Source organism: Anomaloglossus baeobatrachus, chromosome 10 (assembly GCF_048569485.1).
Source record: "Anomaloglossus baeobatrachus isolate aAnoBae1 chromosome 10, aAnoBae1.hap1, whole genome shotgun sequence".
Classification (NCBI taxonomy): Eukaryota; Metazoa; Chordata; class Amphibia; order Anura; family Aromobatidae; genus Anomaloglossus; species Anomaloglossus baeobatrachus.
In genome coordinates, this window is record NC_134362.1 from 186,587,118 (window position 1) to 186,651,703 (window position 64,586).

General features: G+C 48.4%; 1 protein-coding gene across 1 annotated transcript; it reads right to left on the reverse strand.

Moving 5' to 3' along the window:
• Positions 1–21,790: 21,790 nt before the first annotated feature.
• LOC142254719 (sulfotransferase 2B1-like) lies at positions 21,791–60,646 on the reverse strand. Its single transcript, XM_075325964.1, has 7 exons — positions 60,438–60,646; positions 60,210–60,353; positions 53,681–53,889; positions 49,673–49,799; positions 31,154–31,248; positions 29,096–29,276; positions 21,791–28,174 (listed from the first exon to the last, which is right to left on the reverse strand). Exons 2-7 carry the CDS (start codon positions 60,346–60,348, stop codon positions 28,059–28,061), a joined length of 867 nt encoding a protein of 288 aa, XP_075182079.1. The 5' UTR covers positions 60,349–60,353; positions 60,438–60,646; the 3' UTR covers positions 21,791–28,058.
• Positions 60,647–64,586: the final 3,940 nt, after the last annotated feature.

Consider the following 64,586-nt stretch of genomic DNA (forward strand, 5'->3'; position numbering starts at 1 on the left):
CACACACACACACACACACACACACACACACACACAGACATTAAGCTGATGGATCTTCCTGGATTCTTCTGGCCTCATTAGATTTCCTTTCCTGTTACATGATCATCAGACAGTATTATCATCGCACGCACACTATTGTACTTGTCCTACAATATCATCATACTCGGTGCTATTGTGTCTCAGAGACGTCTTATCTTACATCTCCTGTGGCTCAGAAATTAATCTTGTCTGCTCACTTGTATTACACAATCTACACTTCTTGTCTCGGTTCTATTGAGACCGTCTTATCTCATCTACTTTCTTAATTTGGTGCAATAACAACCATAGACAGGTGGGAGCCCATAAAGGATAAACTAAAAATACTACTATAAGGTCAGGCCCGCCATGGAGAGCACAGAAAAAGTGCTGTAAATTAATGGTATTTTACAGATTTAGCACATCCACATCTAATATATAAAGCTGAATGTGTGTGTGTGTGTATGTGTGTGTGTGTGTGTGTATGTGTGTGTGTGTATGTCCGGGATTGGCATCCGCACCGTCGCAGCTACAGCCACAAAATTTTGCACACTCACACGTCTGGACCCCAAGAGCGTCATAGGCTATGTTTTGAGGGGAAATTTTAACCCCGCTCTTTACAGTTATTCACCAAAAAACCTGCCTCCATTAAAGCGAATGGAGCTGGGAGCCACAGTGCAGCCAGAACTTCAGAAGAATGCACAGCCACGCCCTTATATGGAATGTTGGCGTGTCACAATGCAGCCAGGGAAAGAGACAGACACAGACAGGGAAAGAGGCAGACACAGACAGGGTAAGATACAGACATAGACAGGGTAAGAGACATACACAAAGAGACAGACACAAAGAGACAGACACAGACAAAGAGACAGGCTGACAGGGAAAGAGACAGAAAGGGAAAGAGAGGGAAAGAGAGAGACGGGTTAAGAGACAGACACAGACAGGTAAAGAGACAGACACAGAGAAAGAGACAGAGAGACACAGGGAAACAGACAGACAGGAAAAGAGAGGTAAAGAGACAGACAGGGTAAGAGACAGACAAAGACAGGTAAAGAGACAGGGAAAGAGACAGACACAGGGAAAGAGACAGAGGGAAAGAGGGAAAGAGACAGGGAAAGAGAGGGAAAGAGACAGACAGGGAAAGAGACAAACAGGGAAAGTGACAGAGATAGATAGACAGACAGGGAAAGAGATTGAGACAGATGGAGAAAGAGACAGAGACAGTCAGAGACAGACAGGGAAAGAGACAGACAGACAGAGATAGAGAGACAGAGATATATACAGAGGGGGAGACAGACATTATAATTACATTTCTATCTATTTGTTTTGTGGTGTTTGTGTGCACAATACATTTTTGTTAATACATTCTATTTTGTTAACAGCAGTTATTAACCCGGGCGAAGCCGGGTAGTACAGCTAGTTTTTTATATACTTAATTTAGCTATTTTTTTCTTTAAGATCTCTGCTTCAAGTCATTGAATGTCTGGAGAACATTACCTGTCTACTGCAACGTCTGGTGAAGGAGGACAATGCTATGGGCTTGTTTTAACAGGTCTAAATGTATTAGTTCCAGTGAAGGGAAATCTTAATATTATAGCTTACCAAAACATTTTGGACAATGTAATGTATGTACACACTGATTCTGCCAGCAGAATAGTGAGTGCAGCTCTGGAGTATAACTCAGGATCAGTAATGTAATGTATGTACACAGTGACTGCACCAACAGAATAGTGAGCGCAGCTCTGGAGTATAATACAGGATGTAACTCAGGATCAGTACAGGATCAGTAATGTAATGTACCGTGTACAGACCAAATGTTTGGACACACCCTCTCATTCAAAGAGTTTTTTTTATTTTCATGACTCTGAAAATTGTAGATTCACATTGAAGGCATCAAAACTATGAATTACCACATGTGGAATGAAATACTTAACAACAAAGTGTGAAACAACTGAAAATATGTCTTATATTCTAGGATCTTCAAAGTAGCCACCTTTTGCTTTGATTACTGCTTTGCACACTCCTGGCATTCTCTTGATGAGCTTCAAGAGGCAGTCACCGGAAATGGTTTTCCAACAGTCTTGAAGGAGTTGCCAGAGATGCTTAGCACTTGTTGGCCCTTTTGCCTTCACTCTGCGGTCCAGCTCACCCCAAACCATCTCGATTGGGTTCAGGTCTGGTGACTGTGGAGGCCAGGTCATCTGGCGTAGCACCCCATCACTTTCCTTCTTAGTGAAATAGCCCTTACACAGCCTGGAGGTGTGTTTGGGGTCATTGTCCTGTTGAAAAATAAATGATGGTCCCACTAAATGCAAACCAGATGGAATAGCACGCCGCTGCAAGATGCTGTGGTAGCCATGCTGGTTCAGTATGCCTTCAATTTTGAATAAATCCCCAACAGTGTCACCAGCAAAGCACCCCCACACCATCACACCTCCTCCTTCATGCTTCACAGTGGGAACCAGCCATGTAGAGTCCATCCGTTCACCTTTTCTACAAAGACACGGTGGTTGGATCAAAAGATCTCAAATTTGGACTCATCAGACCAAAGCACAGATTTCCACTGGTCTAATGTCCATTCCTTGTGTTCTTTAGCCCAAACAAGTCTCTTCTGCCTAGCAGCTATTTTACAATGAAGGCTGCTGCACAAAGCCTCCTCTTAACAGTTGTTCTAGAGATGTTTCTGCTGCTAGAACTCTGTGTGACATTGACCTGGTCTCTAATCTGAGCTGCTGTTAACCTGCGATTTCTGAGGCTGGTGACTCGGATAGACTTATCCTCCGCAGCAGAGGTGACTCTTGGTCTTCGTTTCCTGGGGCGGTCCTCATGTGAGCCAGTTTCTTTGTAGCATTTGATCGTTTTTGCCACTGCACTTGGGGACACTTTCAAAGTTTTCCCAATTTTTTGGACTGACTCCTTCATTTCTTAAAGTAATGATGGCCACTCGTTTTTCTTTACTTAGCTGCTTTTTTCTTGCCATAATACAAATTCTAACAGTGTATTCAGTAGGACTATCAGCTGTGTATCCACCAGACTTCTACACAACACAACTGATGGTCCCAACCCCATTTATAAGGCAAGAAATCCCACTTATTACACCTGACAGGGCACACCTGTGAAGGGAAGACCATTTCCGGGGACTACTTCTTGAAGCTCATCAAGAGAATGCCAGGAGTGTGCAAAGTAATCAAAGCAAAAGGTGGCTACTTTGAAGAACCTAGAATGTAAGACATATTTTCAGTTGTTTCACACTTTTTTGTTAAGTATTTCATTCCACATGTGATAATTCATAGTTTTGATACCTTCAATGTGAATCTACAATTTTCGAAGTCATGAAAATAAAGAAAACACTTTGAATGAGAAGGTGTGTCCAAACTATTGGTCTGTACTGTATCTACACAGTGACTGCACCAACAGAATAGTGAGTGCAGCTCTAGAGTATAATACAGGATGTAACTCACGATCAGTAAAGGATCAGTAATATAATGTATATACACAGTGACTGCACCAGCAAAGTAGTGAGTGCAGCTCTGGAGTAAAATACAGGACGTAACTCAGGATCAGTACAGAACAAGTAATGTAATGTATGTACACAGTGATTGCACCAACAAAATAGTGAGTGCAGCTCTGGAGTATAATGCAAGTGATTACTTAGGATCAGTAATGTATGTACACAGTGACTGCACCAGCAGAATAGTGAGTGCAGCTCTGGAGTATAATACAGGATCAGTAATGTATGTACACAGTGACTGCACCAGCAGAATAGTGAGTGCAGCTCTGGAGTATAATACAGAATGTAACTCAGGATCAATACAGGATACGTAATGTAATGTATGTACACAGTGACTGCACCAGCAGAATAGTGAGTGCAGCTCTGGAGTATAATACAGAATGTAACTCAGGATCAGTAATGTAATGTACACAGTGACTGCACCAGCAGAATAGTGAATGCAGCTCTGGAGTATAATACAGAATGTAACTAAGGATCAGTACAGGATAAGTGAGCACAGTTTGGGAAAGGTCCTTTTGTTCTCCAGCATGACTGTGCCCGCTTATGAACATGTATCATAATAATTGTCATTAATATGAAATCCATGACTCATGGTAATCTAGCTGTAAGCTGGGAGTCTTGAGTGTCTTGTTTCTGCTTGTCTGCAGGTTTGTTGCTTTCCAACAACAATTAACAGAGGTGTCAGCTCTGGGAGAAAAACATAGTGACCCCATGGAAACCAAACAAGTCGCCTGTAATTGTAACTGGATGCCCTTTAAAGAGGCCATATGGTGATGCGCTCATTATAGATACAGAGGGAATAACATAAGATCAGTTATTCAACAGCAGAATCTCCTAACAGTCTGATATACGCGTAATATAAGTGTGTACAGCGCATTACACTGCATATTCATCCCAAACCAAACACTATGAAATTTGATCCTGCGCTACGTCCTGAATTATAACTCAGAGCTGTATTCACAATTCTGCATTCCTCAGAGCTAAGATCCCCTTGCATATTCTGCTTCGCCAGTGTCTGCTCAGAGCTTGCTTTGGAATTTGAATAATGAGTGCAGCTCTGCAGTGTAATACAGAATGTAACTCAGGATCAGTAATGTAATGTATGTACACAGTGACTCTCCCAGCAGAATAGTGAGTGCAGCTCTGAAGTAAAATACAGGAGGTAACTCAGGATCAGAACAGGATTAGTAATGTATGTACACAGTGACTGTACCAGCAGAATAGTGAGTGCAGCTCTGGAGTATAATACAGGAGGTAACTCAGGATCAGAACAGGATAAGTAATGTAATGTATGTACACAGTGACTGCACCAGCAGAATAGTGAGTGCAGCTCTGCAGTATAATACAGGATGTAACTAAGGATAAGTAATGTAATGTACACAGTTACTGCACCAGCAGACTAGTGAATGCAGCTCTGGAGTATAATACAGGATCAGTAATGTAATATATGTACACAGTGACTGCACCAGCAGAATAGTGAGTGCAGCTCTGGAGTATAATATAGGAGGTAACTCAGGATCAGTACAGGATAAGTAATGTATGTACACAGTGACTCCACCAGCAGAATAGTGAGTGCACCTCTGGAGTATAATACAGAAGGTAACTCAGGATGAGTAATGTAATGTATGTACACAGTGACTGCACCAGCAGAATAGTGAGTGCAGCTCTGGAGTATAATACAGGAGGTAACTCAGGATGAGTACAAGATATAAATATGGATACAATAGTTATATCTTTGTAGAAAATATCCTGTAATCCTTGTTATTAGGACCTCTTTTGCTGACAGTGCTTCTTAGATCTTAGTACTTACTGAGATTCTCTGTCCTTTACATCAGTTACCAAGTATGTAGTAGCAAAGGATCCACTCCCCAGCCTCCGGTGTACAGTGTATCGCTTCATTATATGAGATCCTGGAGAAAATCCGCTTTGCCCCATTGTTGCCCTTCCATTGTCCATTGTTAAATCCATCTGTGAAATGTAACACAAGGACACTTTAGGTGCTGGACCATGACTAGAGCTGGGGTCACACTAAACGACAGCGACAACGACGTCGCTGTTACGTCACCATTTTCGGTGACGTAACAGCGACCTTGTAAGTCGCTGTTATGATCGCTGCTTAGCTGTCAAACACAGCAGCCGAAGCAGCGATCAGAACGACGGGCGTCGCTGTGCTGCAACATGTGCAGAGAGCAGGGAGCCGCGCATACTGCTTAGCGCTGGCTCCTTGCTCTCCTAGCTACAGTACACATCGGGTTAATTACACGATGTGTCCTGCAGCTACATGTGCAGGGAGCAGGAGCCAGCGCTGGCAGCGTGAGAGCGGCGGAGGCTGGTAACGAAGGTAAATATCGGGTAACCACCTTGGTTACCCGATGTTTACCCTGGTTACAGCTTACCGCAGCTGCCAGATGCCGGCTCCTGCTCCCTGCTCGCTTCATTTCGTCGCTCCCTCACTGTCACACACAGCGATCTGTGCGTCACAGCGGGAGAGCGACGACCAAAAAATGAAGCTGGACATTCACCAACGAGCGGCGACCTCACAGCAGGGGCCAGCGCGTTGCTGGATGTCACACACAGCGACAGCGACGGGACGTCGCTGCAACGTCACAGAAAATGGTGACGTAGCAGCGACGTCGTTGTCGCTGTGTGTGACACCACCTTAGGATAGGCCATCAATGTAAAGGTAGTGGACAGCCCCTTTAAACAATATATAATCAAAAGTTGCAGAACTTTCCTGATAAGAAGTTTGCACTGAAGACGCCTTCACATTGGAGGTTATTTTTTCCCAGTCTTGCATGCTTTGCCCAGTGTGACAAATAATGAAGACTTCAGTAATGCTTCCATTCTGCGGGAAGTCTGGCACAGCTGCTCCTTCCGACCATCACCTACATAATGTGCAGGGACCAGGGGAAGATCTGGATATTAATTGCCCAGACTCAATGTACATGGAGAATGCAGCTGGGCCCCCGTATCTGAGGACGATAGGGGCAGGTGAGAATGTGGCGCTGTCAGACAGCTTTTATCAAAGACTAAACATCTGCCAGATTAAATCTGACTGCGATTTGTGGCAGAAAAGCTGAAAATCTCACGGTCCTGATGGTGCTGGTCAGAGTCATTGCATACTAGTCCTATAATCCGGGGAATATCTGCATCATATCATCACTCCATCCATTATTTAAAAGGAATTTGTCAGTAGGATCAACACTCCTAAGCCATCTATATGGACATGTAGGTCATAGAAATGTGAATAAAACGATACCTTGATATCTGGGATCCGATATCTTATTCCAGAGAAATCCACACTTTTCTTAATATGTAAATGAACTGTTAAGCGGGCGTCACACGGTACGATCTATCGTGCGATTGCACGAGCGATCGTACCCGCCCCCGTCGTTTGTGCGTCACGGGCAAATCGCTGCCCGTGTCGCACAAAGTCGTTAAACCGCCGTCACACGTACTTACCAGCTGCGCGACCTCGCTGTGGGCGCCGAACATCCACTTCCTGAAGGGGGTGGGACGTTCGGCGTCACAGTGACGTCAAACAGCCGCCGGCCAATAGAAGCAGAAGGAGGAGATGAGCGGGACGTAAACATCCCGCCCACCTCCTTCTTTCTGCATAGCCGGCGGGACGCAGGTAAGCTGTGTTCATCGTTCCCGGGGTGTCACACGGTGCGATGTGTGCTGCCCCGGGTACGATGAACAACCGGCGCCATGAAAAATAAACGATTTTTTAAAAATAAGAGACGTGTAAACGATACACGATTTGTAAACGATTTGCGAACGTTCTGCGTCGCTCAGAGGTGTCACATGAAACGACGTCGCAAGCAAGGCCGGATGTGCATCACGAAAACCGTGACCCCAACGACATATCGCACGATAGATCGTCTCGTGTGTTAAGATCTATGTGTCGGACATAGATCGCCCTCAGAATATGCCTCCAGAGTTCATTATAAATGAAAAGAGGGCATAACCAGTGGGAGACATGTAGCTCAGGAGAACAGACTGTCAGTCATTACATGTCTCACACTGAGAACCCTGCCTTATGTGTAAAATAGATCTGAATGATATTCTGCCTCCAGAGCTTATTATAAATGAAAGGAGGCGTTACCAGTGTGAAACATGTACTGTAGATCAGGAGAACAGACTATCAGTCATTACATGTCTCACACTGAGAACCCTGCCTTATATGTAAAATATATCTCAATGATATTCTGTCTCAACCGTTTATTATAAATAAAAAGAGGAATTACCAGTGTGACACATGTAGATCAGGAGAACAGACTGTTGGTCATTACAAGTCTCACACTAAGGGGTACTTTGCACGCTGCAACATCGCAAGCCGATGCTGCGATTTTGAGCGCGATAGTCCCCGCCCCCGTCGCAGCAGCGATATCTTGTGATTGCTGCCGTAGTGAACATTATCGCTACGGCAGGTTCACATGCACTTACCTGTCCTGCGACGTCGCTCTGGCCGGCGACTCGCCTCCTTCCTAAGGGGGCGGGTCGTGCGGTGTCACAGCGACGTCACACGGCAGGCGGCCAATAGCAGCGGAGGGGCGGAGATGAGCAGGATGTAAACATCTCGCCCACCTCCTCCCTTCCGCATTGCAGCCGGGACACAGGTAAGGAGATGTTCCTCGCTCCTGCGGCTTCACACACAGCGATGTGTGCTGCTGCAGGAACGAGGAACAACATCGCACCTGTCGCTGCACCGGCATTATGGAAATGTAGGAGACTACACCAATGATACGATAACGACGCTTTTGCGCTCGTTAATCATATCAAAAAGGATTTGCACACTACGATATCGACTGCGACGCCGGATGTGCGTCACTTTCGATTTCACCCCACCGACATCGCACCTGCGATGTCATAGTGTGCAAAGCCCGCCAAAGAACCCTGCCTTATATGTAAAATAGATATCCCAGATAATCTGCCTCCAGAGCTTATTATAAATGAAAGGAGGCGTTATCAGTCTGAGACAAGTAGATCAGGAGAGCAAACTGTCATTCATTACATGTCTCACACTGAGAACCCTGCCTTATGTGTAAAATAGATCTCAATGATATTCTGCCTCCACAGCGTATTATAAATGAAAGGAGTCATTACCAGTGTGACACATGTATTTCAGGAGAGCAGACTGTCAGTCATTAAATGTCTCAGACTGAGAACCCTGCTTTACATGTAATATAAATCTCCCTGATAATCTGCATCCAGAGCTTCCTATATATGAAAATGGAGCTTTACCAGTGTGAGACATATAGATCAAGAGACCAGACTGTCAGTCATTACATGTCTCAAACTGAGAACGATACCTTTATATGTAAAAATAGATCTCCCTCAGAATCTGCCTCCAAAGCTTATTATAAATGAAAGAAGGTGCTACCAGTGTGAGACATGTAGATCAGAAGAGCAGACTGTCAGTGATTACATGTCTCACACTGAGAACCCTGCCTTATATATAAAATAGATCTCCCTGAGAATCTGCCTTTTTAGAACTTATTATAAATGAAAAGGAGCTGCTACCAGTGTGAGAGATGTAGATCAGGAGAGCAGACTGTCAGTCATTACATATCTCACACTGGTAATGCATCCTTTCATTTTAAATTAAATTTAGAATTCAATATTCCATACTTGCGCGTTTCGGGTCTGTACCGAACCCTTTCTCAACCCAAAACAACATAATTTTGTCAACTTCCTTTGCAATAGTCTACCAATGATGTCCCAATGTGGGGTGGCATAATGTACGATAGTCGGAACCCTGTAGTCTTTTAGATGATTTGGGGGCAAAACCAATGGTTGGGCCATTTCTTAAAAATGTCCAACCAGCCATTTTTTAACACAACAGCTGCAGACCACGTCATGTGTGCCACTGAAAGCAGATTGCGCAGCATAAATGTGCGACCATGGCCTGCAGTGTCTCCGGACTTGTCTCCCATCAAGCAGATCTAGAACATCATTAATCGATGATTGCACAGGAAGCTGCCAGCAGCGGATCTTGATGATTTGCTCAATCCTTAGACGACAGTGATAGTAGCCGAAAGGAATTCTGCAAATGGTCGAAATCAAGATGTTTTGTAAACTTTGTTGCATTTTTTTCTTCATCATTTGCAGATCAGTACCTGTCCATTCATCCTATATACCGTAATTCCACCACTTTTCATTTGTGCTGCAAAATAAATATCGAGGAGTGAATATAATGTATCAAAGCAATCACTCACCTGTTACAGCAGAGCATCTGGTATATACCTGGAGCAGGCGACCGCAGCAGACATTACCGGCAGGTAAGGAAGAGTCCATCTAAAGCCTCAGAGGGGTGGAGAATTGTACAAAAATACATTTACCGAGCAATAAACCAACTAAAAGTGTAACCATTGTAACCATTCAGCACGAGGAAATAATACAGCATGGCACACGGCCAAAAATAAGGAGCAAACAATGACTACTGGGAACTCCTATATACTCATTAGGGTTAACCACCCCTGTATAACAACATCGTAGTGCCCAGGTGAGCTGGTGGCTTGGTCACAGTTGTCCCGGGATACTGGTGATGACAGATATATATATATTTTATTACTTCCTCTAAGTGACCGAGCACCTATACTTTACAAAGGACATTAGTATTCTTCATTATTAGATTTTTATGTGTTGGGAGATTTATTTTAGGATACATTGTATTCAATATTTGTATATAAATATTGGGTAAAGCATCAGCAAGTGCAACAACCATGGAGTCACAACCACAAAAGATTAATTCTATACTGTATATGTTTATATAAAGGTAGATAGATAGATAGATAGATAGATAGATACATAAATAGAGGGATAGATAGATAGATAGATAGATAGATAGATAGATAGAGGGATAGATAGATACATAAATAGAGGGATAGATAGATAGATAGATAGATAGATAGATAGATAGATAGAGGGATAGATAGATACATAAATAGAGGGATAGATACAGTTAGGTCCAGAAATATTTGGACAGTGACACAATTTTGGCGAGTTGGGCTCTGCATGCCACCACATTGGATTTGAAATGAAACCTCTACAACAGAATTCAAGTGCAGATTGTAACGTTTAATTTGAAGGTTTGAACAAAAATATCTGATAGAAATTGTAGGAATTGTCACATTTCTTTACAAACACTCCACATTTTAGGAGGTCAAAAGTAATTGGACAAATAAACCAAACCCAAACAAAATATTTTTATTTTCAATATTTTGTTGCGAATCCTTTGGAGGCAATCACTGCCTTAAGTCTGGAACCCATGGACATCACCAAACGCTGGGTTTCCTCCTTCTTAATGCTTTGCCAGGCCTTTACAGCCGCAGCCTTCAGGTCTTGCTTGTTTGTGGGTCTTTCCGTCTTAAGTCTGGATTTGAGCAAGTGAAATGCATGCTCAATTGGGTTAAGATCTGGTGATTGACTTGGCCATTGCAGAATGTTCCACTTTTTAGCACTCATGAACTCCTGGGTAGCTTTGGCTGTATGCTTGGGGTCATTGTCCATCTGTACTATGAAGCGCCGTCTGATCAACTTTGCGGCATTTGGCTGAATCTGGGCTGAAAGTATATCCCGGTACACTTCAGAATTCATCCGGCTACTCTTGTCTGCTGTTATGTCATCAATAAACACAAGTGACCCAGTGCCATTGAAAGCCATGCATGCCCATGCCATCACGTTGCCTCCACCATGTTTTACAGAGGATGCGGTGTGCCTTGGATCATGTGCCGTTCCCTTTCTTCTCCAAACTTTTTTCTTCCCATCATTCTGGTACAGGTTGATCTTTGTCTCATCTGTCCATAGAATACTTTTCCAGAACTGAGCTGGCTTCATGAGGTGTTTTCAGCAAATGTAACTCTGGCCTGTCTATTTTTGGAATTGATGAATGGTTTGCATCTAGATGTGAACCCTTTGTATTTACTTTCATGGAGTCTTCTCTTTACTGTTGACTTAGAGACAGATACACCTACTTCACTGAGAGTGTTCTGGACTTCAGTTGATGTTGTGAACGGGTTCTTCTTCACCAAAGAAAGTATGCGGCGATCATCCACCACTGTTGTCATCCGTGGACGCCCAGGCCTTTTTGAGTTCCCAAGCTCACCAGTCAATTCCTTTTTTCTCAGAATGTACCCGACTGTTGATTTTGCTACTCCAAGCATGTCTGCTATCTCTCTGATGGATTTTTTCTTTTTTTTCAGCCTCAGGATGTTCTGCTTCACCTCAATTGAGAGTTCCTTAGACCGCATGTTGTCTGGTCACAGCAACAGCTTCCAAATGCAAAACCACACACCTGTAATCAACCCCAGACCTTTTAACTACTTCATTGATTACAGGTTAATGAGGGAGACGCCTTCAGAGTTAATTGCAGCCCTTAGAGTCCCTTGTCCAATTACTTTTGGTCCCTTGAAAAAGAGGAGGCTATGCATTACAGAGCTATGATTCCTAAACCCTTTCTCCGATTTGGATGTGAAAACACTCATATTGCAGCTGGGAGTGTGCACTTTCAGCCCATATTATATATATAATTGTATTTCTGAACATGTTTTTGTAAACAGCTAAAATAACAAAACTTGTGTCACTGTCCAAATATTTCTGGACCTAACTGTAGATACATAAATAGAGGGATAGATAGATAGATACATAAATAGAGGGATAGATAGATAGATAGATAAATAGAGGGATAGATAGAGCGATAGATAGATAGATAGAGGGATAGATAGATAGATAGATAGATAGATACATAAATAGAGGGATAGATAGATACATAAATAGAGGGATAGATAGAAGGATAGATAGAAGGATAGATAGAAAGATGGATGGATAGAGAGAGAGATAGATAAATGGATGGATGGATGGATGGATAAATAGATAGATAGCCAGCTGTGAAAGGGTGCTGGGCTGGTATTACAATGGCCATTATAATATTCTAAATACTGTTGAGGATGGGATACAAGTAATCCCTTTCCGATCTGACCGTTGTTCCGAATTAAAATGTCGTTTGTGCATGGCGAAAAAGAATAATAATTAATTGGAAATCAATTATAACTCTTCCTCTCACGACCAAGGCTGAGGCAAGACTGAAAATCTTTATTCTCGGACAATTAGACCACGAAGTAAAAGGGGTGTAAACAAAAGTTTTAGTCCAATCAAGTATCGTAGGTCAGGGCTTCATGACGTAGAGAGATCTGCATATTCTTCTTGGATTGGTCAGTCCAGGCTCCAGGAATTTTCCTTTGTCCATCTGTGTTGGGTGTAGAACAGGAAATGGTGGCCATTTTCAAGCTATACATATAGTATATACTGAGTCTAAGGAAAATACACTGAATATGCAATATACATATATACATGTTAGTAAGAAACAAAAGCATTCACAAATATGTGTGTTAGTTCACATCTACTGAACTATATAACTGAGTCTATGAAATGGCTGAATTAAGTATTTTTGGATACTCAATTCTTTATCCTCAACAATACCTCCATTTATGTTATAAGGTAGAATTTATTTTGTTTTTTCAGAGTGTGCGACTGGTCTTCTTTGTCTCATAGATAGATAGATAGATATAGATATAGATTTTGCGGGTCTGGAAAACCTCGAGCCACGAACTACCACCACCCCCGGATCCGAGCGGTTCGATCTGCTGCTGGGGTGGCACAAAAGCACCACTCCAGTGAGGTTTTTTTTATTTCAGCGCTGGAGTGTTGCTTTAAATATAAGCCCCAGCTATCATATTCATCTGTTTCCAGCGCCACTCCAGTCGGTCTCCAACAATTTGTGACCTGTCATCAACTCCAGTATTTCATGAAGCTGGAAGTCACAACTCAATACAAGTCTATGAGGGCCTCGTTCTGGCTCTCATAGACTTGTATTAGGATTTTGTGATGTAGCTTCTTCCTTCCCACCAGTCAGAGGTTACAGGCACCGGATGGCACCATGGGAGCCGTAAAGGGATGAAAACATTAGACGGTGAGTATAAAACCAGGGACAGGGGACTTAGATTTAAAGCACCACTCCAGCTCTTAAAAAAACAGCTAGAGTGGTGCTTTAAAGTTGTTTCCCACCTCTAGGCAAACTTTTGAGAAGGAAAACAGTTTGCTGCAAACTACCAGTGTGTAATATACACAATGTTCGGATTCAGCTTTGCTAGAAACTTCGAGTTTTCATTAAGTTGCATACTGATGGTCACGGGATGACCACTCCAACTGGTCAGCAGAGCTGAATCCTAACAGTGTGTATATTACACACTGTTAGTATTCAGAAAAATGTGTTGCTTGCCTTTTTTTAGGGACAGTTAATATATGGAGACAGTTTACAAAAGTATGCAACGGCTCAAATGTCAGGAAATATTATACACTTTTCCCCCAGTCACAATGGCATGAAATAAATAGGGCAGGGTTTGCCGCGTATACCTGGCGCTCGGTTTCACTATTATTAGATGTCAGTTTGCTGTTCTGTCTTTCATTTCTTGTGGGTAAAGTTTCCTGTTTCTTATTTTTCAGAATCTTATGATGTCTGAATTAAGGTGCGAGGAGGGTCCTGGGCATAATGTGTAACACTGACCACATGCGTGCTGGGCTCTAATTTGCAATGCAGTTGATCTGCTTATATGTCATAATGAGAATATCGCTGTACACACATTATCTGTTTACCGCTAGATCTGATATTTTACCAGGTAACATCCTTCTCATGTGGTTACTGAAGCTTGCGGACTGTTACACCATATCCTGCCCTGATAATACCGCACACTACGTAGGGGCCCTCCCCACTCATCCACATTTCAGAATATCTGCTTTACTTTGAAGTATTTAGCTCGTCAGTAATACCTGAGTGCGAAAGACAAAACTAAAGACTCATGGATTCTGGTGCAACATTTCCGCGTGTCCCCCATCTCACTCATACTAAGCCAGTAAACCATTAGCCCTGCCAAGCATAAACATTGGGGGGCTTGTGCCATTCCAACTTTATCCAAAAATCTCCAGACTAAAAAAAATAATCAGATTACTCCCTATTCAGATTGGATATGTTACGCTTGGTCTCACAGGTGACACATTCATGTGGTTTCTGGCAATAGAAGGTCACAGTGTTTGGCTGTGCAGAATGCTCCCTGACTTTCTATTGTTCCTGCCGTTAGTATTCATTGGTATAGGTAGCTTTCCTGCTGGATTCACCTCTTGCCCTTCCATCCAGCTACGGATTACCAGCATTATCTTGGTGCTTAAATACCACTTCCTTCCTTGGACTAGTGCTGGTGATCTTTTTAGTTCATTGAAGTGTCGCGGGCGGGGAGGAGGGTGTCAGCACACTACGCTCACCCCTTCTGCTCGGGTCCGGCGGCTGCTGCTCAGTGGTGGCTCGAGCGGTGGGCCGGATCCCGGGGGCTTCTCGAGCGGCACTCCTCGCCCGTGAGTGAAAAGGGGATTTTGGGTGGAGAGATTGTTTATTGTCCGTGACGCCACCCACGGTTGTGGTGATTGAGTGTACACCACCGCTGATCTATATGGGGATCCCGGGGATGGTGAGGCGGAGCAGCCAGTTGTTGTGTGGTCCCTCCGTGGGTAGGGGTTGGTGATCCCGGGGCCCAGTGGGGTGCAGGGGCAGCGCTGTGCCTTGCGGCACTGAGGTACTCACTCAGCCAGTAAACACGACACAGTTCTCAGTAAACAAGCGGCTGGTTGGACGGGTCCCTCGGACGGTTCACGGTGCTGCGGTTCCCTGCAGTTAGCGGTGACGGTCTCTTCCCTGCACCTTTGAAATGTCTGTTTGGTAGCGATGGATTCCCACCGGTTACCCGCTCCCCGACTACAATCTGAGCCGGAGGAGCTCCACGCTTTGCCCGCAGGCGCCGGCCCTGGGAAACTGGTGCCTTGGCGGTGGCGGTGTTTCCCCGTTGTGGTTGGACCTTTGCCGTCAATCAGGACTTGCTTGTTGGGGGATCTACGTCCCCTTCACTAACGGATTTGGCAATTTACAGCGACTCCAAGCCTTGCCGGGATCCGAAAAGCCCCTGCCTTGGTGCTGACTGCCCTTTGTATACTGCTCCAGACCCCCGGGTACACACAGCCTCCGTGGTCCTTCCAGCAACCTCCAGACAGTCCCACTGCAGACCTTCACCACCGTCCGCTGACGTTGCTGACTCCGTCAGGGCACACAGCCTCAGACCACTTCAGGCTGTACTAAACTGCCACTTTGCACTTTCTCTACTTTCACTTCTCTGTCACTTCAGCTTTCTTCTTCAGCTCCACTACACTTCACTTCCTCCTCCCTGGCTGAACTGCCTGCTCCTACCTGCTTCCAGGGCTATGAACTCCTTGGTGGGTGGACACCAACCGCCTGGCTCCACCCCCTGGTGTGGACACTAGCCCATGGAGGAAGGCAACAAGGATTTCTGGTTAGCTGGTGTACCTGCAGGGAATGTGGGGTGTGTGTGTTGTTGTGACCTGTGTCCCCTGGCTTGCCCAGGGCGACACAGAAGCCTTGGTTGAAAGCAGGTGGCTTGTACTCCTCTGTGGTATCGTTGCTGAAAATTGTGCTGAACTTCTACCTGAGTCATCTATAGATAAGTAGTTCAGGCTTTTCCCCCTGTGTCCCCCTTGTGTCGTCTATAGTGGTTAGTGGGGTTGATGAAGAGCTCATCCCATCCGTTCCCTATTTAGGGCCCAGCACTAGGGATACCTAGGGTCTGGTATCTGGCTCGGCACATAGGTGTGGAACCAATTTTTGGTGGTGAGGGACCCCAGGGGCCAGCAGTACGGATACATAGGGTCAGGTATCCGGCTTGGCGCATAGATGTGGAACCTATCTAAGGTGCTGAGGGACCCCAGGGACCAGCAGTAGGTTTGGTCAGGGGTCATCATCTTCCCTTTCTATAGATACAGGGTTTCCTTTTCCTTTCACCGTTCGCTTTGTACTTCAACGTATTCAGCGTCATAAATGGCAAGTCACCAAGCCTTAGGCGCATTTGTAGTGCCAGGACTAGGTCCAGTGCGGTGGAGTTGGTTCTCATGGTAGATTGCAGCTGAGAACTACAGTCCTTGACATCTAACAGTCGCCATTACCCACAACCGTTTGTCTGCCCAGCCTAACTCTTACGTCTGGAGGATAATGAATACGTTTCATTTTGTTTGCTTCTACTTAATTTGAAATCAACAGGAATGCTTAGATATACTGTGTCTTAAACGATAAGTGGCCATGATGATGGACTCCTGAGCATTAGTACTGGACCATGGAGCAATGTTCGAAGGCAGCCTGGTCTAGTGAATAGCATTTTTACATCACGTGGATGGCCATGGTGTGTGTACGTCTCTTACCTAAGGAGGGGACTCCACCAGGAATGACTAAGGAGAAAATAATACAACCAAGAGGAACCAATGTGATGCTGTGGACAATGGTCTAGGCAACAATGGGTCCTGGCATCATGGGGATGTGACATGTGCCGCCCTGTCGCCCCAGGGATTTTGTTCCTCTTCAGGGACGCCACAGGGCTTCTTTTAAATGGCAACAGGTATGTCAGATGTTTATTTATTAGTCGTGACGCCACTCATGGTTTGCGGTCAGGGATATGGGTGACTACCACTGCAAATTTAACGAGCGTCTGGGGCTGATGGAGTCTGCAGTCGGATGGTGTGGTCTCCCGTGAGTGAGGCTGGCCCCAGGGGCTCGGGTGTGTGGGAAAGCGGGTCTTGAATAATTCAGGCTCAGTCCAGAAAGTCTTTCAACTGATCTTTAGTCACTTTTGCTGTTCATGTGAGGTAACCCAGGCGATACTGTGACAAACCAGGTTGAAACCAGGAGCTCCTTCAGGCCGGTCTGAGGGTAACCATTAACTCCCCTTCCTAGTACTCGTTTGTTCGGATAACCCCTGACATGAAGTACCGTGGGGTCTATCCAGGGAGTCGGTACTGCCTTTTCTCCCTTTTTTGGACCGTTTGCCGGCAGCATGGACCAGGTTTGATGGCTTCAAGCACTGTCTCCTTATGGGTCTCTGCATTGCTGCTGAGGCTCGGACTCTGTATGGTTGGTCAGGTACTTGTAGTTCCCCTCACCGGCAGGTTTAGCAGATCAATAAATTGAAGTCTACTCAAGGGTCCTGTAGCCCGTGCGTGCCTAGCCACCGGCAGTCCCCGTACTCGACTGACTCTCTCAGCTCGTCTTTCTGACTGACTCACTCCCGCCAACGGCTACTCCACGTGTAGTGTCTCACTAGTGGCCGCGTGCGTCTCCACTTCTTTCCTGACAGCCTCTGCACTTTAGCTTCCAGCCCCTCCGCTACACCTCTTGACAAGAATTGAAGGCCAGTCCCCTCCAGTGACTGCCCAAGGGTGCCATCTAATGGTGTGGGAGACCTGGTTGCTATGTGTCTGTGGGTAGACACCTCTTTCCAGCCTTTGGAACTACCTGGAAGCACTGCCCCAGCATGGCTGCAGTACTCAGTGGTGCCTGACCGGGTCAGGGGCGCCACAGACACATTCCACTAACCTAAACATTGTACTGACCAAACACCCCCAATTCGTGGCAGCAATACTTTCTAGTGGCAGTGGCTTCTTTCAGGAGGAGAATTGTTTTGCAAAACTTTCAACACTGATCAGGAATTGTCTGAGGAACATGAGAAAAAATTCAAGGTGATGACTAGACATGAGCAGACTCATAGATGTTTGGGTTTGCCGGATTCAGCAGGACTTTAGTTTAAAGTTCGTTTCGAGACCCAGACATGACCTAAACTTGTTCCCGGACCTCTAACCCTATATAAGTCAATGGGGACCTAAACTAATGGGCTCAACTAGAGTAACAAGTATAATGGAAGTCAATAATAGAGCAGTTTGGCTCTCCGCCAACATACAGCAAGTGAAAAACAAAGCATTTCCAGAAAATCGAGGGTTTCTTTTTGTTACGTGCATAAGGACAGACTTGGGGTCAACTTTCTAATTTATCATCTGGGACCATGTCAATTCATTCAAGCATATTAAGGGTTAATTCCTTCACTGGTGTAGCTGCAGACATACTCAACTGTAAGCTCCGAATCACTTCCATCCGGGACATAAGCCCTCTGCTTCCTGGGTATTGTGCTGATTATTCTATCCAGTTAGGAGCTAGCTTGGGAGCAGAGAGGATGTGGTGGTTACTGCTGTGCTGTCTGCTGCAGTTTTTGCAAGTTGAGTGGTTTTTTTCTATCTTTATTATTTCTCACCCGTATTTCCTTGATTGTTCCTGGTGTAGGTTTTTGGTGTGTTTGAGGTTTTTTGTTTCCCGCGTCTGTGCTGGTGGGTTGTTGGGCTCCGTCTGGGTTAATCCCCTGGGTGGTGGGGACACAATTGTTAGGGCTTGGACAGGAGACAGGGTCACGTTGGAGGCTCGAACCTGACTATCACTAAGTCTACTATTGGGATAGGGGACAGCTCAGGGTCCCTAGTCGTAGGCTCAACCAAGAAGCCATCCTATTCCCCTGTATCTCCCCGTTACACTTTTTTTGTTGGTTTGCTTGTTTTTTTTTCTTCACACACAGCATCCAAAAATGATTTTTATACCGCCAGTGAGAGCCTTTCATTGGGCCGAGCACTGAGTGTACCAGAGCCCAGCGATCAAGTGATTAGTATACGAACAACACCCAAACTTGGCCACGGACTTCGTTCGGATTCGAGCCCTGGACACCTTTTGTTCAGTACTAACCTCAACCTTTAGAGTTTAGGTTCATTCATTTCTAGACAACTTGTCTCCAAATTTCCAAGATCTCAATCTGATGGAGCATCTATGGGAAAGACGAGCGCAATCCATGGAGACCACACTGAGCAAAGCTGAGGACTTAGAGGATCTGCTGTGTCAGATCCAACTGGACTCCACCAGTGGTCTTGTGGAGCACATGCCTCAATGGGTCAGTGCCAGTTTAGTAGCAGAAGGGAGAATTTGACAATATAAGGGCTAATAGAGACGGCCATGCAAAACTGTCAGAGCATAGGTAGGGAGATTCATTCTTGGATCTTAGGATTTCTGCATGAGCCCTTAGGCAGGTGGTTTCAATGGTGTAGATGACTGTTGTATATTAAAGGGGGTGTCCTATAAAGAAAATCAATGTCTATTTGGTCTATTAGAACATATGATATCATAGAGATGGATTCTCTATTTTGTCGTCACCTATATTAATCACAGGGCAGCCCCCGATCTGGAAGACATGGTCTAGTGTGGCGCCCTGGCCTAGCCAGGTCGTCACAGATAACACACAAACACCCCACCCCCACTAGACAGGGACACCAGCCAAACACAAAACCCTTGTTGCCTCCCTCCAGTGTCTGATGTCCACACCAGGTGGGGCGGAGTCAAGCGGTTGGCCCCACCCACCGAGGAGTTCACAGGCCTGGAGGCGGGAAAAGTGACAGATCAGTGTAGGAGTTTGAAGTGAGCACTTGGGTGTCTGGGTAGTGGCCCAGGCACTGACAGCAAGGTTGGCAGACGGTGGTGGCCGTCTGCAGGAGTGGTGGATTGACGCGGAACCGTAGAACCGGGGACGGGCGACGGCCCGCCGGTACCGACCGGGGTGGAGCGAAGTGAAGCCAGCACACACAGGCAGGGCCATCGGACCCCAACCAGGCTTGGAGCCACCGACAATAGTCAGATCCGAATGTGACTGGAACTCCAGGGGTTTCACAACAGCAAAAGTCCCGATTGAAGGCAACCGCCCACACCGTGAGGGTATACAGCTACCGCCTAAGGCTAGAGACCCAAGGGCCAGCGCCTGCGGGCAAACGGGCTCCTCCGGTACCCATACACCGGGGAGCAGACTACCGTTGGGAATCCATAGTAGTCAGAAGGAAGAACATCAAGGTGCAGGGAAAGACAGCCGCCATCACCTGTCCGGGGAGAGACACTGCAGCCGGCTGCGGGACCCGTCCATCCAGCCGTTTGGTTTACGAGGACTTTGTACCTTTCTTGCTGAGTGAGTACACCCGTGCCATTCGGCACCGCGCCGCGCTGTCCCTGCGACCCTGCACCTCACCAACCCTGCCTTCCCGTCACCACATCACCGGGCCCCGTGACCACCGACCCCTACCCACAGAGGGGGAAAACAACATCCCAGCTGCTTCCTACCATCTCTCCCGGGATCCCCGTCACCAGCAGCGGTGGTGCCTATCTTCACCACGACCCGTGGGTGGCGTCATGGACTAAATCCCCCAAACCAACCACCCCTTTCACTCACGGGCGAGGAGCGCCGCTCGAGTCCCCGAATCCGGCCCACTGCTCGAGCCACCGAGCAGCGCTGGACCCGAGCGTTAGCGAGCGCGCGGCGGCGTCCTCCCCGCTCGCGACACTAGCTTTGTATCACATGGTCAGTTGTGCAGCCGCTACTGCAAGAGAAATGTTTCACACGGCTTATTCAGGAGCTTAGCTAGTAACGGGGGGGCTGCATGGAGAAATGTAAAAACAATATGTGAAGTCCATTCATACTCCTTTCGTTGCAAAGTAAAGGCTTGTCATGATTCCTCTGTGCAGAGCATCTTGCACATTAGGAGATGTTCTGCTGCGTTTTCCTGGACTATTGAGCTGGCAGTGACAGGATTCCTCTGTGCAGAGTATTTTGCACACTAGGAGATGCTCTGCTACGCTTTCCTGAGCTACCGAGCTGGCAGGTTGATTGACAGCGTAGGATTCCATGCTGGTTCTGGGAGGGGCTGATTACTCACGTGTTCTATCTTCCTGGTAATTGCTCTGCATCTATATGGAGCATGCTCGCCCAGAACCTTGCCAGTCGTATATTCTGGTTCTGTAGTTGTGCTGTTGGCCTTGTGTTCTGATCTTTTTTTCTTGACCACGGACCATTGTTTGACTCTTCTCTGGCTGCAGTCTGTTCTTGTCGTGACCTCCTGGCTTTTGACCTCGGACCGTTACCTGACCACGTCTCAGTTTTCTCCCTGAATCTATTACGTGCCCTCCTGGAATTCTGACACCTGGATTGTGACCTGACTATGCTTCTATGTACTGCCTTTATCCATACGTGTCCTCCTGTTACCAGTCTCCAGCTTGCCTGACTACTCTTCCATCTGTACTATCCGTAAGTAGTGACTTGCATTACAAGGCTCATATCCTCGGGAACGGGTGACGGATCTAGCCTGAAATAGAGGACTATGTAAAACGTTCAACCAGAGGAAGTGACGGGACCCAGGATACCAAATGTTGTGTACAAACAGGCCCTATCCGTGTCAATAATGGTCACAAACGATCTTTACAAAAATTAATCCACTCACATTTTTATACATATTTATTTTTGCAGGGTATAAAATATTATAATGCTAAAAAAGACACCCAGCAATTACTCATTATACAGTCTTTGCAAAGATTAATACTGGGCGTATTTATAAGTATTATATTATTCTTAATATTTATTACTATTCAACATTTAAAACCTTTGAAAATTACATTGGAGTTTTATAAAAACAGTCTAATAAACAATTAACCTTCAGCGCCTCCGCAGGGCAAATGAGGCATAACACATTTCTCAGAATGTTGATGTGATGGACTGTTGATGGTGGACTGATGGTGAACTGTTGATGGTGGACTGGGTCCTCCAGTGAGAGATACTGACGTAAACTTGCTCCAAAATATCGGATAACAGAGTAAAGATCTGGCCATAGACATGAGACTTATATGGGATCAATTAGATATTCAAGGCAATTGTATTAGGAGTAATTTTGCAAGATAACCACCAGCAGATGGATCAAGCAGCTGCTCATCTCCAACTGTCACAGTTTCCGGGTATGACAAAAGTGACACGTGCGTTCCGATCTACAGGAAACCTGATGCACCACAAAAATGTAACAAACAGTACCACAAGTCAGGGGGATCACAGGGGACACAATAACAACGGTCGGCCCTAGCGCTAGTGAGAGGGGTAGATGGGACACCTCCTATCCTCACCTGCAGCTGTCCCTGCTCTCCTAGCCAGTCCCTATACTGTTTCCTCAACTGTCGCTGAGCAGGATACCTGAAGCCCTGAGAAACCCTGTAGTTGCCCTGGCTAGTGTGTTGGCAGGTGAGGGACACTAACCCCACCGCTGCACTAATATGACACAAGTAAAGGTAAGACAAACAGGAAAACAGCAACGAAAAAGGATAAAGTCTGACTTTTGGAACACTCCTTCACAGGACCTTCCACCAAGGCGGCCAGAATACAATGGATTTGTATCTTCAGCAGGGATTGCTGGGAAACACCACTACTTAAACCAACAGGGGTGTGGGTACAAAGCAGCTGCAGCTGAAATGCTCTGCAGGCAAAAAAACTGACATTAACTCCTTAGGCACCAAAAGAAATGAAACTACATTTAATATAGAGCCTTAGATGGTAATGAGTGACTCAAGTCCTGAACTTGTCACTAGTTTCTAAAGACAGAAAATGACCGTGACACCAACCTTGCATAGCAATGAGCACGTAAATGTTGTAAACCATCCATAAAGTCTTCTATATATCTATGGCCAACATACTTGAGGTAGAGAATGAACTACAGTACAGGTGTGTATGTAAAAGTTATATAGTGTATGTGCAATATTGTGCTAATAATAAAAGGTTATATTACAACTGTAAGGCCAGTTTCACACTGACGACTTTCCCTGTCTGAATAAAGACTGCGCTGTCCGGACTGGCCGTGGGTCTCCTGACTCAGACTTAAGGGTGCTTTACACACTGCAACATCACTAGCGATGTCGTGCGCGTTAGCACCCGCCCCGTCGTTCGTGCGACATTTGGTGATCGCTGCCGTAGCGAACATTATCGCTACGGCAGCGTCACACGCACATACCTATTCAGCAACGTCGCTGTGACCGCCGAACAATCCCTCCTTCAAGGTGGAGATGCGTTCGAGGTCACAGCGGCGTCACTAAGCGGCCCAATAGCAGAGGAGGGGCGGAGATGAGCGGCCGGAACATGCCGCCCACCTCCTTCCTTCCTCATTGCCAGTGGACGCAGGTAAGGAGATGTTCGTCGTTCCTGCGGCGTCTCACACATACCGATGTGTGACGCCGTAGGAACTACGAAAAACCAGCAGCATGCACCACCAACGATATTATGAAAAGGAGCGACGTGTCAACGATCGGTGATTTTTGACGCTTTTGCAATCGTTGATCGTTGCTCCTTGGTGTCACACGCTGCGATATCGCTAACGACGCCGGATGTGCATCACTAACAACGTGACCCCGACGATATATTGTTAGCGATGTCGCAGCGTGTAAAAGCACCATTTAGCCTTCTTTTTTAAAAAGGAAAACCACACATGTTCACGGATTGCACAGATACAGCCGCTCCATTATTCCCTTAAAGAGTAATTTTAAGAACATTTTTTATTTTAAACTGGGCGACTTTCTACACTAAGATATGCGCATTTGAAGTTTAGTGCCCAGTAAGAAAAATTCAGCTTCAACTAAGGGGGTGTTAACATAGATTTTTCTCTGAGGGCGTTTCCTTTTTCCCCTCTATGATGCTGCCCAGTGATAAGATGGAAGTGTCATATAGGTGGGAAAAAAAGCAAACGCCCACAGAGAATGTCAAAACAGACATTTTCAGTGTGATCTGATGAGACTTGACCACGGTGAGAAATTTTTACACCCGTCACTTCTTGTCATTAAACCTGGAGGGCGAGGAGGAGATCTGCACTGGAACAGGGAAGATTATCACCGCGCCGGAGCAGTTCAGAGCATCGGAGCACTGCAGCAGTGAAGATCGACAGAGTGCTAGAGCTGTGAGAGCATCGGAGTGCTGGAGTACCGAAGATCATCGGAGCGCCGGAGCACCGAAGATCATCGGAGCGCCGGAGCACCGAAGATCATCGGAGCGTCGGAGCATTGAAGATCATCGGACCACAGGAACACTGAAGATCATCAGAGCACTGGAGCTCTGAAGATCATTGGAGCGCCGGAGCTATGAAGATCTTTGGAGCGCCGGAGCTATGAAGATCTTTGGAGCGCCGGAGCTATGAAGATCTTTGGAGCGCCGGAGCTATGAAGATATTTGGAGCGCCGGAGCTATGAAGATCTTTGGAGCGCCGGAGCTATGAAGATATTTGGAGCGCCGGAGCTATGAAGATATTTGGAGCGCCGGAGCTATGAAGATCTTTGGAGCGCCGGAGCTATGAAAATCTTTGGAACTCTAGAGCTGTGAAAATAATCTGAGGACTGGAGCAGGGAGGAGCATCGGAGCCCCGGAGCAGGGAAGAGCATCAGAACGCCGATCACTGAAGATTATCGGAGCACCAGAGCAGGGAAGAGCATCGAAGATCTGGAGCAGGGAAGATCATCAGAACGCTGGAGCAGGGAAGAGCATCAGAACGCTGGAGCAGGGAAGAGCATCGGACAGCTGGAGCAGGGAAGATAATCAGAACGCTGGAGCAGGGAAGTGTACCGCCCTGAGAGGGGCCGGCTGCTTTCTCCGCTTGCTCGGGCCGAGCCGCTCGAGGTCCGGGCTCGGGTTGTCGGTGGCACGAGCGCCTCCGGTCCGGGGGCCACGTCACTCTTGTTAAGCGGGAGTAGGCGGTAGGAGGATGGTGGTCATGTAACGGGTCGTGACGCCACCCACGGGTCGTGGTGACGGGAGAAGCACCACCGCTGCGGCTAAAGTGATGGCGGGCCGCAGCCGAGATGTTAGCCCCTCCGTAAGTAGGAGCGGTGTGTCCCGGGGCCCGGTGGGGGACTGGCAGGTTTGGTGGTTGTTGTAGTCGGGGTGCAGGGCGCCGTGCCGCGGTGTAGTGTGTCGTGCCCAGATGGCACTGGTGTACTCATGATTAATTCACACTTAGTCACTGGTAAACCAAAGTTCGGTAGTGGTCGGTCCCCGCGGCCGGCTGCTGATGTCCCCTGTGGGGTTGATGGTGGCCCCTTTTCCCGTACACCTCTGGATGTTTGTGTTTCGGCCCCCCTGCCTAAGCAGTGGTAGCCCGCTCCCCGGCGTTGACCTACCGGAGGAGCCCTCGGTTGCCCGCAGGCGCTGGCCTGTCGGGTGTTTGGCCATTGGCGGTGGCGCTCAGCCGGTCTCGGTGGGCTTTTGCCTTTTTTCAGGACTTTGGTTGTGGATGAACCCCTGAGGTCCGGCCAGCAATCAGTCAATTTGCCTATACTCAGTGGCTTCTAAGCTAGGACGGGGTCTGAGTACCCTTCTGTTGGTGCTCCGGTACATGTTTGACTCCCCGGTTCGGGACCGGCGGGCTCCAACCCAAGCCCTCCCCGTACAGTTCCGCCGGTTGCTGTACCAGTACTCCTGCAGATGGCCACCACCGCCTGCCTGCCTGACGTTTTCCAAGGGGGCTCAGGCTCCTTCCCGGCTCCCTGACAGTCTCTCTCCTTTTTCACCTCCTGTCACTGTCAACTCTAAACTTTCTCTGTTTGAACTTCCTGCCCCAGGACAGTAGTCTCCTTGGTGGGCGTGTCTTTCTGCCTGACTCCGCCCACCTGGTGTGCTCTACTTGCCCTGGGGGAGGCATCAGGTCTCCCTTTCGGGTGACATGTGTGTGACCTCACAGGGGATGGGGGTGTGTGTGTATGTGGCTGGTGTAATTACCTGTGACCCCTGGGGTCCAGGGCATCACAGAAGAGCATCAGAACGCTGGAGCAGGGAAGAGCATCGGAGCGCTGGAGCAGGGAATAGCATCGGAGATCTGGAGCACTGAAGATCATCGGAGCACCAGAGCACTGAAAATCATCGGGCCACCAAAGCAGGGAAGATCATCAGAGCACCAGAGCAGTGAAGAACATCAGAGTAGCAGAGCAGGGAAGATCATCAGAGCGCCAGAGCAGTAAAGAAGATCAGAGTAGCAGAGCAGGGAAGATCATCAGAGCACCAGAGCAGTGAAGAGGATTGGATCGCCGGAGCACTGAAGATCATCATGGGAGCAGTGTTTGCCATAAACAACACTCTAGACCTACTGTAGGTATTGGGAAATCAGTAGAGAGATGGTCTGCCCTAATAAATAATTAGATATTTTTATTGTACAGGTTATATGGTGTAAAGCATTATTATCAAACTTGAGAGTGTTATAATGGCAGTTTGTTTAATAGACTGTTCCTTAGGCCCAATCGCAAACCTAGAGACTGCGATTCTGCTGTGGCGAGCCGGACAAGTGACTGAGGGAGTGATCTCCCTCAGTCACTCTCTTTACATTCAGCTGTTGCTATTGAGGTTCTGCAAACACTGACAGTGCTCAAGTCCCTCTAATATATTTCTGCTAGCACTGGGAATTCTGAGTCAATGGCTTATCATATCCTAATTGGAAAGCGCCATGTCCATTAAGAATGAAAAGCCAGTGAGCTGATAGAATGTGGTTAAAGCAAATTGATTGGGCTGCAATACCACACACAACCTATGTACCAATGTGGCGCTCTTTTGGGGATTTTTAGAATAAAATCAGCCATGTTTTTATATTCCCTTTAAATAGCTATTAAATTAGAGTAGGAAGATAAATGCTCACCAGATACCCTAGAAATGCAAAAAACTATCTAATACATGTTTTATTCAACTGCAGGAATGCTCTGCTGCTCACCATAGATCTCGCCTATGGGATCCATCAATGGTTTGATGTCTATGGGCACAGACTGTTGGGTTTCTCAATGTAACGCCTGCCTGGATCCACAGACTCAGACGGGCTGTAATGGACAGGTTAGAGGGAAGCCACTCGCCCAGCAGGACCGCTAGAACCCTGAAACCCTTTAACCCTTATACAGGGATTTGGTATTACACAGGGCCCAAGGACATCACTACCTGTGGAAGGCTGCAGTCCGGAGAGTAGTCGTCAGGCAGGGTCAAACCAGGAAATGCAGAACAGGCACAGAATCAGCAGGCAAGGACGTAGTCAGGAAACAAAGCAGAGGTCAAATCTGGATTGGGCAGTGAGGTACACAAACGACAGGCAGAAGGGTAGTCAAAACACAAGCAAGGTCAGCACACAGGAATCAAAATACAAACAGCACAGGAACCAGGAATACAAACTATCTCTGGCAGTGGTCACATGACAGGAGGGGGAATAAGAAGGGTGTGGTGTCTTCCCATTGGCTGCAGGTGAATGATGGCAACTTCAGCTGCAAGACACATGCCACCTACAGTCAGCCAGTGGTACTACTGCAGGTTCCAGGGAAACCCAGCCTAGTGGATGAGCGGAGCCTGTGCTCAGCAGAGCCATGGGCACCGACTCCTCTCCCATCACCAGCACTATCCATGGTGGGAACATGGCATTGCCTGGTGATCGGAGCAGAAGTCGCAGGAGCGGACTCCGGTGGGGACATGACACTCAGCCTTTGATTATTAGCTGTCTCTTGAGATAAGCAGTGCCAGACATGCGGGGAAGCTGCTTATCCCCTCCTATTGCAACAATTGCCAGTCATTGTGGAAATGGCAGTGTACCGCCAGCATTATCAATCTATTTCCAACTCTAAATCACAGGATTATCCAGATGCAACCATTGAAATACTCAATATTTGCTCAGAGGTCTCCTACATGCATGCACCTCCATCACATGTAGGAGTGATTGTGGTTGCTTTGAGTCCTTGGTTTTTATCATTCGTTGTTTAGTCTAAATTCCAGACAACTTGTAGATCACAATCCGACATCTTCTCCTTATAGATCTTATCAAACCGCTCATTCTGCTCATTCGTCAGGTGGTTTTTCCAATCTCCAACTACCCCTATAAGCCAAGAAAAAAACAAAGTACAGTCAAGAAACTGAACAGAAACTGTCCAACTAGTACACCGACAGTCTGAACTTACATATCATGCCTCGGATTTGATGGCAGCCTCCTGTGCTGTGGTCTGTTTCCCTCTCCACTGAGCCACAGTAAAGTTTGTGATGGTTCTGAACACTTTGTTTGTGTGTTCATTGCCTTTCTGCCAACAAGTGTTTCCAATACTGTAATTCAGTCTGCCCTATAATCCAGCGGGTGTAACTATTTAAAGCTTCCCCGAGCTTCCATTTCCCACTGGTGATATGTGTAAAGTGGACCCTGTTTGGAATTACAGCCTGTCTGCCTAGTGTTTCTCCTGGCAGATTATTACTTTTGGTTTACCTTATTTATACTCTTCAGCTTCCCCCGGATTTTTAAGTGTGTACATGAGACCCTTGATGGCTGCATAGGAAGCAAAGGCCAGAGTAGTCATCTGAATCATCCAGTTAGGGTTGTTTCAGTCTGCGCAGGGACTGTGCAGCTGGGACTTCTAATTTGTACAAGAACCGGGGCGGGTATAGCAGTTTTACGTTAGGCTATTTTCCACTTGTGGGCATAACACTACACAAAGCTATTTCTCCTCGTAAGCACTACAAGTTCCAGCAAATATGTGTCCAATATTCTTGCAATCCTTATCTTTGTGCCAGTGATGAAGATAGGGGCAAGAATGAATGACAAAGATCAAGGCATGTTTTCTATTTTTCACGCTTCTATTCGCACTCAAAGTTGGCAAAGAAATGAGCAAATTCCTTTTCAGCGCCACCCCCTGAATGAGGACAACAAAGGAATTACACAACCTCATTCACTTAATTGAGTTGGTTTGTCAAGTCCACACACCTGGCATATCCAGTCAGTGGTGGGGAAACCATTAATGAGGATACCCACCTTTCCTCATGAACTTGCTCTGCTCGTGGTCCAGAATCTCCCGGGGTATAAGTGTATAATTCACCATTACATTCTGACTCATGACGGCGAACGTGCAGTGTTGTTCCACCTTATCTACCTCCTCGGAGTACATGGGACAACCAAGGAAACCACACAGCTTCTTTATTGATCTTCTTAAATCCTAAGAACATATAAGACAAAATGGTCATGTTTTTAGGGGTTTATTTCAAACAAAACTGCACTTTCCACTTGTCGGAGGAGCCAATGTCCCTATGACAACCCTTCCTGTTTTGACCCAGCCTCAATCTTACAATTGCCCATGAATAGCTGCATTGAGAAAGTAGATATCAATGTAAATGGTTAAGTAGATCTATGACAACTCTGAAATACCAAGGATGAGGGAAGAAGTTTTATCATAGGGATATAACCAGTAAAGTTTTTCTCTCTCATGTGGCTTTGATTGCAATTAAAGGGGCTCTCCATAATCACGCCACACTTGCCCATGATATTGCAGCTCAATTCCATGAACAAAGCAGAACTGCTACACCACCTGTGGACAGGTGTGGAGCTGTTTTTAGAAGAATACATGTTTTTCTAATCTTGTGCAACCCCTTTAAGAAAATTGTAATATTCTTAAGGAGGACCTGTCACTTTCCATAAATATGTAATATTCTTAAGGAGGATCTGTCACTTTCCAGAAATATTAATATTCTTAAGGAGGACCTGTCACTTTCCAGAAATATGTAATATTCTTAAGGAGGACCTGTCACTTACCATAAATATGTAATATTCTTAAGGAGGATCTGTCACTTTCCAGAAATATTAATATTCTTAAGGAGGACCTGTCACTTTCCATAAATATGTAATATTCTTAAGGAGGACCTGTCACTTTCCATAAATATGTAATATTCTTAAGGAGGACCTGTCACTTTCCAGAAATATGTAATATTCTTAAGGAGGACCTGTCACTTTCCAGAAATATTAATATTCTTAAGGAGGACCTGTCACTTTCCAGAAATATTAATATTCTTAAGGAGGACCTGTCACTTTCCAGAAATATGTAATATTCTTAAGGAGGACCTGTCACTTTCTAGAAATATGTAATATTCTTAAGGAGGACCTGTCACTTTCCAGAAATATGTAATATTCTTAAGGAGGATCTGTCACTTTCCAGAAATATGTAATATTCTTAAGGAGGATCTGTCACTTTCCAGAAATATGTAATATTCTTAAGGAGGACCTGTCACTTTCCAGAAATATGTAATATTCTTAAGGAGGACCTGTCACTTTCCAAAAATATGTAATATTCTTAAGGAGGACCTGTCACTTTCCAGAAATATGTAATATTCTTAAGGAGGGCCTGTCACTTTCCAGAAATATTAATATTCTTAAGGAGGACCTGTCACTTTCCAGAAATATTAATATTCTTAAGGAGGATCTGTCACTTTCCAGAAATATTAATATTCTTAAGGAGGATCTGTCACTTTACAGAAATATGTAATATTCTTAAGGAGGACCTGTCACTTTCCAGAAATATGTAATATTCTTAAGGAGGACCTGTCACTTTCCAGAAATATGTAATATTCTTAAGGAGGACCTGTCACTTTCCAGAAATATGTAATATTTTTTTACCTAGTATAAATGCCGCTGTTCTCCTGAATACGGCGTTGTATTTCTTTTGTCCCTACTCCTCTCCGTTCCTGAGATATGGCCCCTTCTTCCCTTCTTATAAATCTAGTCTTTTAAACAAGTGGGTGTGGACCTAAAGAATATTAACATAGCACAGCATTGCAGAACACGCCCACTTGGCTAAAAGACTAGATTTATGTACAGAGAAGAGTGGGCCATATCTCTGGAAAGGAAAATAGCAGGAAGAAAAGAAAAATATCGCCGGATTCGGAAGAACAGCGGAATTTACACCAGGTAAAAATATTACATATTTATTGTTTAAGACACAAGAAAGATGCTTCTTTTAAAGAGCCATTATAGAGCCATGTATAGAGAAGAGCTGGGTGAATTTGGTAAAGATATAAGCCACATACCAGAGGGGTCACCTACCTGTTTCATATCTTCATATGCGATATAAAATATGTCCAGGTTCTTTTTTTGACTGTACCAGCCTTTTACATGGTCAAACCATGAGCCATAATACACTGAAATATACAAAAGACACTATAAATGGAGAAACAGCAAACCATGTGTCATGCAATGTTCCAAATTCATTAGGTATCACAGCGGCATCAGGCTCTGTTCACACTGCGGAGTCTGACAAACAACCTGATGTCTCCTAGTTGTTCAGCCAGAGCCGGGCATCGGCTGTTTCATGTGCTCTGTTCCTCAGTTGTGCAGGAGTTAATTCCTGCTGACCTGGGGAACTCTGCTAGAAGCTCAGGTTGCTAATTACCAATCTCAGCCGTCTCCTTCCTATATGAGATTCTGGAACCTGGTATTTAGTGCCAATAATAGCTCAGCGTTGCTGCAGTGAATACTGGTCCCATTGTAGTGATCCAGAGCCTGGTGATCTGTTGTGTGCTTCTGTGTGGTGTGGACATATTCCTGTTAGTTTATTTCCTCCCCATGCTTTATTTCTTTTTTGACTCGTATTGTCTCTCCCCCGTGTCTGATTGCAGTGTGTATGTCTTTTGTTTTTTCCCCTGTCTGGGGTATTTGTGAGGTTTCCTTCTCTGGTCCCGGCCCTCTCCTGGGGTGGGGGAGAGGGAATGTTAGTTCAGGGTTCGGACAGGAGTTAGGGTCACGCTGGCAGTCCAGACCTGGCTACCATCAAGCCTACCTCTGGGATAAGGATAAGGGATAGTGTAGGGTCCTTAGTCTGAGGACCAAATTAGAGGTTGCTGCTCCAGTTTACCCCTACACGCCCGTGACATTATGGCTATCTGACATTATATCTCCCATCACAGAAAGTGACAGGGGCATGGGTTTGACTACCAGGACTGCTCCTGCTTCCGAGAATCAAAAGGTGTTGTGTACCCTCCATAGTTTAACCATGCACAATGGTGCTGACACGCTAGGTATGGGGAAGTACCAAGCGAACGGCGAAAGGTAATGGAAACCCTGTTCCTAGGGAAAGGGAAGATGGTGACTCCTGACCAAACATACTGCTGGTCCCTGAGCACCCTAGATAGGTTCCGCACCTATGCGCTGAGCCTGATACCTTACCCTAGGTGTCCCTAGTGCTGGTCCCTGGGGTCCCTCACCACCATAGATAGGTTCCGCACTTATGCGCTGAGCTGGATACCTGACCCTAAATATCCCTAGTGCTGGGCCCTAAATAGGGAATGGATGGGATGAACTCTTTGTTAATGTGAGGCAAATCCCGGGATATGAAGATGAATTATGACTCCAGTCATAATCCCTCATCACTCCCTGGCAGTGCCCCCTCCCTTCTTGTTCTCAGTGTTCCACTTACACCTCCATGGCCATGTCCTGTGATATGGAGATGAGGTGGTGTGGGGACAATGGACACAGGATGACTCCCTGCCGTGACCCTGTAGTGGGGGCTGCTAGCTAGTTAGCAAGGCTATGGAAATAGCCAGACAGAACGACTCCAGTAAAAAATGGTTCATATCTCGCAAGCCATATTTCCGATAAATATGGCAACCATAAAAATGGTGTCTCCGCATGCGGACGATGCCGGCACACCCTTTTTATGGGAGCAGGACATTGGGAAATGCCCCAGGCGTGATATCAGCCAATGGGGAACTGGCAGACAGGTCATGAGTCCCCTCGTTCTGTAGCTAAATTCATAACTGTCACAATGAGAGCATTGGCGTCCGCCTACGACGCTCCCAGGCAAAGTTATGGCCATATTCCATGTTGTGGATATTGTCCATAACTCAAGCCAGGGGTGGAGCAGTGCTCCCTCTGAGGTCACTAAGGTAGGAGGGGACCTGGATCTGCCCAGGTTGATAACCCTACTTCGGCCATTTTCCAGTGTTCTTTTCGCTGGGGGCACGTGTAGGAAACATCTGTGGGAAGGATCCTAGAAACCTGGGTACAGCGCCCCCCTGTGGCCAGACGCAACAAGGTAACTGCTGGAACTGTGTATGCCTGTTTGTAACCCATGCTTTGATTGTAACTGTACTCTGACATAACTGTATATTCTGTAGATTCCCTATTGTATATATTGTAGTTCTAGTGTGCTTTAGGCTGATTAAATTATATAATTAATCTTGGGCTGTTCTGTTATCTCGATCTTGAATCCCACGTCTGTGTGTTCGGCTAATAGTTACCGTAAATCGGTTGGTGGCAGCGAATTGTGCCAAGGATTATTGTGGGGAGGCCAGTGAGATTCGGGGAGATTTTATATATTCCGCCCGCGGAGGTCGGGGGAATATATACCTTACTCTCACCGGGGACCCTTCAATAATCGGCATAAGTAGTATAGCGGCCTCCTGGCTTATGGTCGGGCAATTCCATAATTGGCCTGACTATAAGAGGGGCGCTAGAGAGCGCGTCACGTGCTCTGTCTGTCGGTCGGGAGGTATAAAGGAGGGGTGACCCCCACTTGTTACCCCCCGATTGTGACGTACTGGTAGCCAGCGCGGGGGATTTCTGAGTGACCCCCCCGGTGGTTTGTGACATATTGGTGGCAAGCGGTGGGATCGAGATAATAGTGTGTGTGAGTGTGAGACCCATACTCCCAGACACTAAAGACTGCCTGCAGCAGCTGTGGCTGCTGGGGTCTTCAGACTAGCTCAACACTAGAGTGTCAGAGTGCAGATACTGTAAGGTGTGTGGAGGCATCAGGTGTCAGTTCTGTGTCAGTGACCAAAAGTCTGCAAGAATGGCTGATGGCACCAGGAGCAGAGCTATGCAACTGGCCAATGCTAAGGCAGGAGCCGAAGAGAGGGAGGACGGTGCTGTGGACAGCAATGAGGAGGTTGCCCACGAGTCCTCCAGGAGCTCGACGCCAGAAAACCGTTCTGCCGAGGACATTGCGCAACCTGGCACTGCTGGACAAGATGAGGAGGAGCTCACCCAAGGTTCCTCAACGAGCCAGATGCCAGCCCTCCGCTCTGAAAGGGACAGTGAATCACCAGGCTCCGCAGCGTGCCGCAGATCACCACGTGCCATTCCACCGAGCCTGGGAGGCTCGGATAGCCTTCTTCAAATGGCTATGGCCCTTCTCCAGGCTGGAGACCAGAAGGGCTACAAGGAACTCCTGGCAGAGCGCAGGGCAGAGCGGCACGCAGAGCGTGAGGCTGCGGAGCGAGAGCGGCAGGCAGCGCGTGAAGAGCGAGAGCGACAGGCAGACCGTGACTACCAGCTGCAGCTAGCTCAGCTCCGGCCCTCATCAGCCACATGTGACCTTCGAGACACCAAACTTCCAAAGGTCCGTGTTGAGGACTTCCCAGTGCTGGAGAAGGATGGAGACTTGGACTCTTTCTTGACTGCTTTTGAACGGACTTGCTTGCAGCACCATCTGGACAAGGACCAGTGGGCCAAATACCTGACCCCCCGTTTAAGGGGTAAGGCCCTGGATATCCTTGGGGACTTGCCTGCTGAGGCAGATCAGGGCTACGACACCATCAAGCGGGCCCTGATCCAACAGTACAACCTCACTCCGGAGTCCTACCGCAAGAAGTTCCGGACCCTGCAGAAGGGACCAAAGGACTCCTGGGCTGACCACCGGCGGGCACTTGCCCGAGCTGCCGACCACTGGACCCAAGGCCTGCAGCTTTCCACCGGACCAGAGATCCTGGACTTGGTCATCACGGAGCAACTCTTGTGGAACTGCCCTGAGGATCTCCGCCAGTTCATCCGAGACCAGAAGCCAAAGGGGTCCACGGCTACAGCTGCCCTTGCCGATGACTACACCAACAACCGGGCCCCTGAGGCCAGGAGAGCGGCCACCAGCAGCACCTGGAGAGGGGGTAAGATGAATTCTGCGACTGCCCCACCTGCCCCTAGACTGCAGGGGGTGTCCCCCTCAACTCCCCTCTCCAGGCCCGTGGCGGAACCAAGACGGTGCCACCAGTGCAACCTACCTGGACACTTCAAGGCCATGTGCCCTCAGCGTCCCAAGGCCCCGGCTCCGTCCCCGTCCCAAGGGCCGCCCAAGGTGTATTGTGTGGGTGGGGGTGGTGGTAGGTCCCTGGACAGCTTCCAACCTGTCACCGTCGGCCGGTCTGTGACCATAGGACTGCGAGACAGCGCCTCGGAGGTGACTCTGGTGCGGCCTGAGATGGTGTCCCCCCAAGACTTGATCCCTGGAAAAACCCTCGCTGTCTCCGGGATTGGAGGCATTGACCCGGCGCTGCCTGTTGCTGACATTTATGTGGACTGGGGCGCAGGGCGAGGGGTGAGGGAGGTGGGGGTAACTGATCGGATCCCCGCAAACGTGCTACTTGGGACAGATTTGGGGCAGATAACCTCCCAGTTTGGGCCCCAACCAAGGGCTGAACCTTCAGCCAGTACTGACATGACTCCTAACAATGTTAATGTGTATTCTATGAATGATGTGAGGGAGGAGGGAGTGAACTCTGATATTTCTGCTTGCATAGACACCATAGACACACACTCAGCTGCAGCTGTGACAGGGGAGGGGGTCAGAGAAAGGTGTGACAATGCCTCTACAAGTAACCAGCCTGTGAGCTGGGATCTGTTGCCCTCTGCAGGGATAAGCAGAGAGCAGGGTGCTGCAGGGGGAGGACCAGTGTGTGGGGTGGGGGCTACCACAGCAAATGTGGGGTCCCCAGAGATTTCACAGCGGGGTTCTGTTGCTGCAGGAGGGGAACAGGCAGGTGAGATTGGGGCCGGTCCAGGAGCGGAAGTGCTCCCAGGTAAGATCTCGGTGCATGGTTCCCCCACAACCGGGGTGTCAGGAAGCCAGGTAGGTCTGCCTGAACCGGCGACTTGGTCAGGAACGGAGGAGGAGCAGGCACGACCCACGGTCGCAGCGGCTGTGGCCGCTGTCACCCGCAGTGGGAGTGCTGGAAGCCAAGGGGCCTCCCGGAGGTCCGATAGCTCTTCCCCTTCTGACCAAGTGGCAGCCGAGTCAGGTGGAGGCCAGGACACAGGTCCCGGGGTACTGACTGAAGATGTGACAGTCTCGTCGATTCTGGCCACATCTAGTCAGGGGTTTCAGGCAGCGTTAGAAGCTGACGACAGCCTGAAAGCTCTTAAGGAGCAGGCGGCACAGCCTCCCTCGGACTCGGACCCGGAGCGAGTGGTCTGGGACCAAGGACGGCTGTACCGGGCCACGGTCCAGCAGGGTTCACCGGAGGCGTGGCCCAGGGACCGACAGTTGGTGGTACCCTATCCGTTCCGGACGGAGTTGTTGCGGATCGCACATGAGATTCCGATGGCCGGACACCTAGGGATCGCTAAGACCAAGGCCAGGTTAAACCAGCATTTCTACTGGCCAAAAATGGGGGCCGATGTGGCTGCCTACTGCCGTTCGTGTGAAACCTGTCAGAGAGTGGGGAAGGCGGGGCCACGCCCCAAAGCCCCACTAGTATCTCTGCCAATCATCGATGAGCCTTTCAGGAGGGTGGCTGTGGATCTGGTCGGCCCGCTGGCCATCCCCAGCAGCTCCGGGAAACGCTTCCTACTGACGGTAGTGGACTATGCCACCCGGTACCCAGAAGCAGTGGCCTTGTCGTCCATTCGGGCTGACAAGGTGGCCACCGCATTGCTGGAGATTTTCTCCCGAGTGGGTTTTCCCCAGGAAATGCTCACTGACCGGGGGACCCAATTCATGTCCCAGCTGATGGAGGCCCTCTGTAAGCAAGTCCAGGTGCGACATCTGGTGGCCAGCCCGTACCATCCACAGACTAATGGCCTGTGCGAGCGGTTCAATGGCACCTTAAAGCAGATGCTTAAGATGTTGGTCGACTCCCATGGGCGTGACTGGGAGCGGTATCTCCCACACCTGTTATTTGCTTACCGGGAGGTTCCACAGGCCTCAACAGGATTCTCACCGTTTGAGCTCCTGTACGGGCGACGTGTGCGGGGCCCCCTGGCTCTGGTGAAAGAGGCTTGGGAAGGGGATTTGGCCACCCCTGGAGTGTCGGTTATCGAGTATGTCATGCGCTTCCGGGACAAAATGCAGGCCTTGACGCAACTGGTACACGACAATATGGCTCAAGCCCAGGCCGATCAGAAGCGTTGGTACGACCAGAACGCTTGTGAGAGGACCTACCAAGTGGGTCAAAAGGTGTGGGTACTGGTCCCCGTACCACAGGACAAGCTTCAGGCAGCCTGGGAAGGCCCATACCTCGTGTACCAGCAGCTCAACCCTGTGACGTACCTGGTCACCCTGGACCCTGCCCGTGGAAGGCGGAAGCCCTTCCATGTGAACATGATGAAGGCACATCATGAGCGGGAGGCATGTGCGCTCCCCGTGTGCAACCTGCCCGAGGAGGGAGAAGCGGAAACCCTCTTGGATATGCTAGCCCAGGTTAGGGCAGGCGGATCCATGGAGGATGTGGAGGTTGGCCACCAGCTCTTGGAGGACCAACGGTCCCAGCTGTGGGCCACCCTCCTCCCCTTCCGGGGGTTGTTTACCAACCAGCCCGGAAGGACTGACTTGGCTGTCCATCACGTGGACACTGGGGATCATCCCCCGATCCGGCGTTCAGCATATCGGGTCTCCCTGGAGGTGCAGCAACACATGCGCCAGGAGATTGACGAGATGCTGAAGCTGGGGGTGATCCAGGCATCCAACAGCGCTTGGGCCTCGCCTGTAGTCCTCGTCCCTAAGAAGGACCGAACCACTCGGTTCTGCGTGGACTACAGGGGGCTCAATGCTGTCACGGTCGCCGATGCGTACCCAATGCCACGCATCGATGACCTGCTCGATCAGTTGGCCGGGGCTCAGTACCTGACCATCATGGATCTGAGCCGGGGATATTGGCAGATCCCCCTGACTCGCAAGGCCAGGGAACGCTCTGCCTTTATTACCCCATTTGGACTGTACGAGTCCACGGTGATGCCATTCGGGATGAGGAATGCCCCTGCCACTTTGCAGCGGATGGTCAACACCCTGCTCAAGGGACTTGAAGGGTACGTGGCCGCGTACCTGGATGACATTGCCGTCTTCAGTCCCACCTGGGAGGACCACCTAGAGCATCTAGCACAGGTGCTCAGGCGGATCCACCGGGCAGGTTTGACCATCAAGCCGGGAAAGTGTCAGCTGGCCATGAGCGAGGTCCAGTACCTCGGTCACCGGGTAGGTGGGAGAACACTGAAGCCCGAGCCTGAGAAAGTGGAAGCCATCGCATCCTGGCCCACCCCCAGGACCAAGAAGCAGGTGATGTCCTTCTTGGGGACCGCTGGGTACTATAGGAGGTTTGTTCCATGCTATAGTAGCCTGGCAAAGCCCTTGACGGACCTCACCAAGAAGAAGCTGCCCTCTGCAGTCGATTGGACAATGGACTGCGAGACAGCCTTCCGGGCCCTAAAGGACGCCCTGTCCAGCCCGCCCGTGCTACAGGCAGCCGACTTCACGCGGCCGTTTGTAGTACAGACCGACGCCAGTGACTTCGGCCTCGGTGCGGTGCTCAGCCAGGTGGACTCTGCGAGCCAAGAGCACCCAGTCTTGTACCTGAGCAGGAAGCTGTTACCGAGGGAAGTGGCCTATTCCACAATGGAGAAGGAGTGCCTGGCCATAGTGTGGGCCCTGCAGCGTCTGCAACCCTATCTATACGGGCGCCACTTCATCGTGGAGACGGACCACAACCCCCTCAGCTGGTTGCACACCTTCTCTGGGACGAATGGGCGATTGTTGCGATGGAGCCTTGCGCTCCAGCAATACAACTTCACCATTCGCCACAAAAGGGGCCGTGACCACGGTAACGCAGACGGGCTGTCCCGACAAGGAGAGGTCGCGGACGGGCGCACGGGGGAACACCGGAGTGTGCTGCCCCCTAGCGCCCTCAAAAGGGGGGAGGTGTGAGGCAAATCCCGGGATATGAAGATGAATTATGACTCCAGTCATAATCCCTCATCACTCCCTGGCAGTGCCCCCTCCCTTCTTGTTCTCAGTGTTCCACTTACACCTCCATGGCCATGTCCTGTGATATGGAGATGAGGTGGTGTGGGGACAATGGACACAGGATGACTCCCTGCCGTGACCCTGTAGTGGGGGCTGCTAGCTAGTTAGCAAGGCTATGGAAATAGCCAGACAGAACGACTCCAGTAAAAAATGGTTCATATCTCGCAAGCCATATTTCCGATAAATATGGCAACCATAAAAATGGTGTCTCCGCATGCGGACGATGCCGGCACACCCTTTTTATGGGAGCAGGACATTGGGAAATGCCCCAGGCGTGATATCAGCCAATGGGGAACTGGCAGACAGGTCATGAGTCCCCTCGTTCTGTAGCTAAATTCATAACTGTCACAATGAGAGCATTGGCGTCCGCCTACGACGCTCCCAGGCAAAGTTATGGCCATATTCCATGTTGTGGATATTGTCCATAACTCAAGCCAGGGGTGGAGCAGTGCTCCCTCTGAGGTCACTAAGGTAGGAGGGGACCTGGATCTGCCCAGGTTGATAACCCTACTTCGGCCATTTTCCAGTGTTCTTTTCGCTGGGGGCACGTGTAGGAAACATCTGTGGGAAGGATCCTAGAAACCTGGGTACAGCGCCCCCCTGTGGCCAGACGCAACAAGGTAACTGCTGGAACTGTGTATGCCTGTTTGTAACCCATGCTTTGATTGTAACTGTACTCTGACATAACTGTATATTCTGTAGATTCCCTATTGTATATATTGTAGTTCTAGTGTGCTTTAGGCTGATTAAATTATATAATTAATCTTGGGCTGTTCTGTTATCTCGATCTTGAATCCCACGTCTGTGTGTTCGGCTAATAGTTACCGTAAATCGGTTGGTGGCAGCGAATTGTGCCAAGGATTATTGTGGGGAGGCCAGTGAGATTCGGGGAGATTTTATATATTCCGCCCGCGGAGGTCGGGGGAATATATACCTTACTCTCACCGGGGACCCTTCAATAATCGGCATAAGTAGTATAGCGGCCTCCTGGCTTATGGTCGGGCAATTCCATAATTGGCCTGACTATAAGAGGGGCGCTAGAGAGCGCGTCACGTGCTCTGTCTGTCGGTCGGGAGGTATAAAGGAGGGGTGACCCCCACTTGTTACCCCCCGATTGTGACGTACTGGTAGCCAGCGCGGGGGATTTCTGAGTGACCCCCCCGGTGGTTTGTGACAGTTAACCCCACTAAACACTATAGAAGACACAAGGAGGACACACAGGGAAAATGCATGAACAACTTCTCCACAGATGACATACGTAGAAGTTCAGCAAAGTTTTCAGCAATGATACCACAGAGGAGTACAAGCCACCTGCTTGCAACAAAGGCTTGAATGAACTGAAAATATCACCAGCACCAGTCCAAGGAAGGAAGGGGCATTTAAGCACCAAGATTGTGATTGTCACAAACCACCGGGGGGGTCACTCAGAAATCCCCCGCGCTGGCTACCAGTACGTCACAATCGGGGGGTAACAAGTGGGGGTCACCCCTCCTTTATACCTCCCGACCGACAGACAGAGCACGTGACGCGCTCTCTAGCGCCCCTCTTATAGTCAGGCCAATTATGGAATTGCCCGACAATAAGCAAGGAGGCCGCTATACTACTTATGCCGATTATTGAAGGGTCCCCGGTGAGAGTAGGGTATATATTCCCCCGACCTCCGCGGGCGGAATATATAAAATCTCCCCGAATCTCACTGGCCTCCCCACAATAATCCTTGGCACAACTCGCTGCCACCAACCTCTTCACGGTAACTATTAGCCGAACACACAGACGTGGGATTCAAGATCGAGATAACAGAACAGCCCAAGATTAATTATATAATTTAATCAGCCTAAAGCCACACTAGAAACTACAATATATACAATAGGGGATCTACAGAATATACATAGGTCAGAGTACAGTTACAGATAAAGCATGGTTTACAAACAGGCATACACAGTTCCAGCAGTTACCTTGTGCGTCTGGCCACAGGGGGGCGCTGTAGACCAGGTTTCTAGGATCCTTCCCACAGATGTTTCCTACACGTGACCCCCAGCGAAAGAACACTGGAAAATGGCCGAAGTAGGGTTATCAACCTGGGCAAATCCAGGTCCCCTCCTACCTTAGTGACCTCAGAGGGAGCACTGCTCCACCCCTGGCTGGAGTTATGGACAATATCCACAACATGGAATATGGGCCATAACTTTGCCTGGGAGCGTCGTAGGCGGACGCCAACGCTCTCATTGTGACAGTTATGAATTTAGCTACAGAACGAGAGGACTCATGACTTGTCTACTAGTTCCCCATTGGCTGATATCACGCCTGGGGTACTTCCCAATGTCCTACTCCCATAAAAAAGGTGTGCCAGCATCGTCCGCATGCAGAGACACCATTTTTATGGTTGCCATATTTATCGGAAATATGGCTTGCGAGATATGAACCATATTTTACTGGAGTCGTTCTGTCTGGATACTTCCAAGCTTGCTAATTAGATAGCAGCCCCTACCACAGGGTCACGGCAGGGAGTCATCCTGTGTCCATTGTTCCCACATCATCTAATCTCCATATCACAGGAGATGGCCATGGAGGTGTAAGTGGAACACAGACCAGTTCCTTTGACACCTATCTGCTAAACAAACCGTTTATCCCTGTGGTAAATTTTCTGATTGAAGGAGTTGTGTGAAGGAAAGGGGGGGTGACACCAGGAGAGGGCTTCCTGACATAACTTGAATATCATGATTTATCGTCATATCTCCGGATTTACCTCACACCTCCCCCCTTTTGAGGGCGCTAGGGGGCAGCACACTCCGGTGTTCCCCCGTGCGCCCGTCCGCGACCTCTCCTTGTCGGGACAGCCCGTCTGCGTTACCGTGGTCACGGCCCCTTTTGTGTCGAATGGTGAAGTTGTATTGCTGGAGCGCCAGGCTCCATCGCAACAACCTGCCATTCGTCCCGGAGACAGTGTGTAACCAGCTGAGGGGATTGTGGTCCGTCTCCACGATGAAGTGGCGCCCGTATAGATAGGGTTGCAGACGCTGCAGGGCCCACACTATGGCCAGGCACTCCTTTTCCATCGTGGAATAGGCCACTTCCCTTGGTAACAGCTTCCTGCTCAGGTACAAGACTGGGTGCTCTTGGCTCGCAGAGTCCACCTGGCTGAGCACCGCACCGAGGCCGAAGTCACTGGCGTCGGTCTGTACTACAAACGGCCGCGTGAAGTCGGCTGCCTGTAGCACGGGCGGGCTGGACAGGGCGTCCTTTAGGGCCCGGAAGGCTGTCTCGCAGTCCATTGTCCAATCGACTGCAGAGGGCAGCTTCTTCTTGGTGAGGTCCGTCAAGGGCTTTGCCAGGCTACTATAGCATGGAACAAACCTCCTATAGTACCCAGCGGTCCCCAAGAAGGACATCACCTGCTTCTTGGTCCTGGGGGTGGGCCAGGACGCGATGGCCTCCACTTTCTCAGGCTCGGGCTTCAGTGTTCTCCCGCGTACCCGGTGACCGAGGTACTGGACCTCGCTCATGGCCAGCTGACACTTTCCCGGCTTGATGGTCAAACCTGCCTGGTGGATCCGCCTGAGCACCTGTGCTAGATGCTCTAGGTGATCTTCCCAGGTGGGACTGAAGACGGCAATGTCATCCAGGTACGCGGCCGCGTACCCTTCAAGTCCCTTGAGCAGGGTGTTGACCATCCACTGGAAAGTGGCAGGGGCATTCCTCATCCTGAATGGCATCACCGTGGACTCGTACAGTCCAAATGGGGTAATAAAGGCAGAGCGTTCCCTGGCCTTGCGAGTCAGGGGGATCTGCCAATATCCCCGGCTCAGATCCATGATGGTCAGGTACTGAGCCCCGGCCAACTGATCGAGCAGGTCATCGATGCGTGGCATTGGGTACGCATCGGCGACTGTGACAGCATTGAGCCCCCTGTAGTCCACGCAGAACCGAGTGGTTCGGTCCTTCTTAGGGACGAGGACTACAGGCGAGGCCCAAGCGCTGTTGGATGCCTGGATCACCCCCAGCTTCAGCATCTCGTCAATCTCCTGGCGCATGTGTTGCTGCACCTCCAGGGAAACCCGATATGCTGAACGCCGGATCGGGGGATGATCCCCAGTGTCCACGTGATGGACAGCCAAGTCAGTCCTTCCGGGCTGGTTGGTAAACAACCCCCGGAAGGGGTGTAGGGTGGCCCACAGCTGGGACCGTTGGTCCTCCAAGAGCTGGTGGCCAACCTCCACATCCTCAATGGATCCGCCTGCCCTAACCTGGGCTAGCATATCCAAGAGGGTTTCCGCTTCTCCCTCCTCGGGCAGGTTGCACACGGGGAGCGCACATGCCTCCCGCTCATGATGTGCCTTCATCATGTTCACATGGAAGGGCTTCCGCCTTCCACGGGCAGGGTCCAGGGTGACCAGGTACGTTACAGGGTTGAGCTGCTGGTACACGAGGTATGGGCCTTCCCAGGCTGCCTGAAGCTTGTCCTGTGGTACGGGGACCAGTACCCACACCTTTTGACCCACTTGGTAGGTCCTCTCACAAGCGTTCTGGTCGTACCAATGCTTCTGATCGGCCTGGGCTTGAGCCATATTGTCGTGTACCAGTTGCGTCAAGGCCTGCATTTTGTCCCGGAAGCGCATGACATACTCAATAACCGACACTCCAGGGGTGGCCAAATCCCCTTCCCAAGCCTCTTTCACCAGAGCCAGGGGGCCCCGCACACGTCGCCCGTACAGGAGCTCAAACGGTGAGAATCCTGTTGAGGCCTGTGGAACCTCCCGGTAAGCAAATAACAGGTGTGGGAGATACCGCTCCCAGTCACGCCCATGGGAGTCGACCAACATCTTAAGCATCTGCTTTAAGGTGCCATTAAACCGCTCGCACAGGCCATTAGTCTGTGGATGGTACGGGCTGGCCACCAGATGTCGCACCTGGACTTGCTTACAGAGGGCCTCCATCAGCTGGGACATGAATTGGGTCCCCCGGTCAGTGAGCATTTCCTGGGGAAAACCCACTCGGGAGAAAATCTCCAGCAATGCGGTGGCCACCTTGTCAGCCCGAATGGACGACAAGGCCACTGCTTCTGGGTACCGGGTGGCATAGTCCACTACCGTCAGTATGAAGCGTTTCCCGGAGCTGCTGGGGATGGCCAGCGGGCCGACCAGATCCACAGCCACCCTCCTGAAAGGCTCATCGATGATGGGCAGAGATACCAGTGGGGCTTTGGGGTGTGGCCCCGCCTTCCCCACTCTCTGACAGGTTTCACACGAACGGCAGTAGGCAGCCACATCGGCCCCCATTTTTGGCCAGTAGAAATGCTGGTTTAACCTGGCCTTGGTCTTAGCGATCCCTAGGTGTCCGGCCATCGGAATCTCATGTGCGATCCGCAACAACTCCGTCCGGAACGGATAGGGTACCACTAACTGTCGGTCCCTGGGCCACGCCTCCGGTGAATCCTGCTGGACCGTGACCCGGTACAGCCGTCCTTGGTCCCAGACCACTCGCTCCGGGTCCGAGTCCGAGGGAGGCTGTGCCGCCTGCTCCTTTAGAGCTTTCAGGCTGTCGTCAGCTTCTAACGCTGCCTGAAACCCCTGACTAGATGTGGCCAGAATCGACGAGACTGTCACATCTTCGGTCAGTACCCCGGGACCTGTGTCCTGGCCTCCACCTGACTCGGCTGCCACTTGGTCAGAAGGGGAAGAGCTATCGGACCTCCGGGAGGCCCCTTGGCTTCCAGCACTCCCACTGCGGGTGACAGCGGCCACAGCCGCTGCGACCGTGGGTCGTGCCTGCTCCTCCTCTGTTCCTGACCAAGTCGCCGGTTCAGGCAGACCTACCTGGCTTCCTGACACCCCGGTTGTGGGGGAACCCTGCACCGAGATCTTACCTGGGAGCACTTCCGCTCCGGGACCGGCCCCAATCTCACCTGCCTGTTCCCCCCCTGCAGCAACAGAACCCCGCTGTGAAATCTCTGGGGACCCCACATTTGCTGTGGTAGCCCCCACCCCACACACTGGTCCTCCCCCTGCAGCACCCTGCTCTCTGCTTATCCCTGCAGAGGGCAACAGATCCCAGCTCACAGGCTGATTACTTGTAGAGGCATTGTCACACCTTTCTCTGACCCCCTCCCCTGTCACAGCTGCAGCTGAGTGTGTGTCTATGGTGTCTATGCAAGCAGAAAAATCAGAGTTCACTCCCTCCTCCCTTACATCATTCATAGATAACACATTAACATTGTCCGGAGGCACGTCAGTACTGGCTGAAGGTTCAGCCCTTGGGGGGGGCCCAAACTGGGAGGTTATCTGCCCCAAATCTGTCCCAAGTAGCACGTTTGCGGGGATCCGATCAGTTACCCCCACCTCTCTCACCCCTCGCCCTGCGCCCCAGTCCACATAAATGCCAGCAACAGGCAGCGCCGGGTCAATGCCTCCAATCCCGGAGACAGCGAGGGTTTTTCCAGGTATCAAGTCTTGGGGGGACACCATCTCAGGCCGCACCAGAGTCACCTCCGAGGCGCTGTCTCGCAGTCCTATGGTCACAGACCGGCCGACGGTGACAGGTTGGAAGCTGTCCAGGGACCTACCACCACCCCCACCCACACAATACACCTTGGGCGGCCCTTGGGACGGGGACGGAGCCGGGGCCTTGGGACGCTGAGGGCACATGGCCTTGAAGTGTCCAGGTAGGTTGCACTGATGGCACCGTCTTGGTTCTGCCACGGGCCTGGAGAGGGGAGTTGAGGGGGACACCCCCTGCAGTCTAGGGGCAGGTGGGGCAGTCGTAGAATTCATCTTACCCCCTCTCCAGGTGCTGCTGGTGGCTGCTCTCCTGGCCTCAGGAGCCCGATTGTTGGTGTAGTCATCGGCCAGGGCAGCTGTAGCCGTGGACCCCTTTGGCTTCTGGTCTCGGATGAACTGGCGGAGATCCTCAGGGCAGTTCCACAAGAGTTGCTCCGTGATGAACAAGTCCAGGATCTCCGGTCCGGTGGAAAGCTGCAGGCCTTGGGTCCAGTGGTCGGCAGCTCGGGCAAGTGCCCGCCGGTGGTCAGCCCAGGAGTCCTTTGGTCCCTTTTGCAGGGTCCGGAACTTCTTGCGGTAGGACTCCGGAGTGAGGTTGTACTGTTGGATCAGGGCCCGCTTGATGGTGTCGTAGCCCTGATCTGCCTCAGCAGGCAAGTCCCCAAGGATATCCAGGGCCTTACCCCTTAGACGGGGGGTCAGGTATTTGGCCCACTGATCCTTGTCCAGATGGTGCTGCAAGCAAGTCCGTTCAAAAGCAGTCAGGAAAGAGTCCAAGTCTCCATCCTTCTCCAGCACTGGGAAGTCCTCAACACGGACCTTTGGAAGTTTGGTGTCTTGAAGGTCACGTGTGGCTGATGAGGGCCGGAGCTGAGCTAGCTGCAGCTGGTGGTCACGCTCTGCCTGTTGCTGTCGCTCTTCACGTGCTGCTTGCCGCTCCGCATCCTCAGCGTCACGCGCTGCCTGTCGCTCACGCTCGGCCATGAGTATCTCGTAGGTATCCCGGTCTCCAGCCATAAGCCTGGCCAAGGCAGCTTGAAGGAGGGCCTCTGCACCTCTCAGGCCGGAGGGATTGGCAAGTGGTGATCTGCGGCACGCTGCAGAGCCAGGTGATTCACTGTCCATTTCAGAGCGGAGGACTGGCATCTGGCTCGTTGAGGACCCTTGGGCGAGCTCCTCCTCATTTTGTCCAGCAGTGCCAGGTTGTGCGATGTCCTCTGCAGAGCTGTTCTCTGGCGTCGGGCTCTTGGAGGGCTCGTGGACAACCTCCTCATCGTCTCTGGCCTGATCATCGGCCATTCCTTTGGCTTTGCTCCTGGTGCTCTCAGCCATTGTTGCAGACTTTGGTCACTGACACAGAACTGACACCTGATGCGCCCACACACCTTACAGTATCTGCACTCTGACACTCTAGTGTTGAGCTAGTCTGAAGACCCCAGCAGCCACAGCTGCTGCAGGCAGTCTTTAGTGTCTGGGAGTATGGGTCTCACACTCACACACACTATTATCTCGATCCCACCGCTAGCCACCAATATGTCACGAACCACCGGGGGGGTCACTCAGAAATCCCCCGCGCTGGCTACCAGTACGTCACAATCGGGGGGTAACAAGTGGGGGTCACCCCTCCTTTATACCTCCCGACCGACAGACAGAGCACGTGACGCGCTCTCTAGCGCCCCTCTTATAGTCAGGCCAATTATGGAATTGCCCGACAATAAGCAAGGAGGCCGCTATACTACTTATGCCGATTATTGAAGGGTCCCCGGTGAGAGTAGGGTATATATTCCCCCGACCTCCGCGGGCGGAATATATAAAATCTCCCCGAATCTCACTGGCCTCCCCACAATAATCCTTGGCACAACTCGCTGCCACCAACCTCTTCACGGTAACTATTAGCCTAACACACAGACGTGGGATTCAAGATCGAGATAACAGAACAGCCCAAGATTAATTATATAATTTAATCAGCCTAAAGCCACACTAGAAACTACAATATATACAATAGGGGATCTACAGAATATACATAGGTCAGAGTACAGTTACAGATAAAGCATGGTTTACAAACAGGCATACACAGTTCCAGCAGTTACCTTGTGCGTCTGGCCACAGGGGGGCGCTGTAGACCAGGTTTCTAGGATCCTTCCCACAGATGTTTCCTACACGTGACCCCCAGCGAAAGAACACTGGAAAATGGCCGAAGTAGGGTTATCAACCTGGGCAAATCCAGGTCCCCTCCTACCTTAGTGACCTCAGAGGGAGCACTGCTCCACCCCTGGCTGGAGTTATGGACAATATCCACAACATGGAATATGGGCCATAACTTTGCCTGGGAGCGTCGTAGGCGGACGCCAACGCTCTCATTGTGACAGTTATGAATTTAGCTACAGAACGAGAGGACTCATGACTTGTCTACTAGTTCCCCATTGGCTGATATCACGCCTGGGGTACTTCCCAATGTCCTACTCCCATAAAAAAGGTGTGCCAGCATCGTCCGCATGCAGAGACACCATTTTTATGGTTGCCATATTTATCGGAAATATGGCTTGCGAGATATGAACCATATTTTACTGGAGTCGTTCTGTCTGGATACTTCCAAGCTTGCTAATTAGATAGCAGCCCCTACCACAGGGTCACGGCAGGGAGTCATCCTGTGTCCATTGTTCCCACATCATCTAATCTCCATATCACAGGAGATGGCCATGGAGGTGTAAGTGGAACACAGACCAGTTCCTTTGACACCTATCTGCTAAACAAACCGTTTATCCCTGTGGTAAATTTTCTGATTGAAGGAGTTGTGTGAAGGAAAGGGGGGGTGACACCAGGAGAGGGCTTCCTGACATAACTTGAATATCATGATTTATCGTCATATCTCCGGATTTACCTCACAGTGATGCTAGGCACTATGAGCAGTATGAATAGAAGCGAAGTCAGACAAGCCGGGATCATAAGCCAGGAGATAACGTATAAGATTCAAGGAGCAGACAGACGTGATCAGGAAGAGGTCCGAGGTCAGAAGCTGGGAGGTAACGTATAAGGTTCAGGCAGCAGACAGAGATGTGGTCAGGAAGAGGTCCGAGGTCAGAAGTTGGGAAGTAACTTATAAGCTTCAGGGAGCAGATAGAGACATGGTCAGGAAGAGGTCCGAGGTCAGAAGCCGGGAGATAATGTTTAAGGTTCAGGCTGCAGACAGAGATGTGGTCAGGAAGAGGTCAGAGGTCAGAAGTCAAGATCAGAACACTTACAGCAGACAGGAGGCAAGAGCACACTGAGCAAACACAAAGTACGACTGGCGAAGTTCAGACAGAGCAAGCCCAGTAATGAAACAGAGCAATCACCAGGAACGAGGCGCATCTGTGAAGGCACCTCCCAAAGCCAGCGTGCACCCTAGTGCTGAAAGACAACCTGTCAGCAAGTACACAAGACACATAGCAGAGCATTTTCAAATGAAAAATTCTCCACACAGCGGACCCGTGATAAAAACATTCCAAATACAATATGCTTCGCACAGTGGACCTGTGACAAAGATAATGCTGATGATCAGCAGCTGGGTGGACGTTGAGCTCCTGCTGGGTCCAATGGGGATGAGATGGAAATCCAGCAGGAAAGCTACCTATACCAATGAACACTGACAGCAGGAACAATGGAAAGTCAGGGAGCATTGTGTGCAGCCAACGCTGTGACCTTCTATTGCCAGAAACCACATGACTGTCTGTCACCCGTGACAGGCGCCACCCAGTCAGCATCTATACAGGTTACAACATCATGGCCCCATTCACTTCAATGCGACTGTATTTGCTGAGGATCCCAGCATAGCAGGTAACTGGGAGCACCACCGTGCGGGGAAAAAACTGTAAATGCTACAAAACCAAATAAATGCTGTGACCACCATGATTCTCAGGAGGGAGGTGGTTGGTCCTGGTAGCCGAAACGTCACACCCTCTTCCCCAGCTCATAACTTGTACCCTCCATACTTCTCCTTGATTTTGCAGTGGTAGAGAGGGTTAAAAACACATTGCACACCTAGGCATATTGACATTACACCCGCACCCCTCCTTGAAATCAGACCTTTGCCTTCCAGGAAGAGTTCTAGGAATTCAGGAAATGATCCAGAGTCTGGAAAGAATTTGGCCATCTTATGGAAATAATAAAAAGACACCGCCACATCTTTGGGATTCCTCAGTATGTAGATGACCTGAGGAGATAGAAGTCGGGTATATTACTTCTTTATCTTCCACACATGCCACACATAGCCACAGGACTAAAGTAACACCTATAAGAGGGTTTTTTCACAGATCCATCATTTGTTTTATCTCTCATCCCCATCACATAGGAATGAATGAGGCTTTGTTGCATTAATTTAATTAATTTACTAGTTAAAGGTGTCATTCAGAAGTCTAAAAAACAAAGGTAACTGTTAATTCAAACAGATCTGTGATCAGATTTTGTCATGTAAACTGCATACATTACTAAATAGATTTTCTGGACCTGATGAGGCTGATGTACTTGCTTTGAAAATCCATGCCAGAATGGCCGTGTAATCCTGACATAAAAAATGAGCAGTTTTTGAGTCCAGCTAGAGTTGAACTCTCAAAAATGTTCATTTAATATTAGGCAGGGACTTTCACAAAGGATAATGTAGCCTTTCTGATAAGGATTTTCATAGTAAGTACATCAGCCTCATTTGGGATCAAAATATTTAAAAATGTATGGAGATTGTAACTGTAAAATCTGGGAACAGCAGATTTAAAGGAGCTGTATTAGTGGAAAAGTTAAAAAGGTTGAAGGTAAAAAAAATACTTTATATAATATATATATATATATATATATATATATATATATATATATATATATATACATATATATATATATATATATATATATATATATATATATACACATACAGTGGATACGGAAAGTATTCAGACCCCTTTAAATTTTTTCACTCTGTATTTCATTGCAGGCATTTGGTAAACTCAAAAAAGTTCATTTTTTTCTCATTAATGTGCACTCTGCCCCCATCCCCCATCTTGACTGAAAAAAAACAGAAATGTAGAACATTTTGCAAATTTGTTAAACAGGAAAAACTGAAATATCATATGGTCATAAGTATTCAGACCCTTTGCTCAGACACTCATATGTAAGTCACATGCTGTCCATTTCCTTGTGATCCTCCTTGAGATGGTTCTACTCCTTCATTGGAGTCCAGCTGTGTGTAATTAAACTGATAGGACGTGATTTGGAAAGGTGCACACCTGTCTATATAAGACCTCACAGCTCACAGTGCATGTCACACCAAATGAGGATCATGAGGTCAAAGGAACTACCAAAGGAGCTCAGAGACAGAATTGTGGCAAGGCACAGATCTGGCCAAGGTTACTAAAGAATTTCTACAGTACTCAAGGCTCCTAAGAGCACAGTGGCCTCCATAATCCTTAAATGGAAGACGTTTGGGACCAGCAGAACTCTTCCTAGACCTGGCCGTCCAGCCAAACTGAGCAATCGTGGGAGAAGAGCCTTGTTGAGAGAGGTAAAGAAGAACCCCCAAATCACTGTGGCTGAGCCCCAGAAATGCAGTAGGGAGATGGGAAAAAGTTCCACAAAGTCAACTATCACTGCAGCCCTCCACCAGTCAGGTCTTTATGGCTGAGTGGCCCAATGGAAGCCTCTGCTCAGTGCAAGACCTATGAAAGCCCACATAGAGTTTGCAAAAAAACACATGAAGGACTCCCAGACTATGAGATATAAGATTCTCTCGTCGGATGAGACGAAGATAGAACTTTTTGGTGATAATTCTAAGCGGTATGTGTGGAGAAAACCAGGCACTGCTCATCACCTGCCCAATACAATCTCCACAGTGAGACATGGTGGTAGCAGCATCATGCTATGGGGGTGTTTTTCAGCTGCAGGGACAGGACGACTGGTTACAATTGAAGGAAAGATGAATGCGGCCATGTACAAAGATATCCTGGAAGAAAACCTCTTCCAGTGTGCTGTGGACCTCAGACTTGGCCGAAGGTTCACCTTCCAACAAGACAATGACCCTAAGCACAGAGCTAAAATAACAAAGGAGTGGCTTCAGAACAACTCTGTGACCATTCTTGACCGGCCCAGCCACAGCCCTGACCTAAACCCAATTGAGCATCTCTGGAGAGACCTGAAAATGGCGTCCACCAACGTTCACCATCCAGCCTGACGGAACTGGAGAGGATCTGCAAGGAAGAATGGCGGAGGATCCCCAAATCCAGGATCCCAAGAAGACTCATGGCTGTACTAGCTCAAAAGGGGGTTCTACTCAATACTGAGGAAAGGATGTGAATACTTATGACCATATGATATTTCAGTTTTTCTTGTTTAATACATTTTCAAAAATTTTTACATTTCTGTGTTTTTTCTGTCAAGATGAGGGATGGGGTGCCGAGTGTACATTAATAGGAAAAATTAACTTTTTTGAATTTACCAAATGCCTGCAATGAAAAGAGTGAAAAAATTAAAGGGGTCTGAATACTTTCGGTACCCACTGTTATAGTACAAATGCTGTGGATCTCCAAAATCTGGCATTGTATTTCTTTTGCTCCTGGACCTCTCCGTGAATATTCAGTTCCTTAAACAGCGGGCACATTTGATCACCCAGCAGCCAGCTTACTGCAGCTGCTGGGTGATCACATGTGCCACCTGTTTAAGGAAATAATTATTCACTGCTCCCCACGCCAATAATTCTGCCCACCTCTCGGAGCCAGCTGCAGTACAGAGAGATGGACTGGATTATGGGTGTGGGAAGCAGTGAATATTCATTTCCTTAAACAGCAGGCACATGTGATCACCCCGTAGCTGCAGTAAGCTGGCTGATCACATGAGCCTGCTGTTTAAGAAAATAAATATTCACTGCTCAACACACCCATAATCCCACTCACCTCTCGGTGCCAGCTTCAGTGCAGAGAGATGGACAGGATTATGGTTGTGTGGAGCAGTGAATATTCATTGCTTTAAACAGCAGGCACATGTGATCACCCAGCAGCTGCAGTAAGCTAACTGCTGGGTGATCATGTGCCCGCTGTTTAAGTAAATAAATATTCACTGCTCCACACTCCTATAATCCCGCCCACCTCTTGGTGCCGGTTTCAATTTAGACAGGTGTGAAGAATTATAGGTGTGGGAAGCAGTGAATATTCATCTCCTTAAACAGCAGTCAAACATAATCACCAAGCAGCTGGCTTACTGCAGCTGCTGGGTGATCACGTGTGCCCGCTGCTTAAGGAAATGAATATTCACTGCTCCCCACACCTATAATCCTGGCCACTTCAAGGTGCCGGCTTCAGTGCAGAGAGATGGACAGGATTATGGACGTGGGGAGCAGTGAATATTAATTTCTTTAAACAGCGAGCACATATGATCAACCATCAGCTGCATTAAGCTGGCTGCTTAGTGATCACATGTGCCCGCTGTTTAAGGAAATTAATATTCACTGTTCCCCACACCTATAATCCTGGCCACTTCTCGGTGCCGGCTTCAGTGCAGAGAGGTGGACAGGATTATGGGTGTGGGGAGTAGTGAATATTCATTTCCTTAAACAGTGGGCACACATACTCTCTCCAGCGCTGGCTCCTCCCTCTTGTGACCCAGCACTGCTGCAATTTGCTGAGCAGGAACCTGACAGGTCTCTGTGCTGCAATGTATTTTAGCTGGAAGTGCGCCCTTGAACACACATCCAGTTGAAGCAGTCGGTTTTGGCGGACCCCTGTATTGCATGCTCAGGTTTAAGGCTGCACACTGACACTGTCCGATCAGGGCCACCAGAGAGGTAACCACTTCTCCTTAAAAACCCTAATCTATAAACACAGTTCTGCAAAGTGTTATCTGTGCCACCATCATTTCTTCTTTCTCGTGCTGAAAGTAGTCATTTCCTCTAGCATTTGTATATATGTTTGCAAGAGGTGACACTTCCAGGATATGGGTATTTCAGTGAAAACCATTAGTTCTTCATTTTCTCTGCATAGTAGAGCAATAAAAAGTATCTGCACCTGAGGGACATATAAAAAAATACCCAGAATATTTCAAAGCTCCATACATAAGTACCTTTGCTTTAGACTTTTGCAAGGCCGGCGCTAGAGTGCTACTCGGTAGGTGAGTGGTGATGACTCTGGGGCCTTCTCCATCCTTCAGGGTATCCTTGAAGTAAGTATGCTCCAGCCATGGAGCGCGCATCCAGTTGGGTACAGAAGTAGCTATCGCTGGATCCCCTTGACTGTAGATCAATGTTAAGATCTCTTGCATCCATGTGGTTCCTATAAGATAGTATAATATGATATATCAGAAAGTGGACCAGATTTCACATTACAAGGCTGGTGTACTTACTATGAAAATCCAGAATGCCTTTAGAATCCTTTTGGTCAGTTTTTGACCCCAATAACAAACTTAGATCTATCTGGACTGCTAAAAATTCTAATTTTAAAATTATTATATAACATGGATTTTCAAAGTAAGTACACCAGCATCATGAAGCAAAAGTGGACCGGATCTCACATTACAAGGGCTGGTGTACTTACTATGAAAATCCAGAATGCCTTTAGAATCCTTTTTGTCACTTTTTGTCCTCAATAACAAAATTAGATCTATCTCGACTGCTAAAAATTCTAATTTTAAAATTATTATACAACATGGATTTTCAAAGTAAGTACACCAGCCTCATGAAGCAAAAGTGGACCGAATTTCACATTACAAGGCTGGTGTACTTACTATGAAATTCCAGAATGCCTTTGTAATTCTTTTTGTCAGTTTTTGTTCCCAATATCAAAAATAGAGCTATATGGACTGGTAAAAATGCCAATTTTAAGATTATTATACATTATGGATTTTCAAAGTAAGTACACCAGCCTCATAAAGCAAAAATGGACCGAATTTCACCTTACAAGGCTGGTGCACTTACTATGAAAATCCAGAATGCCTTTATAATCCTTTTTGTCAGTTTGTGTCCCCAATAACAAACTTAGATGTATCTGGACTACTAAAAATGCTAATTTTAAAAATATTATACAACATGGATTTTCAAAGTCAGTACACCAGTCTCATAAGGCAAAAGTGGACCGAATTTTACATTACAAGGCTGGTGTACTTACTATGAAAATCCATAATGCCTTTAGAATCCTTTTTGTCAGTTTTTGTCCTCAATAACAAAATTAGATCTATCTGGAGTGCTAAAAATTCTAAAATTATTATACAACATGGATTTTCAAAGTAAGTACACCAGCCTCATGAAGCAAACGTGGACCGGATCTCACATTACAAGGCTGGTGTACTTACTATGAAAATCCAGAATGCCTTTGTAATTCTTTTTGTCAGTTTTTGTTCCCAATATCAAAACTGGATCTACGGTATATGGACTGGTAAAAATGCCAATTTTAAAATTATTATACAGCATGGATTTTCAAAGTAAGTACACCAGCTTCATCAAGCAATTTATTTAGCAATATATGCCATTTTTATTGTGAAATTTGAGAAAAAAAATCCACTCTTTTCTCTGGCCAGGGAATACTTTGACACATGCAGGGAGAAGTGGACAGTTGTGGACAGACTTCCCCTTACTTTTGTGTATTCTAGGCTCCCTCTCTGTTTGCATTTTTCTCATTTCATACCTTTTTTTTTTTAAGTGGGGGAAGGGCACCTCCAGGATGGTGCATGTCGAATCCAATTGTTTTAAACTTGTGAAATCCAGTGAATAAGGCAAGAATAGAAGATGCTACGGGTTGCATTCATACAGTGGAAACAGTTGAGAAATTAATAAATTAATAAGCTTATGTTCCAATGATAATACAATTGACCTCGGGCAACGCGAGGTTCTCAAGAAGCCCCGGCCCACAAGCACATACATGTTATACACACCTGCTACTGACTCAGTGTATCTAAAGCTTCTCCATACACGTCTATGCAGTGGGGATTTATTTAGGGCCATGCACCCCAATTTTAGTGTTATTAAAAATTCACATTTTTTGCACAAACTTTATTTTTTTTTTTTTTTTTGCATTTTTCACTACCCTTGCAACTTTGGAACTCCACAGATATATTATAAATTACTCCAGGAACACTTGGTCTTAGTAAATATCCCCCAATCTAATATATAAAGCTGTGTGTGTGTGTGTGTGTGTGTGTGTGTGTGTGTGTGTGTGTGTCCGCTAAACGAATTTGCACCATCGCATTTACAATCACGAAATTTTGCTCAGACGACTCATGTGACCCAGGGAACGTCATAGACTATGTTTTGACAGAAAAATTGAACCCCGTGCTTTACAGTTACCCTCAAAAATCCTGCCTCCATTAAACTGAATAAAGGTGGGAGCTGCAGGTTATTAATAGCAACTGTCAGTGGTTGCTATAGGAGCAAAATAAACTGTTAAGCCTGCTTTACACCAGGCAATCTATCGTGCGATAGATCGTCAGGGTCACGGTTTTTGTGACGCACATCCGGCATCGCTGGCGATGCCGGCCTGTGTGACACCTCCTAGCGACGCAGTATCGCTCACAAATCGTGAGTCGGGTACTGCTCGTTAGGTTCCATAATATCGGTTACTTTAGTCGCCCATCGTTTCCGTGGTAGCACACGTCGCTCCGTGTGACACCACGGGAACGATGAGCAGCTCACCTGCCTCCCGCGGCCGCCGCCGGCTCTATGTGGAAGGAAGGAGGTGGGCGGGATGTTTACGTCCCGCTCATCTCCGCCCCTCCGCTTCTATTGGCCGGCGCCCGTGTGACGTCGCTGTGACGCCGAACGTCCCTCCCACTCCAGGAAGTGGACGTTCGCCGCCCACAGCGAGGTCGCACGAGAGGTAAGTATGTGTGACGGGGTTTAGTAACTTTGTGCGACACGGGCAGCGATTTGCCCGTGACGCAAAAAGGACGGGGGCGGGTACGATCGATTGTGAAATCGCACAATCGGTCGTACCGTGTAAAGCAGGCTTTAGTATAAGAAGCTTATGTGTGAGGTAATATGATGTCGGTGGAGAGATGGATAGAGACAGAAAAAGACAGACAGCCGGGAAAAGAGACAGAGACAGATGGGGAAAGAGACAGCCGGGCAAAGAGACAGCCGGGCAAAAAGACAGCCGGGCAAAAAGACAGCCGGGCAAAGAGACAGCCGGGGAAAGAGACAGCCCTGGAAAGAGACAGACGTGCAAAGAGACAGACATGCAAAGAGACAACAGGGCAAAGAGACAGCTGGGGAAAGAGACAGACCTGGAAAGAGACAGCTGGGGAAAGAGACAGCCGGAGAAAGAGACATCTCTGGAAAGAGACAGACGTGCAAAGAGACAGCAGGGCAAAGAGACAGCTGGGGAAAGAGACAGACCTGGAAAGAGACAGCCGGGCAAAGAGACAGCCGGGCAAAGAGACAGCCGGGGAAAGAGACAGCCCTGGAAAGAGACAGACGTGCAAAGAGACAGACGTGCAAAGAGACAGCAGGGCAAAGAGACAGCTGGGGAAAGAGACAGACCTGGAAAGAGACAGCTGGGGAAAGAGACAGCCGGAGAAAGAGACATCTCTGGAAAGAGACAGACGGGCAAAGAGACAGCCGTGGAAAGAGACAGCCCTGGAAAGAGACAGACGGGCAAAGAGACAGACGGGCAAAGAGACAGACGGGCAAAGAGACAGACGGGCAAAGAGACAGACGGGCAAAGAGACAAACAGACAGGGAAAGAGACAAAGAGACAGAAACAGGGAAAGAGACAGAAACAGGGAAACAGACAGAAACAGGGAAAGAGACAGAAACAGGGAAAGAGACAGAAACAGGGAAAGAGACAGAAACAGGGAAAGAGACAGAAACAGGGAAAGAGACAGAAACAGGGAAAGAGACAGAAACAGGGAAAGAGACAGAAACAGGGAAAGAGACAGACAGGGAAAGAGACAGACAGGGAAAGAGACAAAGACAGGGAAAGAGACAAAGACAGGGAAAGAGACAAAGACAGGGAAAGAGACAAAGACAGGGAAAGAGACAAAGACAGGGAAAGAGACAAAGACAGGGAAAGAGACAAAAACAGGGAAAGAGAAAAACGGAAAGAGACAGAGACAAGGAAAAAGACAGGGATAGAGACAATGACAGACGGGGAAAGAGACAGACTGGGAAAAAGACAGACGGGGAAAGAGACTGACAGACAGACACAGAGGCAGGGGAAGAGACTGACAGACAGACACAGAGAGAGAGAGACAGACAGAGAGAGACAGACGGATATAGAGCGAGACAGACAGAGAGATAGACACAAACAAACATGGTTAGAGACAGACACATGGATAGACACAGACAGAGACAGACAGGGAAACAGAGACAGACACACAGAGACAGGTAAAGAGACAGAGACACACAGAGATAGACACACAGAGATAGACACACAGAGAGAGACAGAGAGAGACAGACAGACAAAAACAGACAGAGAGACAGAGACTAGGAGAGAGACAGAGAGACAGTTACTATCCCGGGCAACGCCAGGTACTACAGCTAGTATCCTTATAATTTCAGCAGTAAAAAATGAGATCTCCTGTAAATCTGACCCCTGAGAGCCAAGGTCCTGAACCACAGAAGGCAGAGTACTCACAATATACACATTTCCAAACCATCACTGGCTATTAAAGAGTCATTCCCCCAAAAAATCAAATTATCCCCCATATAGAGCTGAGGTTAAGCACTTTCGCTACATTCAGGATAGGTCCACAAAGCTCGATTTTCTCAGGTTCCAGAGCCCCTGTCTTGGGATTGTTGGAACTCTAGCAACCGGCAAGCAGTTGGGAGGGTGGAAATAAACCCTTTAAAGAGCAGAGTTGAGCAATTTTACTGCATTCAGGATGGGTTAGCAAAGCCCATTTTTTGGGTTTCCAAATCATCACTGGCTATTAAAGAGTAATTCTCCCCAAAATCTAATTATCCCCTATATAAAGAAGAGGTTAAGCACTTTCCCTGCATTCAGTACGGGTTTTTAAAGTCCAGTCCTTGGGTTCCTGAGCCCCAGTCTTCGGATTGTTGGAGCCCCAGTCTTTGGATTGTTGGAGCCCCAGTCTTTGGATTGTTGGAGCCCCAGTCTTTGGAATGTTGGAGCCCCAGTCTTTGGATTGTTGGAGCCCCAGTCTTTGGATTGTTGGAGCCCCAGTCTTTGGATTGTTGGAGCCCCAGTCTTCGGATTGTTGGAGCCCCAGGCTTCGGATTGTTGGAGCCCCAGGCTTCGGATTGTTGGAGCCCCAGTCTTCGGATTGTTGGAGCCCCAGTCTTCGGATTGTTGGAGCCTCAGTCTTTGGATTGTTGGAGCCTCAGTCTTCGGATTGTTGGAGCCCCAGTCTTTGGATTGTTGGAGCCCCAGTCTTTGGATTGTTGGAGCCCCAGTCTTTGGATTGTTGGAGCCCCAGTCTTCAGATTGTTGGAGCCCCAGCAATCATCAAGTATAAAGGATATCTCTATTTTGGGGGGGAATAAACCCTTTATAGAGCATAGGTTAAGCATATGAAATTGACAAGTGATAAGAAAACCGCCATTGAAGTCCAATATAAATTGAAGGGGGTCCCAGTGACCTGGTATGCACTGGTCCATGCCATCATTAAGGCTGGGACTGGACGGTTGCTGCTCCATGGCGGTATGGGGAAAGTGAATGGGGTTGTACTACGACCCGTAAGGTACCACGAAAAGCAAGTGGAAATAGTAAGAACCAGTTGGATTTTTTTGTCACGGTTCCAGTGCGACCTCATACGCTGCCTTGTAGTGGTGATATCCAGTGATCTTTGGCCATGGGACCTGTAGTGGCTCAATTTATAGACCATGAATTTTCTCTGCAGCGTATGGGATAGATTTTCCATCTGTGCAGAAAATCCTATTCGGTTCTGCCCTGCCTTAGGGCTGGGGCGGCCGTATCAATGGTGCAACCCGTTCAGCAACAGGTGGAATTGTGCATCATGAGGAGCAAAGTGCCAACATACTGTGCTTGCACGGGGGTCTTCTTCTGCGAATGTCCGCACCTGCCTTACACACTGTGGCAGCATGGTGGCTCAGTGGTTAGCACTGGGGTCCTGGGTTCAAATCTCACCAAGGACAACATCTGCCAGGAGTTTGTATGTTCTCCCCATGTTTGCGTAGGGTTCCTCTAGGTTCTTTGGTTTCTTCCCACACTCCAAAGACCTAACGATAGGTAATGTAGATCGTGACCCCAATGGGGACAATGATGATGATGTATATAAAGTGCTACAGAATTAATAGCACTATATAAGTGAATAAATATTATGATACCATCATTGTGGATAAAGTGTTCGGAGTGTACTGACCTGTGCCAAATGCTACACATGTGAAATCCACAATATGTCGATTTTGCATCGCATCAAGGTGGAAGATAACTTTTTTTTTTTTGCATTTTAACCCACAACAAAATGATTTTTGGTGCAGATTTTTTTATTTTACACCTTTAGTATAGTCACTAACATAAAAGAGGTCCTATGACCAGGGCACAGATTCAATTCTCTATACAAATATCGTTATCACTTCTGCCGTCCAAACTCCCTTACTCGAGGTGACTTTTTGGGATTGCACTTTATGCAATTCCTTTTTATAGAAACATAGCTTAAAAGTGAAAAGTTGCATTCCTACCTGACTTTGGGTAAGTAACAATCACCACGTCTCCTTCCCTGAACTGGAATTCCTGGGCGTACTGCAGGGACTGTGGGGTGTGCAGATGTCCTGGGAGTTGGATCCCAGCAAATTCTTCTGTCACATCCATCCTGTCCATAGTGACTGGAGGCGGAAGAGCAAAGGTTTACATAGGAAACGCACAATTAGGTCACAGATTCTTGCGTCTTCTTTTTTTTTACTTCTTACCTTTTTAGTCTGTGTTTTCCGCTTCTTGTTCCTTTTTTATAAACTTTTATGCAACTTCTGTGTCCGCCAACGTCAGGAAGTGGTCTCGCCTGTCTGCTAGTTGGACTGTGGCCAGCAGATTATGTAGGGTCTGAGTGAATGTAAATCATCTGGGCACAGGGGGGGAGTGCTCCAAAATCCTGCCGGCTATTGAATGCTGCACTGTAAACTCTCACTGCCTCCTGCTGACGTAGCCAGAAGTGTCTCCTTCCTTTACACTCTCACGTGTCCCTTTTTGGAACTGATTATAGCAGATATACAGTGCTCCATTCATTGCCATTGCTTTCTGATTGCACCTAACCCTCCCATCTCTATATTATTTACTGATTTTAGCTATTTGGGTTTAGAATTTTGGACTTTTAGTTACATCGTGTTATGATAAATCAATTACAATATGAAGGATCTAGATTAGAAATCTGATATTTCACATGTAAAGCGCTGTGAAATAAATGGTATAATAAATAATAAATAATAATTAATAATAATAATATTTGCATCCAGATAAGGCTACATTCCCATATTGCATATTTGGTGCAGATTTTTCTTCTGCAGCTTTACTGCAATACAATCTGCATGTGCAATATTGTGTTTGCAAGCTCAGTATTTGCAGCAGAATTTCTCCACCAAAGACCAGAATATTACAGGAAAAACCTTTTTCCCCATTGACTTCCATTATACTCAGTACTCGAGTCTGAGTCGAAATGCTGTTAACAAGTACCGAGCACCCGAGCATGGTAGTGCCCGCTCATCACTAGTTACGAGTACTAAGCACCCGAGCATGGTAGTGCCCGCTCATCACTAGTTACGAGTACTGAGCACCCGAGCATGGTAGTGCCCACTCATCACTAGTTACGAGTACCGAGCACCCGAGCATGGTAGTGCCCGCTCATCACTAGTTACGAGTACCGAGCACCCGAGCATGGTAGTGCCCGCTCATCACTAGTTACGAGTACTAAGCACCCGAGCATGGTAGTGCCCGCTCATCACTAGTTACGAGTACTAAGCACCCGAGCATGGTAGTGCCCGCTCATCACTAGTTACGAGTACTGAGCACCCGAGCATGGTAGTGCCCGCTCATCACTAGTTACGAGTACTGAGCACCCGAGCATGGTAGTACCCACTCATCACTAGTTACAAGTACTGAGCACCCGAGCATGGTAGTGCCCGCTCATCACTAGTTATGGGTACTGAGCACTGGAGCATGGTAGTGCCCGCTCATCACTAGTTACGAGTACTGAGCACCCGAGCATGGTAGTGCCCGCTCATCACTAGTTACGAGTACTGAGCACCCGAGCATGGTAGTGCCCACTCATCACTAGTTACCAGTACTGAGCACCCGAGCATGGTAGTGCCCACTCATCACTAGTTACCAGTACTGAGCACCCGAGCATGGTAGTGCCCACTCATCACTAGTTACCAGTACCGAGCACCCGAGCATGGTAGTGCCCACTCATCACTAGTTACCAGTACTGAGCACCCGAGCATGGTAGTGCCCACTCATCACTAGTTACCAGTACTGAGCACCCGAGCATGGTAGTGCCCACTCATCACTAGTTACCAGTACTGAGCACCCGAGCATGGTAGTGCCCACTCATCACTAGTTACCAGTACTGAGCACCCGAGCATGGTAGTGCCCACTCATCACTAGTTACCAGTACCGAGCACCCGAGCATGGTAGTGCCCACTCATCACTAGTTACCAGTACCGAGCACCCGAGCATGGTAGTGCCCACTCATCACTAGTTACCAGTACTGAGCACCCGAGCATGGTAGTGCCCACTCATCACTAGTTACCAGTACTGAGCACCCGAGCATGGTAGTGCCCGCTCATCACTAGTTACCAGTACTGAGCACCCGAGCATGGTAGTGCCCGCTCATCACTAGTTACCAGTACTGAGCACCCGAGCATGGTAGTGCCCACTCATCACTAGTTACCAGTACTGAGCACCCGAGCATGGTAGTGCCCACTCATCACTAGTTACCAGTACTGAGCACCCGAGCATGGTAGTGATCACTACAGGTCATATAAGCCAGGGCAGCATCACATGAACAAAGAACTGTAGGCCCGTACTCCTGCGGTAAAATGGAAGACAACAAAGCGCTGCCATCACTGCTAAAAGAGAAGCTGGATAATGAAGGATATGGTCGGCTGGCTCTCCTGCTTCGGACCAGTAGCAATTATTTTCTGTGACTCACTAATTTGAGGAGTTAGTTTCTCCGTCCCATAAGCAACTATCTAATTTGGCTGCAGATGACAGAGTGATTCTGCACGAGTCAATAAGGGTTAGGATCAGAAAATAAAAACAGAGCTCTAAGGCAAAAGCAGATGGTTAACCATTACAGGTTGGGATCATTTTTTGCCAAGTAAGAACTTTTTTTTTTTAAAAAAAAAAAAAAATTCAGCCATTTTTGCTCCGTGTCTCATTTTTTACAATTCTTTGTCAACAGTTTCTCTTAGGGAAAAAAAAACGTTCCGAGCCGCTCCTACCTATTAACCAGTAAATAACTGGACAGCAGTCAGGTGACATGGGTTAGGATAGGTCAATTTGATCTGTTATATGGATCAAAAACTCACACAACTTTTTTTTTATTTGACAAAACTTAGATTCGCAAAAAAATCCGAATATGTGAGCAGGTCCATAGATTATAGTGAGTGCGTCTCCTATCAAAAAGAGAAGTCTGAATAAGGCCTTAATTAGAACTTCTGGGGCTTAAAGCCTGGTCTATATAGAGACTTTTTGGGTAGGGTTCCATTTCAGCGGCAGAACTGGAGTTCGATGGACCTTGGTGCAAAATTTGGACCTGGGCCCCCCCATCCCAGCATGTTGGCCAGATGCATGTATATGTTAGTATACATTTAGCATTCTACATCCTAGAAAGACATACAAGTTGCCCCTCCCCCCATGTAGTAATGTCCCCAAATCCTGTTCTAATGTCCATGCTCCTGAGCTCCTTCCTGGTAAATATATCCCCCACGCTGTTCTAATGTACCTCATCCTGGGCTCCTTCCTGGTGAATATGTAACCCATCCTGGTAAATGTCCCCCATCCTGGGCTACTTCCTGGTAAATATGTGGCGCCCTGGACAAGCCAGGACGTCACAGGTACTGCAACAACACACCCCACACCCCGGTTAGGCACACCAGCCACACACACACAAATCCTTGTTGCCTCCCTCCAGGGGCTGATGTCCACACCAGGTGGGGCGGAGCCAGGTGGTTGGCTCCTCCCACCGAGGAGTTCACAGTCCTGGAGGCGGGAAAGAAGGTCAGACAGATAGTGACAAGGAGTCAGGGGAAGTGGTAGTGGAGGAACTGACTGGCCGTGTCCGGGTACGTGGCCCGGGCACCTGACAGCAAGGTTGGCAGACGGTGGTGACAGTCTGCAGGAGAGGCAGATTGACGCACAACCGTAAGGACCGGGGACGGGCGGTGGCCCGCCGGTACCGGACCGGGGAGCGAAGAGAAGCCAGCACCATCTGACAGGGCCTACGGACCCCGACCAGACTAGGAGTCGCTGTTAAACCGGTCAAATCCGTCAGCGACGGGAACCTCCGGGGTTTCCCAGCAATAAAGACCCGACTGAAGGCAACCGTCCAAACCGTGAGGGAGATAAAGCTACCGCCAGAGCTAGAGCTCCGAGGGCCAGAGCCTGCAGGCAACAAAAGGGGCTCCCATAGCCAACACACCGCTGGGGAGCGGGTTACCGGTGGGAATCCATCGGGGCCGAGAACATAACACCGGTGCAGGGAGAGATAGTTACCGCCAGCCTACCGGGAGTGACCGCCGCAGCCGTCTGTGGGACTCGGCCATCCAGCCGTTTGTTTTACAAGAGACTCCGTGTGCGTTACTGGCTGAGTAAGTACCACCGTGCCGTCTGGCACTGCGCTGCCCTGCGACCCTGCACCTGGCCAGGCCCCGCAATCCACCAAACAGACAATAATTCCGGGCCCCGGAACTACCAAAATCCCCCTACCCACGGAGGGGAGAGAAACATCCCAACTGCTCCGTGTCATCGCTCCCGGGATCCCCGTACAGAGCAGCGGTGGTGCCCCAACCTCACCACACACCGTGGGTGGCGTCACGAACTGACATCCCAAACACCAACAAACC

Bases quoted from the DNA above. Each gene is read 5' to 3' on its own strand.
- LOC142254719 (XM_075325964.1), bottom strand. From the start codon at position 60,348: ATGGACAGGATGGATGTGACAGAAGAATTTGCTGGGATCCAACTCCCA. The intron at 53,890-60,209 runs GTAGGAATGCAA...ACTATCTTATAG, and splicing joins TGTTACTTACCCAAAGTCAG to GAACCACATGGATGCAAGAG. The intron at 28,175-29,095 runs GTGGGTATCCTC...CTTGGCTTATAG, and splicing joins GAGCAAGTTCATGAGGAAAG to GGGTAGTTGGAGATTGGAAA.